Here is a 72089-nt window from a genome sequence, read left to right as displayed (position 1 = left end):
AACAGGCAGACTGCAGGAAGGAAGGAGGGAACTAAGGCTCAACAGAAGAATGGATGGTGAGAGAGTGGGGGTGGGGCGCTCAGGCTGGGCAGCAAGAAACCACATTGAAATAGAGTGGTCAAGGGAAAAATTTGCCAAGATCATTTTCTGATGAAATTTTTATTAATGAAATATGTGAGGTGGTTAATATGAAATGTTCATATTTAGATAATCAAAGTTATCAAAACAATCCCAATTTTGGTGGAAAATTTCTTTTCATTGAATACAAAAACTTTTCCTATTTTTTTTCCTCAGATGTGAAGAGAGATGATGGAAGGAAGGAATCCCTTCTGAGGACTCAGCTAGGGTTAGCTCACATGCTTCTTCAAGCATGGAACACACCAGGAACTCAAATTTGATTGAGCTGAGCTGGTCTAGTTGTCATATACAACCCAGCTTTGAGAGTGGCTCATGTTGAACTGGCTAGGTAGTTTATGTCATTAAAAAAGCCAAAGAAACTAAACACATTAAAAACATATAGCTTATGTAATTTTTTTTAAAAAAAGAAACAAATGCCACTGTGCATTGGTCCAATGACAAAGCAGAGGAAGTAAAGGCATTTGACAGTCTGCTATCTTTTCAGTCAGGATTAATATTGTTTAATATGTAGAAATAAATATATCTCCTATTTATTATCAACAATTGAGGTTTTGAATTGTTTCCCTTGATATCACAAGAATGTCAAAAAGTTTTTTATTAGCACTTAATCAGAAAACCATTTAATTTTTGATATAAAATCTGTTTTAAAATTTAAAAAGTTTTGTGTTTGCATGTCTATGGCTATGAACACATAGGAGCAGGTGCCCTCAGAGACCAGAGGTATCAAAACTTTACAGCTGGGGTTACAACTGATTGTGAGCCACCTGATGTGGGTGTTGGACATTGAGCTTGGGATTTCTGCAAAAGCCACTTTTGACAGTTGAGTCATTTCTCCAGTTCCTAAAATGTCTTTACAAAATACTATAAATATGGCTTTATACTGTCACTGGAGTGCCATCAGTTGGACCTGCTTAAGCTATAGAAAGAATTATTTGCGAGTTGGAGAGATGGCTCAGCAGTTAAGAAGAGTACTAACTGCTCTTCCAGAGGTCCTGAGTTCAATTTCCAGCAACCATATGCTGGTTCATAGCCATTTATAATAGGACCTGATGCCCATTTCTGGCATGTAGGCATACATATAGACAGAGCACTCACATATAAAAATAATTAAAAAATCATTTAAATTATATTAATAACTACTCATTTAAAGGCTGAAAGTGGCTTGAATTAATTTTTTCAGCTAGGATTTTTCAGAAGGATTGAAGTCCTTCTTTAAGTGAATGTTATTTGATCTCACAGAATTAGGAAGTTTTGAGTTAGAAAAACGCTCTGAGGCACTGACCAATTCCCATACACTAAAACGTTAACCTCCACATCCAAATGACAGAAAAAGCAGCCTTGGCAGTAAACCAATCTCTCAGCTGTTTTACCATCGTTTTCCACGGGGTTCTAGAAATTAAGAACCACATAAGAAAGCTTTCTGTGTTCATGAAGAAATACAAGGTAAAAATCCTGTCATCAGATGGATTTGGGGTTTTTTCTACTTGCAAGCGTCTTTATCAAAGACCAGTGGTAGAAATGAAAGTCAGGTTGGAACAACAGGAAACAATCACATCAGTGCTTGAGGGAGGTTGGTGTCTAACCTTAATGAAGTAATTGAGGCCAGCGACGACTTGAGTTTTATACTCAACGGCTTCGAATTTTCCATATTTCTCATTGGTTTTCTCTTCAAGCTGTGGTCTGACCTTATGAGGAGAAATTAAGGGATGATATTAGAGCTGTGTTGACTCAGGTTATCTGCTTCACAAAACTGGGAACCTCATCCTGCTGAGAGCTCTCAGAGATGATGACAAACCTGGGCTGGCTGTTCAAGCCTCTAGCCTCTAATTTCAGAACCTGAAAGACTGAGGCAGGAGAATGTCATTCAAGAGCAGTGTGGGCTAGATAGAAAGTTCCAGGCTTGTTGGGGCTACCCATTGAGTCCTGCCTCAACAATTAACACACACACACACACACACACACACACACACACACACACACACACACACTTTAACATAAAAATAAAATAAAAAAAAGTATAGCCATGATTTGCAATGAAGGGCCCCAATAAGGATATCTCTATTTGTTCACTAAATACAAAGTAAACAGCACATAGTGGAGATTTTCTCTGGGCAGCTTCAGATCATTCTAGGGGTACAATATCCCCCTCTGACCTGACACTGTGGGAACCCAACCAACCATAATCTCAGAGGAGTAGACTGAATTTCCTGATTTAATAAGGACATTTCATAGTATCTGGCCTGTAGTGTTCTTTGTAGGGAAATGATTGCTGTGGTTGAGAAAATGCTTCCTAAAAATGCACAATTTGCTGCCTGCTTCTCTGCCTCCCAACACTTTAGTGCGAGTTGTCTCCTGAGGCTTTCTCCTGCAAGACAGGACAGATGAGTCACATCTGGGAGCTAGGCCACCACCCTGGGTACATGACCTTGAAATAAAAATGAGGACAGGCAGGCCTGTCTAGCCCTCTTTAGTCAGGTCTGCATTCTGTCTACAGCAACAGGTGACTTATGTAGACATTTAAGGGTGAGAACACCAACTCGATGTGAAGATTCTAATGTAGATTTAAAGATTAAATATTCCTCAAAAATAAAATGCTCCAAGATATTTATTGAAATAAACCTATGTGTGAGAACTGTTTAGCATTAAATATTTAGTCATTAATTTGAGGACTGTGACTCCCTCTAGAATGTTCAGTGCCGCAAGCATGAAGGTTCTCACCTGTTCTACTCATATAACATCTGACAATACCCAGCATGGTGGCACTTGAGAAGTAATCCCAGCACTTGAGAAGTTGAGGCAAGAGGAGTGCCTTGAGTTTGAGGCTAGTCTGAGTCACCTGCAGGCTAGACCATGTAGTGAGACCAGGCCTCAAACACTCACACACACACACACACACACACACACACACACAAGCAAATAACAAGCCAAACCGATACTGTCCTCCAGGATGATTCGGCTTCAGAGGAAACAATGTGATGTAAGAAAATAAGGTGACAGACTGCAAACCCACCTCCTTTGCAAAACTGGCTACATGATACATCTTTTTATATAGATGACAGATGAGCAATGTGTATTAACTTGCTAGGAACATTGAGTTCTATTTTGACTGTGATGGTTTCGTGGGCATTGCATCCTGGAATCAGCTCAGGGACCCCTAACAACCTCAGGAGCCTCCATGTATCAGCTTCAACTAGAACGACTGGGAAATTCCATCAGTAATTAGAGCTCTTGTGATCAGACATGTGAGGTGTAGAGACGATCCAGCATGAATTCACCTTCAGCTACTGGGGAAACTGAGGCTTCAGTAAAAAGTGTGACTTGGCTGATTTTACTCTTAGGGTATTAAAATTTCTCTGAAATGTATTATGTTCTACTTTTAGCTGCATAAATGTCTGAACAAAATCATATATTTCTGGTTTCTGTCATTTCCCACACTCAACTCAGGTCCAAATTATGAATCAAATGTTGGAAGTTTGGCTTGGGATCAAGCCTGTTCCTGAAGCACATCGACTCACCTTGTCAGCGATCTCCTGGATTTCTGGTGTGGCAGGTCTGGCCTCTGAAGTACCTCCGAGCATCATTCTGGTGAGTTGCTTCTTTGCTGGACAGGATGCTGAGAAGAAATGATCCTGCTAGCACTGCGACTCAGGGTTTTAAAGGTATCTGTAAACTCCACCTCTAATGTCTTATCTCCACAGGGTCTGAGGGAATGGGGAAGTGAGCATGGCCTCAGGCAAGTCTTATTGCATCCCTTACAGGAAGTAGAGTGGAGTTGGGGTGGGGGATGTGAGCAAGCTTGTGCGCCCAGGACTCAGGAGTGGTGGGCATGGTCCCTCCCTGCCATTTCTGCCAATAATGTCATCCTGTTGTGACACTGGAGGAAGGACATGAATAATCAAAGTTTCTAAATTTGTTAATACTTGAGTTCTTTAAAGGGAATAACTAATAATGTCAAGGCTGGTTGTGCAGGATCTACCCAACTTTATAAAAATGATAAAGTTCTCTAATGTGGATTTTTACTTGTGGTTTATAAAATGTTTATCCCCAAACATAAAGAATAACATGGCAAACACCCTCATTTCTTCAGCTGCTTTTGATTCTCATGTTTTTTGTTTTGGTTTCGTTGTTCTTAGTTTTGTTTGTTTGTTTGTTTGTTTGTTTTTGAGACAAGGTTTCTCTGGGTAGCTCTGGATGTCCTTGGACTCACACTGTGATTAGGCTAGCCTCAAACTCACAGAGATCTCCCTTCCTCTGCCTCTGCCTCCCAAGTGCTGGGATAAAAGATGTGCCCCACAATGCCTTATGATTTTCTTTTTTAAGAAGAGCTTGCATATAAATCAGGCTGGACTGAAACTCACACTGTAGTCCAGGCTGTCCTCAAACTCACTATGATCCTTAAACTTCTGACTCTTTTGATTCCACCTGTAGAACCCTGGATTACAGGCATGGCCCTAAATATCTGATCTCCTGCCCCTGCTTCCCAAGTGATAGGATTATAGTCAGTAGATAACTTGTCAGGTAATATCCCAACCATGTGAAAGATAAGGCTACTTTTTAGAAGAATTGTTGGTCAAGAGGGAAATGCTTGGGATAATAGGGAACAGGGTACAACACAGGGACAGAGGCTTCCTGCTCACCCATCCGTGCCAACTTGGGTGATTTCACAAGAGAGAAAGGGGGGGGAGACATGTTCAGTTCTGAGTGACAGAGACATAGTTGTCTGTTATTTTATTGTGTTCTTTATGTAAACAATTCTAAAAATTAAGATAAAACTGAAATACTCTTATCTAAAAACAATTGAAGACCTTTCTAACTGTTGGACTAAGACTCTGTCAGAAAAAACCCTTCTAAATCACCTCTCTTTAGATGTATAGAACTGAGAGTGTCTGGTAATCTTTATATAACATCAGAATCTAGGGTTTTTTTTTTTTTAAATTCTGTGCATCAACTGACACAACCTCACTGGGTCAATTTTATAAATTCCTATGGTTTGACTTACAGAAAAGAAATACACCTGTCTAAAAAGAAGGAAAGGGAGATTGGCTTGAGGTTCCATTGTCTGTTAATATGTTTTGATGCTTTGGAGAAGGAAATACAGCTATGTGCCCTGCATGATGCAAACACACTGCATGATTCCTTTTCTTCTCTTTGATTTCCCCTATACAACCGCTTTGTACCCTCTGAGTTGGCCAAGATGGAACTTTGTGGATGATAGTCCCCCTCTGCTGACATGTCTCCAAGCAGTGCTCCTTGGGGAAACCCTTAACTCTTCCCTACTGTCTGTCATCTCATAAACATTGACTTTCAAGCACTGAGAAGTCAGAACTTCCGTAACAATTGGAACTTTGGCTTATGATTCATTCCATGGTAAGACAGTCATGATGGGGAAGGCATGGCAGTAGGTGAGAGGGAACTGGTCTCATGTGTCTTATGTGAGGAGGCAAAGAAGGACAAGTGGGGGACCTGCTCATTTTCTCATTTGTGTTCAGTCTAGGACAATGGTATAATGTCACCTATATATAAAATTGGTCTTCCTACCTCAGTTGACCCAATATCAAATGTGCTTCACTGAGCTGCAGATTTGTATCCAAGGACTTTCTAACCATATCCCATCAAGTTGGCAGGGTTAACAATCATGATTGGCTACCAGACTTCTAATAAGTGATTTCACTAGAGACAGAGCTTTGCTATTATGAGGCACAGGTTTTCCATGAACTTCCCATGTATTCCATCTTTACATTGAACTCATGACCTTTTAAATCTGCCTCTCAGATTCTGGTGTCATTAGCATGTGACTCTGTGCCCAGTGCTAATGTATGCCAACTTAATATGGCTTCTTATGGTAACCTTCTTTGTTGATGTTGAGAACTCAGAAAATGAGACAGTGTGGATGTAGATCAGTTTTAGAACTCTTTGCCAAGCTTACTCAAGGCACAAGTATCAATCCCTAGTACCACCAAGAAAAATAGTCTTTCCCAAGGTGGATCATAGAACTCTTGCCTTAAAGACAGACATAAAACATAGAAACATTGGTAAAAACAACCTCTTCCATTTCATGTAGGTCTTGACCATGAACAGCCTGTTTAACCAGCCTTGCCTTGTAGTAGGTCATAAAATCTTCATTCTAGGAGGGGTACTGCCAAGGACCATAAAGATGGACCTCTCTGCACTGATAGACCAACAATCTGAAGAGACTGTCCTTGCTGGTTTTTCTATCCAGTCTTTCACCAGGAGGTTGTGAATCTGTTTGTCCAGTCACATCCGCAGTTAGCTGCTAGGGTTGGATGGTGGGGGTTGGAGCTTAGGATTTATTGGGGTGGGGAGCAGAAATTGCTAGGAATTCCCAGAGACCTGGGATGAGGCAGGCTCCCAGGACTCAGTTTAGGTGATTTTAGCCAAAATGACAAACAGTGAAGATATGAAACTTGAAGAGACCACCACCAGTAGCCAGATAAGAGCCCCAATGGAGGGTTGGGGGACACAAACCCATCCACAAAATGTTGACTCATCATTGCTCCTGTCTAAAAGTAATACAGAGGAAAAAGTGAACCAGACACTGAAGGAATGGCCAACCAGTGTCTGTTCTAACTTGGGATCTATCCCATGGGCAGTCTGACACTATTACTGATGCTATGTTGTGCTTACAGACAAGAGCCTAGGATGGCTGTCCTCTGAGAGTCTCTACCCAGCATCTGACAGATACAAAGAGGCAAACATGGAACAGAGGCCTTGTCTGCCTTCAGTATGAAAGGATGGGTCTAATTCTGTAGAGACTTGATGCCCCATTATGGGAAAAACCCTCTCTGAGGTGGAGGGGGTAGAGATGGGGGAATAACTCTGCAAGGGGTGACCAGGAAATGGAGGCAGCATTTGGGATTAAAATAAAACAAAATTATTTATTAATTAAAAGAGAATAAAATCAAAATTCAAAGAAAAAAGCAAACCAAGAAAGAAAGCATGTGCTGTGTTTTCAATTTTTAATTGTATTGATACCAATCTAGTAGGTTATGTACATGTTTGTCATCTTCTCAATTGTTCAAAAATGAAAGGTAAGCTGCAGTAGGAAAGGTCATGTAGCCTCCAAAGACAACCGGTTTAGTAAGGAGAGTGCCTTTTTTGCATAATAAAGGGCTGCCAAGCTAAGCTGGGGCTGTAGAACAAGCAGAACTTCTGGGCAGGCAGAACTACTGGCAGATGCAGAAGAAAGTCTAAAGGAGTCAGGACAAAACTGGAAAATGTACAATGAGAAATGAGTAAGAGGTACAATGGTAGAGAAAATGTGTTAAGTTAGAGGATAGCTGAGAGATTTCCTCAGCAAAATTCCAGCAGCCTTAAACTGTGTAGGTACCTCCCTGTCTTTATAAAACCTCAACCAGGATTCCACAAAAGTCCTGAAATATCCTTTGCACCAATGTAGGGCATGAGATCCAGGCCATGAACTTGAATTCTAGACACACTACTCAGAGGAGAGAATCTTGGCACAGGAGCATGAGGAGAGGCATCACCTGGAGTCAGAGAAGCTGAAATTTCAGACTTCAGAGTCAGAAATGTATGCTCAGAGTAGATAGAACAGAGGATAATTTAGAGAAGCTTAAGTACTGAAATGAATATTGTGTTTTGAAGCAGTAAAAGAGAAATAAGAAGAACTGTTTTATAAACATGAACAGATGCTGCAAACATGAAAGAAACTGAGTATTGACATTCAGAGAAATAAATTTTAAACTGGAATTCAATAAGGTAAATTCTCTAAAGAAAAGAAAGTATTGGCAAGATTAAAAACTGAAAATATTTTCTGTGTTCATAATGGAAAACAATTTAGCAAAAGGCATCTGGACCCTGTATAGTTTCATTTCAGTTATCATCATAGAATTATTAATGTTGATCACAGTTTTCTATGTACTCTCTAAAAAACATCAGAGTGAAGAAAAAAGGAGATAATCTCCATGTTCTTCACCCTCAAATTAGTTTTAATCTCATTCATTTGGGATCTAAACAGACTACAGAAAAACTAGATACCTTTAAAAATTATCATTACACAGAACTACTAGAAAAGCTACATTATTTATTCCCTCTACCATAAAACAACTTCCTCCAGAAGAGTAATCCACAGTTTAAAATGAATTCAGATGATAGTCCATATAGATGTTAGATCTAAGGAAATTTAAAGAGGTGATTATAGCCTATAGCGTGCACTCACCTTATGTGAAACAAGTACTAAATAATTAAGCCATGCAAAATTGTGTAATTCCAAAAGATTGGAAAGATTTCATAACAGCGATCCTAGAAGCTGGCCCTCAACTACATGAGCTTACGTGTGGGACAGAGGAGGCTTTGGTTATGGAGCAACATAATAGGACTGGAAGGGTTAAAATTTCCAAGGATCAGTTGCTAGATGAGGGTGAATATGCTGAGTTACAAATGCAGAATCTGTTTAATGATGTCACCTTGGACCAATGTCTTACAGTAGGTTTAAATGCTTGGGACAAGGTTGAACAACAGTGAAGACAATCTGAATCATTTACCAAGAAAACTCAAGGCTCAGATGAAGCTTTTAGAGATTCCTTTTTTTTTTTTTTTACAACAATTAACTTAACTGTAAATAGAGCAATATCAGATCCAGATTCAAGAGCATTAATAGAATCTTTAGCTTTTAGGAACAATAATGCTGAATGCAAAAAGGCTACTAGACCTTTAAAGACCAGATCTGTACCTATATATGAATGCATTAATACTGCAGTAGATATTGGGTCTAATGTGTTCAATGCTGCTATGCTGGGACAGGCAATTGCTGAAAGTATGAGAGCTCAGAATGTCTGATGCTGTGGCTATGGAAGACCAGATTATTTCTTAATGGAGTGTAGACAAACAATCCTTATGATAATATGTTCTCTGATCCAGAAAGAATATTTCCTGAGATATGTAAAAGATATAGAAAGTGCAGACACAGGGCTTATATCATGTAGAGAGATACAAGGCATTAGGAATTACTGCCTAAGGGGCTTTGCTCAGGCCCTACCAAAAAGCAACATGAGCCATTTGTGCCAGGTCAGCAAAAAAGCAACATGTTCTAGAAAACACCTAGAAAAATTAGTGACTGATATTGCAAACAGCACTGTTCTGAATTAAACTACACTCATGGATAGAACAAGAGATTTTAAAGGCACAGGAAGTATATATTTTGTCAAAGTGCTCTTAAAGAGTAGAGACCACAGTTGAAATTAGAATTAGATGGAATTGACAATGTAAGCCTACATTCAATGCAAGCTTTCCTGGTGGCTGACTGAAGGATATGCTATTTTCAGAAAAAGGTTTTTTCTTTGCAGGTTTAGAAAAGGTTATTAGGGAGGGTCTTTACACCTTCCAGAGTTTTATGCATTGGATATGACAAAGGGAGACTCCCAGAGGACTAGATTCCAGAAAGCAAACAAAATATATATCTTGGTGATATTAAAATTTTGTTTTGAGATTTGTATCTTACAGAATATACTACCTTGGTGAATCTCCTTGTCACACATGCTGAACTGACCTGCTTAAACATCCTGATGTCCTGGACTTTCAGCTAGATCCAGTCAAGACACATACACCAGAGACTAATCAATCCCATTTTCCCTACCCTTGCCCCCTTCAATATATCTCAATGCCTATATTCAGCTTGAAGAAGTTAGGAAGAATCATCGACCCAGTTCTCTGGGCTTTGGGGCTAGAGGGACTTATGATAGGTTGCCTTTCTAGGGATGTAGAAATGGTCATAATTGGAACAGAGAGGAATTCTTACTAAGGTGAAGTCATAGTTTCTTATTTTGATACAAAATTTATTTTGATGCAAAATCAAGGTTTTCATTGTTATAAATTTCTTCTATTGATACAAAAATGTTAAAAGTAAGAGGTTTAGACCCAGTTCTTCTATAACTGTTATTATAAACTGATCTGAGGTGTTTAAGCCTGTGAGTTAAGGGCCAAATAGCAAATGCATGGCTCTGAGTTTATTGTTAGGGTATTTTCAGATATTTTAATTAGAAATAGGTGAGAGTAATTAATGGAAAAGAGTCCAGATTACTTTACATAGATACTTGGTTTTCAAAAATGTCAGAAATCCACAAAAGGTGACATTTAATGTTATTTATTCACTTGTTGAGTCAAGTCAACAAGTGAATCAATCCTGACAGTATTCCCTTTCTTGGATTCAGGACATAAAATAGTAATAGTTGTGATCGATTTATATTTGAGAGGAAGGTTTTGTACTTTATTAGAACAGAAAGGGGGAAGTGTTGTAGATGGGCCTGGTGCTGTTTGTATTTGGATACTAACTCCACTCTCCCTAAGAGGGGCTGCAGACAAGGAGTCACGCACTCAGGTGACTTATTAAGAACCAGTCCCCTAATGAATAAAGGAACCAATCACTGGGCCAGAAAGCGAGACTTCTGGGTTGGACAGAGAAAGAGAAGGAGGAGAGGGTTAGAGAGCTTTTGGAACTGGGATAGCAGAAGGGTAAGATGTAGCTGCTAAAGTTTCCTGGTATCATGGCGGATCAGTCAGGATTCTGACCAGAGGAATCAGATTGAACTAGGCTTACAAGATTGAGTTTTAGTTGTTGCACCCAGAGATTGAGTTACCATTATTTCTGAGTTAAGTTTGCATGGTGTTTTTCTTCTTGTGACAATTCGACTGGGTTCCAGAGAGAATGGTACTGCTGCAAATGTGGATTCGCCTGATGTGCACCACAAAGGCCATGGCGGTTTTGAAGCATGGCGCTGGTGTGGTAGCAACCAGCCAGTGGAAATATAGTGAGCTGAGTGGAGAGATTGTGGAGTTCTGAGTCAGAGTCTCCACGAGATAAAAACAGCTCAGCCATTGCTCACCAGTACATGGCTGGCGAGGCCACCAGAGCAGAGACTTGTTAGCACAAGTGCAGGAAAATGCTGGTTTGTTTTTAATATTTCCCACAACAGGCAGAACCCATATATTTCTGGTTTCTGTGATTTCCAACACTTAACTTGGGGACAAATCATGAATCAAAATATGAAATTTTATTTGATATCAAGCTTTTTCCTGAAGAGTGTGGTCGACTCCCCTGGATTTCCAGTGTTGCAGGTGTGACCTCTGACAAGCCTTCTTTTAACATTCTGGTGAGTTGCTACTTTCCTGGGCAGGATGCTGAGAGGAAATGATCTGGCAAGCACAGAGACTCAGTATTTTAAATGCACTCATGATCTACTCTTCTATAATGTATCATCTCCACAGTATCTGAGGGATTGTAGAAATGAGTGTGGCCTCAGGCAGGTCTTACTGCATCCCTGAGAGGAAATGCTGAGTGGAATTGGGGGGAAATGGGTTGAGGGAAGTGAGCAAGCATGTGTGCCCAGGACTCAGGTGTGGTGAGCATGGTTCCTCCCTGCAATCTCTGTGCCAATAATGCCATCCTGTTGTGTCATTTGAGGAAAGACATACATAACCTGAGTTTCTAAATATGTTAAAACTTCATGAATTCTTTAAAGAGAATACTTAATAATGTCAAGGAGGGTTGCTTCGGACCCACCCAATTTTATAACATTATTAAAACTGTCTATGATGGACTTTTACTTGCAATTTCAAACATGTTTATTCCCAAACATGAAGAATAAAGTGGCAAACACCTTCATCTCTTCTACCGCCGTAATTTCACCAACCCCACTCTCTCTTATTTATTCATTCATTTATTTATTTACTTGTTTTTTTTTGAGTCAGTGTTTCTATGTATACCAACCATTGACTGTCTTGGAACTGATTGTATAGACCATGCTAGCCTTGAATGCCCAGATATCTGTCTGTCTCTGACCCCTAGTGCTGAAATTAATGATGTCTGCCAACAGGTCCATTGATTCTATTTGTTTAGAGGGTATTGCATGTAGCCCAGGTTGACCTAGAACTTACTCTGTGTAGCCAAAGCTTTCCTGAAACTCACTATGAACCTTGGACTTCCTACTTCCTGCCTAGATTAAAGACAAGTTCTTACATGCCTGATCCTTCTGACACAACTTCCCAAGTGATGGGATTACAGTGTTTAGGTAACTGATCAGTTAATAGCACAACCATTTAAAAAGTAAGGCTTCTCTCTACAAGTTATGGGTATCAAGAGGGTAGTGCTAGGAAGAACAGAGAATAGGGCACAGCAAAGGGACAGGGTCTTGCTGCTCACCCATCCCTGCTTACTGGAGTGATTTCATTAGAGAGAAATGGGGGAGACATGTTGAGTTCTGAGTGACAGAGACATAGATGTTTGTTATTTTATTGTGTACTTCTGTATTTAAATAATTCTAAAAACAAGATAAAGTGAAATATGCATATCTAAAAACAACCAAAATTCTTTTTACTCTGGGACTGAAAATGTGTCCTTAAAAAATCTTAGAAATCATTTTTTTTTTTTTAGATTTACAGAACCCAGAAAGTGTCTAGTAATCTGTATACAATGTCAGGATCTTAGGCTTCTACTAATCCTGCACGTCAGTGAACACACCCTGTCAGTTTTGTAGATATCTGTAATGTTTGATTTAAAGGAAAGAAATAAAGGTGTCTAAAAAAGAAGAAAAGGAAACTTTGCTTGAGAGCCTGCTGTTGAACTTTCTTGAATGAGATGCAGAGGTTTATAACCAAGGTCTTTCTAACCAAATCCTATCATGTTGATCGTCATCCAGAGTTCTAATAATTGATTTCATTGGAGACAGAATTTGTTTTTTATATAGTACATACAGGCTTTCCTTACACTCCTCATGTAGTCCATCTTGATCTTGAACTTGAGAATCTGTCTCTCAAATCCTCTTGTTCAAGGAACTAGGTCAGTCCCTAGTGCCACCAAGAAAAGATATTCTTTCCCAAAGCAAGTACAATTGCTTGAAGACAGCCATAAAACCTAGAAATCTTGTTCAAAATTTTCTCTGCCCTTTTGTTTAAGATTCGAACTTCATTAAAGATGGACAGTTGTCCTCAGATATTTGAGACTCCATTTCCAAAGTGCCTTGTATCATTTAAAATGTTGATTGCAAAACATGCCCCACTTTTTTCTGTGTTCTCTGTTGTCATAGGAGTGTGAACCTTAGAAGGAAGAGGATGAATATTACCCCTTCGTGTGCCCCTACATAATATTCATTAAAATGGTTTATTTTGCCCTGAGTCAAAGGTTTGAAATATGCTTCTTTGACACACTTTTATTTAAAATCTTTTCTTTACTTTTTTTGAGACAGTGTTTCACTGAGAAGTTCTGGCTATTGTTGAACTCACTCTGTTGATCAGGCTATCCTTGAACACCCAGAGTTCCACATGTCTCTGTCTCTCAAGCAGTGATATTAAACGTAAGCACCACCATACTTGCCTAAGAACCTTAGAATGTCAATATCTTGTCCGCTGCATATACAGCCACTGCTCCTACCCACTAATCCTTTTCTCCATCTGAATTTCATTTTTGTATTTTGCATTAAAATCTTGGCAGAGATTACATTCCAGAGTTACATTTTATTTTCATGATGCCTGGAACAGGAGCAGAGGGCAGCCTGTGTTTTTGGTGATTCTCTTTTCTGACTTCTATGTTGGGACAAAAAGTTACCATAAAGTTTGATAAGGGAAAAATTTAGAAAATATGGACTATATGGTCCACATGTGTCTGCTGTGTTACAACTTACTTTATGAATGCCCATGAGGCTGCTTCCTTTATAAAGAAAAAAAAGAAGCTTAGGAAACATTTGGGTAACTCACCCAATGTTTTGTTGTTGTTGCTGTTGTTTTGTTATTTTTTGGTTTTTGTGTTTGGTTTTTTTTTTTTTAATGAAGAGGAGACCCAGACTATCTTGATTAAGAATTACGACTTTGTTCTTTTTCAGAACAGTAAAAAGTGCCTTCACACATTAGCTTCAACTAGTGGGACTGGAAAATTCCATCAGTAATTAGCACTCTTGTGATTAGATGTGTGAGGTGTAGCGACCATCCAGCATGAATTCACCTTCAGCTACTGGGGAAACTGAGGCTGCAGTAAAGACTGTGTCTGATTTTACTCTTGGGATGTTAAAATTTCTCTGAAAGGCTTTAAGTTCCACTTTTAGCTATATAAATGTGTGACCAAAGCGCATATATTTCTGGTTTCTGTCATTTCCCATGCTCTTAACACAGGGTCAAATCATGAATCAAATTTTGGAAGTTTAGTTTGACATCACGCTTTTTCCTGAAGCACATTGACTCATCTTGTCAGCGATCTCCTGGATGTCTTGTGGGGCAGGTCTGGCCCGGACAAGCCTCTGGACATCATTCTGGTGAGTTGCTTCTTTGCTGGACAGGATGCTGAGAAGAAATTAACCAGCAAGCACTGAGAGTCAGAGTTTTCAAAGTATCTGTAAACTCCTGCTCTAATGTACTATCTCCACAGTATGAGAGGAACTGGGGAAATGAGTGTGGCCTCAGGAAGTCTTACTGCATTACTTAGAAGAAATTCGGAGTGGAGCTGGAGGGAATGTGGTGGGGGACATGAGCAAGCATGTGTCCTAAGGTCATCCTGTTGTGTCATATGAGGAATGACATGTATAACCAGACTTTCTAAATATCTTAAACCTTTAAGAGTTCTTTAAACAGAATACCTAATAATGTGAATGTGGGTTGCTTAGAATCCAGCCAATTTTATAAAGATAATAAAATTTAATATGATGGATTTTTACTTGTAGTTTCAAAAATATTTATCCCCAAACATGAAAAATAAAATGGCAAACACCTTCATTTCTTCTGCTGCTGCTGTTAATTCTCTTGTTTTATGTTTTTGTTTTGTTTTATTTGAGACTCAGTTTCAATGTAAAACACCATCTAGCTATCCTGGAATTCACACTCTTTTCAGGCTGGCTGCAAACTCAACAGGGATCCCCCAGTCTCTGCCTCCTATGTGCTGGGATTAAAGACATGCACCACCTTGCCCATTGTTTACATATTTTAGAAGGAACTTCATGTAGCCCAGGCTGTCCTGGGACTCACTATGAGCCTTGAGCTTCTAAGTCTCCTTCCTAGAGGCAGGTGGATTTCTGAGTTCGAGGCCAGTGTGGTCTTCAAAGTGAGTTCAGGACAGCCAGGGCTACACAGAGAAACCCTGTCTAGAAAATGACTAAGTCTTCTTCCTCTATCTGAGGAGTACTGAGATTACAGGCATGGCCTTGAATGTCTGATCTTTCTGTCTCTGCTTCCCAAGTGGTGGGTTTACAGTCAGTAGGTAACTTGTCAGGTATCCCACCTGTATAAAAATCCTCTCTTTAGACAAGTAGTGCTAGGGATAACAGGGAGTAGGGCACAGCAAAGGGACAGATGCTTGATGCTCATGTATCGCTGCCCACGGGGGTGATTCCATCAGAGAGAAAGGGCTGGAGACAGATCCATAGACATCTGTTATTTTATTGCATTCTCCTGTCTTGGAATAGTTCTAAAAATTAAGATAAAAGTGTCATACGGTTATCTAAAAACAACCAACATCCTTCTTCCCATGGTACTGAGACTTTTTTACAGAAAAAAAAGAAAGAAACCTGATAAATTTCCTTTCTTTACAAGTACAGAACCTAGAGTGTCTGGTAATCTTTGAATCACAAAGGAATATTTTTTAAAGAATTATTGATTTGTTGATTTATTTTATGTGGATGTGTATACTCTAGCTGTCTTGAGCACACCAGAAGAGGCATCTGATCAGATTACAGATGGTTGTAAGCCACCATGTTGTTGCTGGGACTTGAGCTCAGGACCTCTGGAAGAGGAGCCTGTTCAAACCACTGAGCTAAGCTATCTCTCCAGCCCCATCATGAGATTCTTAGGCTTCTTCATTTAATACTGTTCATCAACTGACACAGCCTGACTGGGTCAGTTTAATAAATTCCTGAGGTTTGACTTCCAGAAAAGAAATATGGCCTTCTAAAAAGAAGCAAAGAGAACTTGACTTGAGGGTCCATTGTCTGTTGATATGTTCTGATGCTTTGGAGAAGAAGGAAACACAGCTATGTGCCCTCCATGATGCAGACACACTGCATGCTTCCTTTTCTGCTCTGTGCTTTCCCCTATACAACCGCTTTGTACCCTGTGAGTTTGCCAAGACAAAACTTTGGGGATGAGGGCCCTCTCTGCTGTCATGTACCCAAGCAGTGCTCCTTGGGTAGATCCTGGGTTTCTCCCTACTAGCTCTTATCTCAGGAACATTGACCTTCAAGCACTGAGAGACCAGGACTTCAGTTAACAATTGGAACTTTGGCTCATGATTCCATAGTAAGTTGGTCATGATGGGGAAGGCATGGCAATAGATGAGAGGTAACTGGTCTCAAGCAACTGGTATCAGGAGGCAGAGTGACAAGTGTTGGCTCTCAGCTCACTTTATCATTTTTGTTCAGTCTAGGACTATGGTATGATGTCACCTATATATAAAATTGTTCTTCCCACCTTAAAGAACCCAATATTGAATTGCTACATTGAGGTACATATTTGTATCCAAAGACTTTCTAAATTTATCACATCAAGTTGGCAGGATTAACAATCATAATGGTCAACCAGAGTTCTAATAAATGATTGCATTGGAGACAGATCTTTGATATTATGAGGCCCAGGCTTTACTTGAACTCCCCATGGACCCCCATCTTGATTTTGAATTCATGAGCTTCTTGAATCTGCCGCTTCAATTTCTGAGATTATAAGCATGTTCTTCTGCAGCAGTGTTAATAAATGACATTTCAAACTGCTTTGTTCTTAGAAATTTCTTTCCTGATGATGACACTAAGTAAATAAGGCTGAGAATATAGCTCGGTGATAGAGCTCTTTGCCACATTTGCTCAAGGAATTGAAACTAGTGCCACCTAGTTTCCCAAGGCAGATCATACAACCATTCCCTTGAAGACAACCATGAAACCTGTAAACCTTGTTCAAAATTTACCTGTCCGGAGAGAAGCCACGCGGCCATACTTGTTGCCTGCCAGGACACAAAAGGATCACTAGGTACTGTATCACCCTGAGCTTTAGATTTCTGGTGGTGCAAACCGCCAGGGATCTGCCTGCACTCAGTAACTGAGCACGTAGGTGGCTTTTGTCTGCCAGCCCGCTGGGCTCGGGGCCTATGTCCTGCCCAGGAAGCTGTGGAAGGAGAGAAGCCCTGCGGCCATACTCGCTGCCTTCCTGGACACAAAAGGATCACTAGGTACTGTAACACCCTGAGCTTTAGATTTCTGGTGGTGCAAACCTCCAGGGGTCTGCCTGCACTCAGGAACTGAGCACATAGGCGGTTCATGCAAGCCAGTCCATCGCAGGATCTGTGTCCTATGTGAGAATCAACAGAGGGAGTGACCCCCACCACAATTTCTTCCCTCCATAATAGAGCAGACAGAGAACATCTGGTTGACCTTGACAACCTAAGTATAACATTGCTTGAGGCAAGACTGAGAAGGGCTCCAAAGGCACAAAAGAGGAAGTCAGCATATCAGAAATCTGTGCCAGAAGAAACCCAGTCATCCAGTGTTGCAGAGATAACCTTAAAGATCCACAGTAGGTTGAAGCACCAGCCAGTGACAATAAGACCATCTAACTCCTGGGAGAACCAGATAGCTAAAGGCAAACGTAGGAACATTATGAACACAAGGCATTATGGCAGCATCTGAACCCAATTCTCCAATATTAGCAAGTCCTGGATACCCCAACACACCAGAAAAACAAGATTTGGTTTTAAAATCACTGGTCATGATGCTAGTACAGGAACACATGAAGGATATTCTTAAAGAAATTCAGGAAAAAATGAATCAAAAATTAGAAGCCCTTACAAGAGAAACACAAAAATCATTGAAAGAAATTCAGGAAAATACAAAAGCCAATAAGGAGGAAACGCAAAAATTACTTAAAGAAATACAGGAGAACCTTGATCAACAGGCAGAAGTCATGAAAGAGGAAACACAAAAATCGCTTAAAGAATTAGAGGAAAACACAAACAAGCAAATGACAGAACTGAGCAAAAATTTCCAGGATCTAAAAACAGAAGTAGAAACAACTAAGAAAGCACAAAGGGAGACAACTTTGGAGATAGAATACCTTGGGAAGAAATCAGGGACCATAGATGCAAATATCAACAACAGAATACAAGAGATAGAAGAAAGAATATCAGATGCTGAAGATACCATAGAAACCATGGACTCAACAGTTAAAGAAAATGCAAAATGCAAAAAGCTTGTAACCCAAAATATCCAGGAAATCCAGGACACAATGAGAAAGCCAAATCTAAGGATTATAGGTATTGATGAGAGTGAAGATTTATAACTTAAATGGCCAGCAAATATCTTCAACAAAATCATGGAAGAAAATTTCCCTAACCTAAAGAGAGAGATGCCCATGAATATACAAGAAGCCTACAGAACTCCAAACAGACTGGACCAGAACAGAATTACCTCCCGTCACATAATAATCAAAACCCCAAATGTACTAAACAAAGAAAGAATACTTAGGGCAGTAAGAGAAAAAGGGCAAGTAAAATATAAAGGAAGACCTAGGAGAATTACACCAGATTTCTCACCAGAGACCATGAAAGCTAGAAGATCCTGGGCGGAGCTCATGCAGACTCTAAGAGAACACAAATGCCAGCTGAGACTACTATACCCAGCAAAACCCTCAATTACTATAGATGGAGAAACCAAGATATTCCATGACAAAACCAAATTTACACAATATCTTTCTACAAACCAAGCCCTACAAAGGATAATAGGGGGAAAGTACCATTACAATGAGGGAAACTATACCCTGGAAAGAGCAGGATATTAAGCTTCTTTCATCAAACCCAAAGAAGATAACCATACACGTATAAAATTATAATCAAAAATGATAGGAAACAATAACCACTACTCCTTGATATCTCTTAACATCAATGGACTCAATTCCCCAATAAAAAGACATAGACTAACAGACTGGTTACATAAACAGGACCCTACATTTTGCTGCATACAGGAAACACACCTCAGTGTCAAAGACCAAAACTAAGTAAAAGTCTGGAAGACAATTCTACAAGCAAATGGTCCCAGGAAACAAGCTGGAGTTGCCATTCTAATTTCAGATAAAATTGACTTTCAATCTAATGTCATCAAAAGAGACATGGAAGGTCACTTCTTGCTGGTCAAAGGAAATATCCAACAAGAAGAACTCTCAATCCTGAACATCTATGCCCCAAATACAAGGGTACCCTCATTCATAAAAGAAACTTTACTAAAGCTCAAAGCACACATTGCACCTAACACAAGAATTGTGGGTGACTTCAAAACTCCACCCTCACCAATGGACCAATCAGGAAAACAGAAACTAAACAGGGAGACAGTGAAACTAATTGAAGCTTTGGACCAATTGGAGTTAACAGATATATATAGAACTTTTCATCGCAAAGGAAAAGAATATACCTTTTTCTCAGCACCTCATGGTACCTTCTCCAAAATAGATCATATAGTTGGTCACAAGACAGACCTCAACAAATATAAGAAGGTTGAAATAATCCCATGCCTCCTATCAGATCACTATGGAGTAAAAGTGGTCTTTAATAACAATAAAAACAACAGAAAGTCCACATACACATGGAAACTGAATAATACTCTACTCAATGATACCTTGGTCAAGGAAGAAATAAAGAAAGAAATCAAAGATTTCTTAGAATTTAATGAAAATGAAGGCACAACATACACAAATCTATGGGACAGAATGAAAGCAGTGCTAAGAGGAAAACTCATAGCTTTGAATGCCTCCAAAAAGAAATTCAAGAGAGCATACACTAGAAGATTAACGGAACAACTGAAAGCCCTGGAACAAAAAGAAGCTAATTCACCCAGGAGGAGAAGAAGACAGGAAATCATCAAACTCAGGGCTGAAATCAATCAAGTAGAAACCAAGAGAACCATACAAAGAATCAACAAAACCAAAAGCTGGTTCTTTGAAAAAATCAAGAAGATAGATAAAACCTTAGCCACACTAACCAAAGGGCACAAAGAAAGTATCCAAATTAACAAAATTAGAAATGAAAACAGAGATATTACAACAGAAACCGTGGAAATTCAAAAAATCATCAGATCCTACTACAAAAACCTGTACTCAACACAACTGGAGAATCTGGAGGAAATGGACATTTTCTTAGAAGATACCCATTACCAAAATTAAACCAGGATCAAATAGACCATCTAAACAGACCCATAACCCCTAAAGAAATAGAAGGGTTCATAGATAGCCTTCCGACCAAAAAAAGCACAGGACCAGATGGTTTCAGTGAAGAATTCTATCAGACCTTCAAAGAAGACTTAACACCAATACTCTTCAAACTCTTCCACCAAATAGAAACAGAAGGAACACTACCCAACTCCTTCTTCGAAGCCACTATTACGCTGATACCAAAACCACACAAAGATCCAATTAAGAAAGAGAATTTCAGGCCAATTTCCCTTATGAATATCGATGCAAAAATACTAAATAAAATTCTTGCCCACCGAATCCAAGAACACATCAAAATGATCATCCACCATGATCAAGTAGGCTTCATCCCAGGTATGCAGGGATGGTTCAATATAAGGAAATCCATAAATGCTATCCTCTATAAAAACAAACTCCAAAAAAACCACATGATCATTTCATTAGATGCTGAAAAAGCATTTGACAAAATTCAGCATCCTTTCATGCTAAACGTCTTGGAAAGGACAGGAATTCAAGGCCCATATCTAAACTTAGTAAAAGCAATATACAGCAAACCGGTAGCCAACGTCAAACTAAATGGAGAGAAACTTGAAGCAATCCCACTAAAATCAGGGACTAGACAAGGCTGCCCCTCTCTCCATATCTTTTCAATATAGTTCTTGAAGTCCTAGCTAGAGCAATTAGACAACATAAGGAAGTCAAAGGGATACAAATTGGAAAGGAAGAAGTCAAAATATCACTATTTGTAGATGATATGATAGTATACTTAAGTGACCCTAAAAACTCTACTAGAGAACTCCTACAGCTGATAAACAACTTCAGCAAAGTGGCTGGCTACAAAATCAACACAAGCAAATCAGTAGCCTTTATATATTCAAAGGATAAGCAGACTGAGACAGAAATTAGGAAAATGACTCCCTTCACAATAGCTACAAAAGCATAAAGTATCTTGGGGTGACTCTAACCAAACAAGTGAAAGGCCTATATTACAAGAACTTCAGATCTCTGAAGAAGGAAATCGAAGAAGATCTCAGAAAATGGAAAAATCTTCCATGCTCGCGGATTGGCAGGATTAATATAGTTAAAATGACCATCTTGCCAGAGGCAATCTACAGATTCAATGCCATCCCCATAAAAATCCCAACCCAATTCTTCTTAGAGATAGAAAGAGCAATTCTCAAATTCATCTGTAATAACAAAAAACCCAGGATAGCTAAAACTCTTCTCAACAGTAAAAGAACTTCAGGGGGATTCAGTATCCCGGACTTTAAACTTTACTACAGAGCAATAGTGATAAAAACTGCATGGTATTGGTACAATGTCAGCCAAGCAGATGAATGGAATAGGATTGAAGACCCAGAAATGAACCAACACACCTATGGTCACTTGATCTTCGACAAAGGAGCTGAAATCATCCAATGGAAAAAAGATAGTCTTTTCAACAAATGGTGCTGGTTCAATTGGAGGTCAGCATGCAGAAGAATGCGAATCGATCCATTCTTATCTCCTTGTACTAAGCTCAACTTCAAATAGATCAAGGACCTCCACATAAAACCTGACACACTGAAAGTAATAGAAAAGAAACTGGGGAAGACCCTTGAGGACATGGGCACAGGGGAAAAGTCCCTGAATAGAACACCCATAGCTTACATTCTAAGATCAAGAATTGACAAATGGGACCTCATAAAATTGCAAAGTTTCTGTAAGGCAAAGGACACTGTCAAAAGGACAAAACATGAACCAACAGATTGGGAAAGGATCTTCACCAACCCTAAATCTGACAGAGGGCTAATATCTAATATATACAAAGAACTCAAGAAGGTAGAACCCAGAGAACCAAATAACCCCATTAAAAAGTGAGGTACAGAGCTAAACAAAGAATTTTCACATGAAGAACTTCGGAGGGCTGAGAAACCCCTTAAGAAATGTTCAACATCATTAATCATTAGGGAAATGCAAATCAAAACAACCCTGAGATTTCACCTCACACCAGTCAGAATGGCTAAGGTCAAAAACTCAGGAGACAGCAGGTGTTGGCGAGGATGTGGAGAAAGAGGAACACTCCTCCACTGCTGGTGGGATTGCAAGATGGTGCAACCACTTTGGAAATCAGTCTGGCAGTTCCTCAGAAAACTGGGCATGACACTTCCTGAGGACCCTGTTATACCACTCCTGGGCATATACCCAGAGGATTCTTCAGCATGCAATAAGAACACATGCTTCACTATGTTCATAGCAGCCCTATTTGTAGTAGTCAGAAGCTGGAAAGAACCCAGGTGTTCTTCAATGGAGGAATGAATACAAAAAATGTGGTATATTTGCACAATGAAGTACTATGCAGCCATTAGGAACAATGAATTCATGAAATTCTTAGACAAAGAGATGGAACTGGAGAACATCATACTAAGTGAGGTAACCCAGTCTCAAAAGGTCAATCATGGTATGGACTCACTGATAAGTGGATTAGCCTAGAAACTTTGAATACCCAAGATATAATCCACATATTAAATGATGTCCAAAAAGAATGGAGGAGTTGCCCCTGGTTCTGGAAAGACTCAGTGCAAGATTATAGGGGAATTCCAGAACAGGGAAGTGGGGAGGGGTAGATGGAGGAATAGGGGGAGGGAAGAGGGCTTATGGGACTCGTGGGGAGTGGGGACCCAGAAAAGGGGAAACCATTTGAAATGTAAATAAAAAATATATCAATAAAAAAAATTTTATAAAAAAATGCTTGGAACAAGGTTGAACAACAGTGAAGACAATCTGAAACATTTACTAAGAAACTCCAGGGCTCAGAAAAAGGTTTTAGTGATATTGGATCCAGTGTTCATGGTTCAGAGTAGATAATCCACAATGAATGATAAACCAACTGGTAATCTTATAAAAACTGTGGCTCAGTTGAAATTGTGTAAAGGATCTTACTACCTTATCCTCATTGCAGGCTCATTGGTGGCTTTCAGGGAAGCACACTCCTTGTTCCCTTCAGTTGTTTAGAATCCAGAAAGTCATCTCTGCCTTCATATTTGAAAAGTAGTTTGGTGATTTTACAAGACATGTTTTGAAACAATCATAACTGATAAAGAACCTGCCTTCTCCCCAAGTCCCGTGTTTCCAGCACAATTGAGAGTCAACTGCATTTTTTCTATCATCTACAAATGCTTCCTAGTGTTCATTAGTGCAAATAATATGTACACTTCCCATAAGGATATTCTGTTGTACAGCCGAAACCCAACAATCAAGAGCACAATGAAGGAAACACTGATCACATACTGACATCTTGTCTCCAGGTGTCACTGAAACTTCTCAAGTTGTTGTAATATTGTCCTTTATTACAGAGGTCTGGTCCAGAGTCATGTATTCCATTTAAATTGTCTTCTTTTAACATACTTATCTTGTTTGTTTGTTTATGTGTGTGTATTGGTATAAACCTCTACCAGAGGTAGAGAGATAATAAAGAGATATCAGTGCTTGAGAGACAGAGACATGTGGAACTCTGTGTGTTCAAGGATAGCCTGATCAACAGAGTGAGTTCAACAATATCCAGAACTTTTCCGTGAAACACTGTGTCAACAAAAGAAAAGAAAAAACATTTAAAGAAAAGTATGTCACAGAAGCATATTTTAAAACTTTGACTCAGTGCAAAATGAATCATTTTAATGAATATTATGTAGGGGCAGAGAAAGGGGTAATACTCATCCTCTTCCTTCTAAGGTTCACACCCCTATGACAACAGACAGCACAGAAAAAAGTGGGGCATGCTTTGTAATCAATGTTTTAAATGATACAGGATACTTTGGAAATGGAGTCTCAAATATCCAAGGACAGCTGTCCATCTTTAATATTTTTAATTGCCCCAAAGTGGACAGCTTACTGCAGATGTGACAGGACAGAGAGGTTTATGGCTTAATAGTGAAAGATTGTGAAGGAGAACCAGCAAGGCTAGTCTGTTTAGATTCTTGGTTTATTTGTGAGGTGGTCCATCTCTACGGTACTGAGCAGAACACCACCTAGAATGAAGATTGTATGACCTCCTACAAGGCAAAGAAGTTCAAATCTTAAACAAAAGGGCAGAGGAAGTTTGAAAAAGGTTTCTAGGTTTTATGACTGTCTTCAAGTGATTGTACTTGCTTTGGGAAAGAATATCTTTTCTTGGTGGCACTAGGGACTGACCTAGTGCCTTGAGCAAGCTTGACGAAGAGCTCCAACACTGAGCTACATCCCCAACCTAAACATATCATTTACTACCTCTGAACATCAGCAGGAACAAGCCATTTAATGTTGAAAGATGTTAGCATTGGACACAGAGTCACACGCTTATAATCCCAAAATTTGAGAAACAGATTCAAGAGGATTTGAGAGACAGATTCTCGAGTTCAAGATCAAGATGGACTACATGAGGAGTGTAAGGAAAGCCTGCATGTGCTATATAAAAACAAATTCTGTCTCCAATGAAATCAATTATTAGAACTCTGGATGACAATCAACATGACAGGATTTGGTTAGAAAGACCTTGGTTATAAACCTTTGCATCTCATTCAAGAAAGTTCAACAGCGGGCTCTCAAGGAAAGTTCCCTTTTCTTCTTTTTTAGACATCCTTATTCCATTCCTTTAAGTCAAACATTACAGAAATCTACAAAACTGGCAGGGCATGTTCACTGATGTGGAGGATTTCTAGAATTCTAAGATCCTGACATTGTATACAGATTACTAGACACTTTCTGGGTTCTATAAATCTAAAAAAAAAAAGTGATTTATAAGATTTTTTAAGGACATATTTTCAGTCCCATAGTAAAAAGTATTTTGGTTGTTTTTAGATATGCATATTTCTTTTTATCTTGTTTTAAGAATTATTTAAATACAGAAGTACACAATCAAATAACAAACATCTATGTCTCTATCACTCAGAATACAACATGTCTCCTCCCCCTTTCTCTCTAATGGAATCATCCCAGTAAGCAGGGATGGGTGAGCAGCAAGACCCTGTCCCTTTGCTGTGCCCTATTCCCTGTTCTCCCTAGCACTACCCTCTTGATACCCAAAACTTGTAGAGAGAAGCCTTACTTTTTAAATGGTTGTGCTATTAACTGATCAGTTACCTAAACACTGTAATCCCATTACTTGGGAAGTTGTGTCAGAAGGATCAGGCATGTAAGGACTTATCTTTAATCTAGGCAGGAAGGTAGGAAGTCCAAGGTTCAGAGTGAGTTTCAGGAAAGCCTTGGCTATAGAGTAAGTTCTAGATCAACCTGGGCTACATGCAATACCCTCTAAAAAAATAGAATCAATGGACCTGTTGGCAGACATCATTAATCCCAGCACTAGGGGTCAGAGACAGACAGATATCTGGGCATTCAAGGCCAGCATGGTCTATACAATAAGTTCCAAGACAGTCAATGGTTGGTATACATAGAAACCCTGACTAAAAAAAAAAAAACCAAGTAAATAAATAAATGAATGAATAAACAAGAGAGAGTGGGGTTGGTGAAATTACAGCAGTAGAAGAGACGAAGGTGTTTGCCACTTTATTCTTCATGTTTGGGGATAAACATGTTTGAAATTGCAAGTAAAATTCTATCATATTAATGTTATAAAATTGGGTGGATCCTAAGCAATCCTCCTTGACATTATTAAGTGTTCTCTTTAAAGAATTCATGAAGGTTTAACATATTTAGAAACTCAGGTTATGTATGTCTTTCCTCAAATGACACAACAGGATGGCATTATTGGCACAGAGATTGCAGGGAGGAACCATGCTCACCACACCTGAGTCCTGGGCACACATGCTTTCTCACTTCCCTCAACCCATTTCCCCCCAACTCCACTCAGCATTTCCTCTCAGGGATGCAGCAAGACCTGCCTGAAGCCACACTCATTTCTCCAATCCCTCAGATACTGTGGAGATGATACATAATAGAAGAGGAGTTCACGAGTGCATTTAAAATACTGAGTCTCTGTGCTTGCCAGATCATTTCCTCTCAGCATCCTGCCCAGGAAAGTAGCAACTCACCAGAATGTTAAAAGAAGGCTTGTCAGAGGTCACACTTGCAACACTGGAAATCCAGGGGAGTCGACCACGCTCTTCAGGAAAAAGCTTGATATCAAATAAAATTTTTATAATTTGATTCATGATTTGTCCCCAAGTTAAGTGTTGGAAATCACAGAAACCAGAAATATATGGGTTCCACCTGTTGTGGGAAATGTTAAAAACAAACCAGCATGTTCCTGCACTTGTGTTAACAACTCTCTGCTCTGGTGGCCTGACCAGCCATGCACTGGTGAGCAATGGCTGACCTGTTTTTTATCTCGTGGAGACTCTGACTCAGAACTCCACAATCTCTCCACTCAGCTCACTAGATTTCCACTGGCTGGTTGCTACCACACCAGCGCCATGCTTCAAAACTCCCATGGCCTTTGTGGTGCACATCAGGCGAATCCACGTTTGCAGCAGTACCATTCTCTCTGGAACCCAGTCAAATTGTCACAAGAAGAAAAACACCATGCAAACTTAACTCAGAAATATTGGTAACTCAATCTCTGGGTGCAATAACTAAAACCCAATCTTGTAAGCCTTATTCAATCTGATTCTTCTCGTCAGAATCCTGACTGATCCTCCATGATATCATTGAATTGGATATTGCATCCAATGTGTTCAATGCTGCTATGATAGGACAGGCAATTGCTAAAGGTATGAGAACACAGAATGTCTGATGCTGTGTCTGAGGAAGACCAGGTTATATCTTAATGGAATGTAGACAAACAAATGCAGGGAGAAGGATTCCTAAGACATGTGAGAGATGTGGAAAAGTCAGACACAGGGCTTAGATCATGCAGAGATATACAAGGCAATCCCTTTCAATCAAGAATTACTACCTAAGGGGCTTTGCTCAGGACCCATCAAAACGCAACTTGTGCCATCGTTCCATGTTAGCCAAGGACAGCCTCTTCTAGAGACCAACTAGAAAAATTAGTGCCTGGTATAACATAGAGTGCTGTTCTACATTTAACTGCTCTGATAAATAGAACAAAAGATTTTAAAGGGAAATCTTTTGGCAAAGTTCTATACATGACTAGAGACCAAGGTTTAAATTACAATTAGATGGAATTGACATTGAAGGTCTAGTGCATATGTAGAGTAGATTTAACAATAATTTCACAAGATTCTTGAAATCCAACTTGGCCACTTCAAAAGGTATCTACACAGCTCCTTAGACAATGTCTCAGGTGAACCTGTGGCTAAAATGGATTGAATGAATAGATCAGATTGAAAGATTAAGGCTATCTGTAGCAGATATATGTGTTCTGGAGAGATGGCTCAGCAGTTAAGAGCACTGACTGCTCCTCCAGAAGTCCTGAATTCATTCTCAGCAACCACATGGTGACTCACAACCATCTGTAATGAGATCTAATTTCCTCTTCTGATGTGTCTGAAGACAGCTACAGTGTTCTCACACAAATAAAATCAATAAACATTTTGTACAGGTTGAGGATCTTACAACCAAGGAATGTTAAACATCCCCACTTTATGTCAATACTTTATACATAACCATTACAAATAGTTTGTAAACAATTTCTTCAATCTATAATTGGATGATATCTTGATGGGTAATTCTAATATAGATACCTTAAAAATGTTTTTTGAAGTAAAGATAACATTGCCTTGTTGCATATTTAACAGTGCTCCTGAAAAATACAAAGAGGAGATTCTATCAATAATCTAGGACACAAGATAAGTCTTCAGAAAACCCAGATACAAAAAGTACAGATCAGAAGATATCAATTAAAACACTTAATGATTTTCAAAAATTGCTAATAAATATTAATTTACCACAGTCCATAATTGGATTAACTACTCAAGAGTTATGTCATTTATTTCAAACCTTACAAGGTGATTCAAAATTAAATAGTTTGATAACCATGGAAATTATCTACTATCGCTACCAATAGAGACACTGATTGTGTAAACTGAGTTATAAACATGCTAGCTCAGCAAGGTAACTATTTTCTTAACTATATACAAAACATCTACATACAAACCTAATCCTATAACTAAACAATTAGCAATCTTTCTATCTGTGTCATACTATGAAGTTAGTTGTACTGGCTAGTTTTATGTGTCAACTTGACACAGGATGGAGTTATCACAAAGAAAGGAGCTTCAGTTGGGGAAGTGCCTCCATGAGATCCAGCTGTGAGGCATTTTTTCAATTAGTGATCAAGTGGGGAGGGCCCCTTGTGGGTGGTACCACCTTTGGGCTGGTGCTCTTGGGTTCTATAAGACAGCAGGCCGAGCAAGCCAGGGGAGCAAGCCAGTAAGAAACATCCCTCCATGGCCTCTGCATTAGCTCCTGCTTCCTGACCTACTTGAGTTCCAGTCCTGACTTCCTTTAGTGATGAACTGCAACATGGAAGTGTAAGCTCAATAAACTCTTTCCTCCCCAACTTGCTTCTTGGTCATGATGTTTGTGCAGGAATAGAAACCCTGACTAAGACATTAGTCTACCTTTCTCTTGGCCTCTCCCAAACATGAAAGGACTCCTTAACTTTCTTTTCTAGAATACTGTTTTACCTGTGTCCTGCCAGTTGCTTCTTTGTTTTTCCTGCAGGCCCAAAGAGAAAATCCTTTTCTTCAAAAACAAAACCAAGAAGCTCTAGGGATGCTCCAATTGCTTAATAAAGAAGTCTCTAGCTCCTACCTTGTACACTTGTCAGGCTGAACCATTTCACCATCATGATGAGGAGGCTCTAAGGAAAGCCCGTAGGGGCCATACCATTCCACCTTTTTGGTGGGGTTGCTCTAGGCCACCCAGCTGGGATAAGAAGGATGAATTATTGCATCTCCTTTTAGACTAAGAAAGGAACAACCAGTCTCAAATATTTTAGATTGGTATGGGTTTTTGCATAATAGTAAAAATTTAAGGTTATGCTTGCTACATAATGTATGTATGATTCAAATATTTTTTAAAGATATATGTGCCTATAACATAAAAACTCATTTTAAATGTAATTTAATGTCCTAGTCTTATGAAAGCTACAATCATAAACTATTACCAATAATTAAAAATACAGGTTAGTGTTAAGTCACTTACAAATAATTATATTTTAATGCATTCAGAACTAGAAGTCATGTCAAATACTAATGTAGTTGATTGAAAGAGTAAGCTTTATTTAGCTACCTACATATATTTTGAAAGTTAAGCCAAAGCAGCTAACTAGAAACAGACAAGTTTGTCTAATTATATATACTTTAGATAGATATGGTCATCAAATACTTCAGAGATCTTCAGAATATGTCATTAAGATGTTTTAATTTAAAAAAAAAAAAGCTTTTTTTGACAGAAAGGCATGTCAGTTCCAGTCAACAAACCCCAAACTCCTCCAATGAAGATGATGGGTATAGCAGAATCTCCACCTGGAGTTTGATTCAAATGTGGCAAAACTGGCCACTGGGTTACAATCTTCCCTTTATATTGATTGTTGACAGTACAGTCATAACTGGACTAACAGGACACTGGGAAGTCGATTTTCCCACTGTGCCTAGACAAGATGGGAAAGTCTACCCAACTTTCCAATGCAAAATAAATAAATAAATAAATAAATAAATAAATAAATAAATAAATAAAAAGTCTGTCAGATCTTTTGGGCCTGCTGGCTAAAGATGGATGCCCCAACAGCATCGAGAAAGTTTAGGTGACTGTCCAGGTAACCAGTATGTCTCTGTCACTTTTAAAGATTTGGAAACTGCTTGCTCTGCACTTCCTGCTCACTCAGGTAAAACTGATCCTTCTCAGATCTCTAATGAGATTGAATACAAGATAGTGATAGCATTTCAGTTTTCCTTGTTACAAGATTCAAGTAATATAAACTCACAAAGGAAGTATAAAGTTCATAAAGGTTAATAGACATAAAAGCTTAAGTTGTAAAGGATCTAATTAAGTGTTGTAGGTGTAAAGGTGTTTTAATGTTTCAATGTTAGTAAATATAAGCTGAAAGGTTAGAGGTTGTAATGCTTAAGTGGTGATAAGAAAATGATTCATGATACATAAAAGTAATGAAATATTTCAGAAAGATACTGAAATATTTTCTCCAAAGTTGCCAAATCCAAATAGATTAAACACTGTGAAAATAATCCTTGCCCTGATAGTTCTCACAGGTTTCCTTATTGTATATAATTTACTGTTATTATAGACAAAGCCATTTTTTAAACAAAAGGGAAGAAATGTTGTGAAAACCCACACATTGTATTTATCAGCTATGAGAAAGTGTGTCCCTGTGCTTTCGATTGTTAATTGAACCAACTCCAAGCTAGCAGGATATATAAATGCTTGTCACATCCTCACCTGCTCCAAAAAGAAAGGAAAGCTGCCCTGGGGAAAGTCACATAGTCCCAAAGGCAAGTGGCAGTAAGGAGTGTGGCTTTTTGCATCATAGAGGCTGATGGCTTGGAGGTGGGACAGGAGAATTGGCAGAAAGTTTGGGCAGGTAGAGATGTAGACAGATGCAGAGAGGACTAGACAGACACACAAGGAAGGTGGAAGGGAGACAGGACAGAGCTGGAATGTGTGTAGTGAGAACCACACGGATGGACACAATGGCCTAAAAGTTGGTTTAGGCTAGCTGAGAGACTGCCCAGTCTAACACCATCTGTCTGAAAATATATAGAGATTTCTCCATGTCTTTATAAAACCTCAAATGTGTTCCTATGAAAACGCTATAATAATAAATATGTATAGTGACAATTTTCACATATAAGATTATGATAATATGGTCTAGGCAAATGGATAGATGTCTTGTAAGGGTCTATGATTGGCCAAAGAATGATACCCTAGACTTAAATAGCATTGTAAATGCCAAGAGTGTTTTATTTTGTAAAAGTGTAGCATGTTGTGGTCTCCCATTATCAAAAAAGTGAAACCCCAAATTGAAGCTCAAGCCTAATATAAAGCACATTAGAGGGATTTCTGGATTGGTGACCTCCATCTTAATCTGTTGAGTCTATCACCAGGGACATCTTAGAACCATTAGGGGCTGGAAACTGTTGTTGGGGAAATCTGTAAACTGTTGTTGATCCTATTGTCTTTGTCTCAGGCCAGGTAACAGGGCGCTTCTGATGGCAAAGCAGTTTCTGACTAGCTGAAGACTGGTGTGTGTGTGTGTGTGTGTGTGTGTGTTGCTTTAGTAACTGACTTGTCTGGCTTGCTTGAACTTGCACATTTTTTTACACACACACTCTCCTAAACTGCCAGTTTGAAGCCTTTCATGGAGTCAGCCCAGGTGTCTCATTCCCTGCATCAGTAATGGGACATATTAAATCCTTGAGATGCTTCTAAGGGATGGAATTGTTGTTTGAGAATAAATCTGTTTTTTCTTAAAATTTTTTATTTTTTTGTTTTTTGAGATAGGGTTTCTCTGTGTAACCCTGGCTGTCCTGGAACTCACTCTGTAGATCAGGCTGGCCTCGAACTCAGAAATCTGCCTGCCTCTGCCACCCTAGTGCTGGGATTGAAGGCGTGTGCCACCTCTGCCCGGCATAAATCTGCTCCTTAACAAACCTAACTAACGTGTTGATTTTAAAAGGACAAAAAGTCAAAGCTAACATATTTTTCTGTCTTGTAGGCTCTTTCTGATTAAGGCCATGGATTTTTTGACCACCCCTGAGTGGACAACATAGAAAAAGAAGCAATTTCAAATGATCAAAGAAATTATTCCACATGTGTACATCCACAGATACATACATATGTAGTGTCCAGCACAGGCAAATGCAGACAGAAGGAAGTAGTGGGTGCTTAGCAGTGAGGGATGACGGGGAGGGAAGAAGTTAGAGGACTGATAGCTTTCCTTTGTGTGTGGAAAGAAAAATGTTGTGAAATGATATTGTGAGGTTTGCACACACTTGTGAATATACTAAAAGCTCCTGAAGAGAACGTTTGGAATATCTGAACTGCACAGCTTCATTATAATTTATGAATGTTACAAAACAAGACTTGCAAAATACAAATTTAATTTTCAAATAGGAAGACACAGATGACATGCTGGGTCCTGAGCAACCGAAGACATCAAGGAGTGTGCTTCCCTGACAGCCACCAATGCACTTGCAGTAAGAATGGGGTGGTAAGATCCTTTATCCAATTGCAACTGAGCTCTAGTTTTTGTAAGGTTTCCAGGTAGTATCATTCATTGTGGAGTTTCTGCTCTGAACCATGAACACTGTTGTTGCATGTATATCAAAAATTGGAATGATTCAGGGATTAATTCCCATGGATGACAAGCAAATTTATGAAACATTCCATATTTAAAAATAATTGTCTAGGAAGAAAAGGTCAACACAATACTGAGTAATGATGGAGAAAAACAGTTATTTCAAGAATGCATCTTTATTGATGGCCACATCTTGTTACAATATGAAGTAGGTCAGCTCATCATTCTTAGTTTTGTTAGTCTCATAACCTCTAAGTTCCAAATCATTTTCATTTGAAATATCACTGAAGACTTTTATGTGGAAGTAACAACCACTCCCTACATCCATCTGAAAGACATAAATGAAGTGAGAAAAAAAGAAAGAAACAAGAAAAAAGAAATATTATTCACATGCATCTCAATTGTATAACAGATCAACTTTCTTGTTGTGCGAAACTCTCCTGAAACAACACTTCTGACCCAAGGCAGCACCTATGAAATAAACTTCTACCCTTGTGTTACAAGAAAGAGCACCTAACATTTGGCAGAAAACATTTCTTAGATGTATTTTTAATACTTTTTTTTATTCGATATAATTTATTTACATTTCAAATGATTTCCCCTTTTCTAGCCCCCCCCCCACTCCCCGAAAGTCCCGTAAGCCCCCTTCTCTTCCCCTGTCCTCCCTCCCACCCCTTCCCAGTTCCCCGTTCTGGTTTTGCCAAATACTGTTTCACTGAGCCTTTCCAGAACCAGGGACCACTCCTGCTTTCTTCTTGTATCTCATTTGATGTGTGGATTATGTTTTGGGTATTCCAGTTTTCTAGGTTAATAACCACTTATTAGTGAGTGCATACCATGATTCACCTTTTGAGTCTGGGTTACCTCACTTAGTATGATGTTCTCTAGCTCCATCCATTTGCCTAAGAATTTCATGAATTCATTGTTTCTAATGGCTGAATAGTACTCCATTGTGTAGATATACCACATTTTTTGCATCCACTCTTCTGTTGAGGGATACCTGGGTTCTTTCCAGCATCTGGCAATTATAAATAGGGCTGCTATGAACATAGTAGAGCATGTATCCTTATTACATGGTGGGGAATCCTCTGGGTATATGCCCAGGAGTGGTATAGCAGGATCTTCTGGAAGTGAGGTGCCCAGTTTTCGGAGGAACCGCCAGACTGCTTTCCAGAGTGGTTGTACCAATTTGCAACCCCACCAGCAGTGGAGGAGTGTTCCTCTTTCTCCGCACCCTCTCCAACACCTGCTGTCTCCTGACTTTTTAATCTTAGCCATTCTGACTGGTGTAAGATGAAATCTTAGGGTTGTTTTGATTTGCATTTCCCTAATGACTAATGAAGTTGAGCATTTTTTAAGATGCTTCTCCGCCATCCGAAGTTCTTCAGGTGAGAATTCTTTGTTTAACTCTGTACCCCATTTTTAAATAGGGTTGTTCGGTTTTCTGGAGTCTAACTTCTTGAGTTCTTTATATATGTTGGATATTAGCCCTCTATCTGATGTAGGATTGGTGAAGATCTTTTCCCAATTTGTTGGTTGCCGATCTGTCCTCTTGATGGTGTCCTTTGCCTTACAAAAACTCTGTAACCTTATGAGGTCCCATTTGTCAATTCTTGCTCTTAGAGCATACGCTATTGGTGTTCTGTTCAGAAACTTTCTCCCTGTACCGATGTCCTCAAGGGTCTTCCCCAGTTTCTTTTCTATTAGCTTCAGAGTGTCTGGCTTTATGTGGAGGTCCTTGATCCATTTGGATTTGAGCTTAGTACAAGGAGACAAGGATGGATCAATTCGCATTCTTCTGCATGCTGACCTCCAGTTGAAACAGCACCATTTGTTGAAAAGGCTATCTTTTTTCCATTGGATGTTTTCAGCCTCTTTGTCGAGGATCAAGTGGCCATAGGTGTGTGGGTTCATTTCTGGATCTTCAATCCTGTTCCATTGATCCTCCTGCCTGTCACTGTACCAATACCATGCAGTTTTTAACACTATTGCTCTGTAGTATTGCTTGAGGTCAGGGATACTGATTCCCCCAGATTTTCTTTTGTTGCTGAGAATAGTTTTAGCTATCCTGGGTTTTTTGTTGTTCCAGATGAATTTGATAATTGCTCTTTCTAACTCTGTGAAGAATTGAGTTGGGATTTTGATGGGTATTGCATTGAATCTGTATAGTGCTTTAGGCAAAATGGCCATTTTAACTATATTGATTCTACCGATCCATGAGCATTGGAGGTTTTCCCATTTTTTGAGGTCTTCTTCCATTTCCTTCTTCAGAGTCTTGAAGTTCTTGTCATACAGATCTTTCGCATGTTTGGTAAGAGTCACCCCAAGATACTTTATACTGTTTGTGGCTATTGTGAAGGGGGTCATTTCCCTAATTTCTTTCTCAGCCTGCTTATCCTTTGAGTATAGGAAGGCCACTGATTTGCTTGAGTTGATTTTGTAACCTGCCACTTTGCTGAAGTTGTTTATCAGCTGTAGGAGCTCTCTAGTGGAGTTCTTTGGGTCACTTAGGTAGACGATCATGTCGTCTGCAAATAATGATAGTTTGACTTCCTCCTTTCCAATTTGTATCCCTTTGACCTCCTTATGTTGTCGAATTGCCCGAGCTAGTACCTCAAGTACAATATTGAAAAGATAAGGAGAAAGGGGGCAGCCTTGTCTGGTCCCTGATTTCAGTGGGATTGCTTCAAGTTTCTCTCCGTTTAGTTTGATGCTGGCTACCGGTTTGCTGTATATTGCTTTTACTATGTTTAGGTATGGGCCTTGAATTCCTGTTCTCTCCAAGACTTTAAGCATGAAAGGATGCTGAATTTTGTCAAATGCTTTTTCAGCATCCAATGAAATGACCATGTGGTTTTGTTCTTTGAGTTTGTTTATGTAGTGGATTGTATTGATGGATTTCTGTATATTGAACCAACCCTGCATTCCCGGGATAAAGCCTACTTGATCATGGTGGATGATCGTTTTGATGTGTTCTTGGATTCGGTTGGCAAGAATTTTATTGAGTATTTTTGCATCGATGTTCATAAGGGAAATTGGTCTGAAGTTCTCTTTCTTTGTTGGATCTTTGTGTGGCTTTGGTATCAGCGTAATTGTGGCTTCGTAGAAGGAATTGGGTAGTGTTCCTTCTGTTTCTATTTTGTGGAATAGTTTGAAGAGTATTGGTGTTAACTCTTCTTTGAAGGTCTGGTAGAATTCTGCACTGAAGCCATCTGGTCCTGTGCTTTTTTTGGTTGGAAGACTTTCTATGACTCCTTCTATTTCTTTAGGCTTTATGGGACTGTAGATTTTAGTCAGTTTACTGCATAAATGTTTTGTCTGCATGTATTGAAGTGCATCTCATGCATACAATGCCTGAAGACCTCAGAAGAGGTATTAAACACCCTAGAACTGGAGTTTGAGAGAGTTGTGAGCTGCCATGTAGGTGCTTCTGCACTAACAACCAGTGCTCCTACCCACTAATCCATTTCTCCATCTGGATTTAATTTACTTTAGTTTTCATTAAAATCTTGGCACAGATTACATTCCAGAGTTACATTTTACTTTCATGATGCCTGGAACAGGGGCAGAGGGCAGCCTGTAGTTTTGGTGATTCTGTTTTCTGACTTCTAAGTTGGGAGAAAATTTGTCACATAGTTTGATAAGGGAAAAGAAATTGAGATTGGCTTTAGAAAATATGGACTGTATGGTCCCCATATCTCTGCTGTGTTACAACCTACTTTGTGCATGTACACAAATTTCCTTTGAAAGGAAAATAAGTAATCCTAAGTACCATAACTCCCAATAGTGTTTGGGCATGAACCTGGGGCTGAGATCATCTGGATAAGAATTGCCATTTTTTTTATGGGAACAATAAAGGCTTTATGTTCTATAGTAGATATTGTGTTCTGATATCCCGTCCTTCCTTCTTTAATCTTCAAATGCTAAACTTTAATGAAAGTTTACCATTACATATGTCACTCTGATGAACATCATACAAAAATTGTGTGTACATGATACACTTATGTGTGCTAGGTCTGAAGAAAGCTTTCTGTATTCACAAGGTAAAGCAAGGTAACTATCCTGTCATCCAATGGATTGGACAGCCTTCTACTTGCAAGTATCTTTACTAAAGACCAGTGGTAGAAATGAAGCTACAGGTGGGGAAAAAGGAAACAATCTCATCAGTGCAAAAGTTATCTTAATGAAGTAATTTTTCCCATCGATGAGGACTTGAAGTTTATACACAACAGCTTCAAATTTTTCATATTTCTCATTGGATTTCTCTTCGAGCTGTGGTCTGATCTAATGAGGAGAAAATGAGAGATGATGCTAGAGCTGTGTTGACTCAGTCTATCTGCTTCACAAAACTGGGAACCTCATCCTGCTGACAGTGCTCAGAGATGCTGATGAACCTGGGCTGACTGCTCAAAACTCTAACTAACCTCTAATCTCAGAACCTGAAAGACTGAGGCAGGAGAATGACATTCAAGAATAGTTTGAGCTAAATAGAAAGTTACAGGCTAGTTGGGGCTACCCATGAGTCCTGCCTTAACAATAAACACACACACACACACACACACACACACACACACACACACACACAAACACACACACACACACACACACAAACATAAAAAAGGAAAACAAAGCAAATAAAATAGTAATGATTTGTAATTAAGGGCCCCAATAGGTATGTCTATATTTGATCAGTAAATACAAAGTAAAGGACACTTAGAGGAGATTTTCTCTAGGACGCTTCAGAAGATTCCAGGGATACAATATAATAACTGCCTCTGGGCTGATACTGTGTGGAGACTCATCAGACCACAATCTTGGTGAAGTAGACTGAATTTCCTGACTTAAAGGGGCCTCTCTGTAGTATCTGCAACATGGTGTTCTCTGGAGGGGGAATGATTGCTGTGACTGAGAAAATGCTTCCTAAAAAGACAATTTACTGCCTGCTTCTCAGCTTCCCAACCCTTTAGTGAGAGTTGCCCCCTGAGGCTGTCTTCATCAACACAGGACAGATGAGTGACATCTGAAGCTGAGCCACCATCCTGTACCTGTTCACCTGACAGTAAAGGGGTTGGCAGCAATGCCTAACATCCTTTTTGCTCTTAAATCTGTGATCATGAAAAAGTGCTTAAATAAGTTTTATTTTATGATATTCCCTAAATATCTTGATGGTCTCTACACAGTTAATTTTGGGAAGTAGAGCTGGTTTCTTTCAGTGCTGTATTTGGCTTTAACAGTTTGTAGCCTGAGGCCTGAAACTTAACCAACACTGAGGAAATGTCTCTTTGTAATGGTTCTTGGCTATGCATCTTTCAAGGGGATTTGATCAGAAGCCCTGGCTTCCTCAGAGAAGGCAAGTGTGCTTCATTCCCTCCCTCTGATTCCTTCAAAGCTCCTCAGTGTGCTAAGGATGGGCAGTAAGAAAAGACAAGTTAGTTTCTTATCTGGGTGACTCTTAAGCATTTTGAGTCTTGGTTTCATCCTCTAAACATAGAATGCAATGCATCCTTGCCTGCCTGGGGGCTTTGAAGATCAACTGGGGGGTGGGAGAGAAATCAAGGATTTTAAAACAGCAAAGCTTCTTCGAGGCCTAAGTGACCTTGTTGATATCTATGTCTCCTGCTTGTCTGAAGATGCAAGAAAACATTTCTAAATAAATATTACCATTGAAGATGTGGCTGACAGAGGGTTTCATTATCAAGATAAGCCCTTTCAGTAGCTTCCTAACTTAAAATTTCTATGATCAAATTATGTTTTATGTATGTATGAGATACTCAAAAAACTAATGAGAATGTTATGTTCAAAAGTTATCCTAGCCAGCAGGGTAACACACTAGGTAGTCCTTGTTACATGGGAGGCTAGAGGCAGAAGTTTTATCTCACCCTGAGATGTATGGATTACTTGGAGAAATGGCAAGACCCTTGTTTCAAAAGAACAGTTATTCTAGATAATCACAAGTTCAACTATTAAATATCATGAAAATCTGCAATAATTTATTTGCTTCAAATAACTTTTTTTCTATATGTCTCCATATAGCCCATGGATCATGAAACATCTCCATTGAATTTTTATTTCAATCAACTATGCCTCATTGTGTTTATTTGTTTTTGAAAAACTTTTTATGCATAGTATTTTAGTTAGTCCTTTTAGCTCTTTTTTTTTTTAAAAGTAAAATTGAGGACCTTTTCTTGGCATCCTATTTAAGGCCTTAATTAATTTAGTCATTAATTTCAGGACCGTGACCCCCTCTTGAATGTTCAATGCCCGAAGCATGAAGGCTCCCACCGGCTCTACTCACTTAACATCTGACGCCTCCTAGCATGGTGGCACTTGCTTGTGCTCCCAGCACTTGAGAAATTAAGGCATCAGGAGTGCCTTGAGTTTGAGGCTAGCCTAGGTAACCTACCCCCTATACCATTTAGCAAGTCTACATGTGAAACATACCTGCAAACGAACAAACAGACAAACAGCAAAACAAACTGATCTTGACCTCCATGATGATTTGGTTTCAGGGAGGAAAACAACATGATGTAAGGAAACAGGGTGACAGACTGCAACCCTACCTCCATAATTTACATACATTTTCCTTTAAAACACGTAACATGACACATTTTTAATATTTAGATGACAGTTAGGCAACATGTAGTCACTTGCTAGAAACATTGAGTTCTATTTTGACTGTGATGGTTTGGTGGGCATTGCATCCTATAATCAGCTCAGGAATCTTTAATAAACCTAGGTGCCTTCACACACCAGCTTCAACTAGTGGGACTGGAAAATTCCATCAGTAATTAGAGCTCCTGGATCAACATGTGAGGTAGAGAAATGATCCAGCATGAATTCAGTTTCAGCTACTGGGGAAACTGAGGCTGCAGTAAAGAGTGTGGCTTAGCTGATTTTACTCTTGGGGTGTTGAAATTACTCTGAAAGGCTTAATGTTCCACTTTTAGCTGTATCAAAGTCTGAAAAACCCACATATTCCTGGTTTCTGTGATATCCCACACTCTTACCACAGTGTCAAAATATGAATCAAATTATGAAGGTTTGATCTGGGATCAAGCTTTTTCCTGAAGTACAACGACTCACCTTGCCAGCAATCTCCTGGATTTCTGCTGTAGCAGGTCTGGACTCTGACAAGTGACTGTCAATTATTATGGTGTGTTCTTCCATTGCTGAGCAGGATGCTGAGAAGAAATGATCCTGTAAGCACTGAGACTCAGAGTTTTAAAGGCATCTGTAAACTCCTCCTCTAATGTTTTATCTCATTACTGGGAAATGAGTGCAGCCTTAGGTAAGTCTTACAGCATCCCTTAAAGGAAATGCTGAGTGGAGTTGGGGGAACTGAGATGGGGGACATGAGCAGGAATGTGTGCATAAGACTCAGGTGTGGTAAGCATGGTTCCTCCCTGCACTGTCTAAGCCAAAAATGTCATCCTGTCATGTCATATAAGGAAGGACATACATAACCTGAGTGTCTGAATATGCTAAACCTTGATGAGTTCTTTAAAGAGAATACTTAATAATGTCAAGGAGGGTTGCTTAGATTCCACCGAACTTTATAAAGTTGATAAAACTGTCTATAGTCTGTTTTTACTTGCAGTTTCTAAAATGTTTATCTCCACACATGAAGAGTCACATAGCAAACACCTTCATTTATTCTACTGCTGTTGATTTACTTGATGTTTTATTAAAGTTGTTCCTGTTGTTGTTCTTATTTTGTTTTGTTTCTTGAGTCGGGGTTTCTCTGTTTAACACCCCTGGCTGTCCTGGAACTAACTCTGTAGATCAGGCTGTTCTCAGACTCACAGAGATCTGCCTTCCTCTGCATCCCAAGTACCAGGATTAAAGATATGGGTCACCATGCCCAGTGATTATCTTTTTTAAAAAGGTCATGCATGTAGCCCAGCCTGGCCTAGAACTCACTCTGTAGCCCAGGCTGTCTTGGAACTCACTAGAACCTTGAACTTCTGACTCTTCTGCCTCCACCTGCAGAGCCCTGGGATAACAGGAATGACTTTGAATGTCTGATATCTTCTGACTCTGCTTCCCAAGTCATGGGTTTACAGTCAGTAGGTAACTTATCAGATACTATCCCAACCATTTAAAAGGGAATAATACTCTTTAGAACAATTGCTGGTATTAAGAGGAAAAGCTAGGCATAAAAGGTAATAGGGCAGAGCAAAGGGAATAGGACTGCTCATACATCTCTGCCCACTGGAGCGATTCCACCAGCGAGAAGGGGGTAGATAGGTTCAGTTGTCAGTGACAGAGACATAGATGTCTGTTATTTTATTGGGTTCTTCTCTATTTTAAATAATCTAGAAATCAAAATAAGCATGAAATACACATATCTATAAACAAGCAAAATCTGTCTTCCCAGAAGACTGAGACTCTATCTTTAAACAACAGAAAAAAAAAACTGTTAAATCACCTTTCTTTAGATTATAAAACCCAATGTCAGGTAATCTTTGTATAACATCAGAATCTTAGGCTTCTTATTTTAATCCTGTACATCAACTGGCACAACCTCACTTTGTCAGCTTTGTAGATTTCTATGAGGTTTGACTTACAGAACAGAAATATGGTTTTCTAAAAAGAAATATAGGGAGCTTGGCTTAAGAGGCTGTTGTAGAACATTCTTAGTAAGGTGCAGAGGTTTGTATCTAAGATCTTTCTAACCAAATCAGGTCAAATTGACAGGATTAGCCAACATGATGGTCATTGGGTTCTAATAATTGATTTCATTGGAGAGAGACCTTTTCCAATGTAGCACACAGAGGTTTCCCTTGAATTCCTAATGTAGTGAGTCTTGATCTTGAAATCATGAATCTTGAATTTCAAGTCCTCTTGAAATGTCTCTCAAATTCTGGGATTCTATGCATGTGCCTCTGTGCCCAGTGCTATATCTGCCAACTTTAAATGTCATGCTCTTATAACTTTCTTTGCTGATTTCAGATTCAGAAAATGATATATTGGAGATGTATCTCAGTGGTGAAGATCTTTGCCAGTTTGCTCAAGGCACTGCGTTCGATCCCTAGTATGAACAAAAAAATATGCTTACTGAACGCAAATCATAGAACACTTCCCTTGAAAATAGTCATACAACATAGAAACCTTGTTCAAAATTACCTCTGCCTTTTTGTGTAGGTTTTGACACTGGGCAGGGTGTTTAACCAGCCTTGACTGGCAGTAGGTCATAAAATCTTCATTCTAGGAGGGGTTCTGCCCAGTACCATAGAGATAGACCTCCTCACAGATAGACCAAGAATCTGAACAGACATGGCTTGCTGGTTCTCCTACCTAGTCTTTCACCAGGAGGTCACAAACCTCACTGTGTAATCACATCTTTAGGTAGCTGGTTTTTTTTTTCTTTTCTTTTCTTTTTTTTTTTTGCGCCAAAGAAAAGCATTAAAAATTGGACACGTGTTCTTGAGTATTTGAAACTTCAAATGATCGAACTGTGTCATTTAAACCTTTGATTACATGAACATGCCCCACTTTTTTTTTCCTGTGCTGTCTGTTGTCATAAGAGTGTGAACCCTGGAATGAAAAGATGAGTATTTCCCTCTCGCTTTCTCCTACATGTCTTTCATTATGATGATTCATTTTGCGCCAAGTCAAAGATTTGAAATATCCTTCTTTGACTCACCTTTCTTTAAATATTTTTTCTTTTTATGACAGTGTTTCACAGAGTATTTCTGGGTGCTGTGGAAATCACTATATAGATCAGGCTATCCCTGAACTCAGAGAACTTCACAGGGCTTTGCCTATAAAGTACTGAGATTAAAGGCCAGGGTCCCCACACCTGGCTGACAGCCTTTGAATGTCAACATTAACATCTCTGTATTTTTCCAACCTCAAGAATCAGGCAGACACTTTATTTTCAGTTCTCAGCCTCTCAGGCGTGGTTCAGCTAAGGTTGCAGGGTTTTTGGGTTATTTTTGTTGTTGTTGTCATTATTGTTGTTTTAGTTTTGTTTTGTTTCGCTTGGTTTTTGTTTTTTGAGATGGGGTTTTTCTGTATATCCCTGGCTGTCCTGGAACTTACTCTGTAGACCAGGCTGGCCTCAAACACAGAAATCCTCCTGCCTGTGCCTCCCAAGAATGAGATTAAAGTCATGTGCTACCACTGCCTAGCTGAGGTTGCAGTTTTAATACAGCTGACTTAACAAAGTCTTTACTATGTATATTTGAGTCCCACTGGTTCTTGTCCCCTTGAGAACTCTGACTGATACACTATCCTTGCTGGAGTCTCCTCCTGCCTGACAGAAGGCACTGGCAGCCATCCAGCTAGCTTCACAATACAGAAACCATAGGTTATGATGAATTCAGATGGCAGTCCATAGGGATGCTAGATCTAAGGAGATTTAAAGAGGTGATTATAGCTGAGCAGTAATGGCACATGCCTTTAATCTCAGCACTTGGGAGGCAGAGGCAGGCAGATTTCTGAGTTTTTTTAGGTAGCCTGATCTACAGAGTGAGTTCCAGGACAGCCAGAGCTACACAGAGAAAACCTGTCTCAAAAAAATAAAAACAAAAACAAACAAACAAAAAAAGTAAAGAGGTGAGTATAGCCTATAGCATTCACTCCCCATATGTGAAACAGGCACTAAATAATTAAGCCATGCAAAATTGTGTAATTCTAAAATATTGGGATTTAACTACAGCTAACTTAGAATCGAGCCCTCAACTACAGGGGCTGACATGCTGGACAGTTGAGGCTTGGCTATGGAACAACATAATAGGACTGGAAGTGTTAATATTCTCAAGGACCAGTTGCTAGGTGAGAGTGAATATGCTGAGTTACAAATGCAGATTCTGTTTGATGATGTTGCTTCAGTCCAATGTCTTACAGTAGGTTTAAATGCTTGGGACAAGGCTGAACAACAGTGAAGACAATCATTTACCAAGAAAACTCAAGGCTCAGATGAAGCTTTGAGTTTGTTTGTTTGTTTGTTTGTTTTTACAGTGATTAACTTTAACTGTAAACAGAGCAATATCAGATCCAGATGCAAGAGCAGAATTAATTGAATGTTTAGCTTTTAAGAATAATAATGCTGAATGTGAAAAGGCTATTAGAACTTTAAAGATTAGATCTGCACCTATTTATTACTGCATTAACACTACTGTGGATATTAGGTCTAATGTGTTCAATGCTGCTATGATAGGACAGGCAATAGCTAAAAGTATGAGAGCTCAGTATCATCATATCTGATGCTATGGCTTTGGAAGATCAGGGTATTTCTTAATGGAGTGTAGACAAAAATCCATAGAAAAATATTTTCTATGAGTATAATCCAGGGAGACACAGGGCTTAATGCTATGGTACACACACACACACACAGACAGAATAAGAATTTTAACAGAAGACAGAATTAAATGGAATACATGACTCTGGATTTAACCTCTGTGATAAAGGCCATTATTGCAACAACATGACAAACTTGAGTGACACCTGGGGACAAGATGTCAGTGTGCCATCAGTGTTCATTTCCTGCTCTTGTTTGTTGGGTTTTGTCTGTGCAGGAGAACAGCCTTGTGGGAAGGGCACACTGTTATTCGTACTAATGAGCACCAGGAAGCATTTGTTTGTGATGGGAAATCACTGCAACTCCACTTGGCACGGGGGAGGGGAGGGGCAGCTTCTTTATATGTTATGATTGTTTCAAAACATAACTTGTAATTTTCAAATACAAAAGTCAAGATAACATGCTAGGTTCTGGACAAAGGAAGGGATCAAGGAGTGTGCTTCCCTGACAGCCACCAATATACCTGTAGTGAGGAAGGTATGATACAAACCATTATTTGATTGCAAGTGAGCTGTAGGTTTTATAAGGTTTCAAGTTAGAATCATTTTTTGTGAAGTTTCTAATCAGAACCAAGAACACTGTGCTCTCTTTGGCAGCATGTATATTAAAAATTGTAATGATGCAGGGATTACCATGTCCCTTGTCAAGGGATGACATACAAATTCATGAAACATTCTATATTTTAAAATAATTTTCTAGAGAGACCCATGCTCCTTCTGGTGCGCACCTATGCTGGGAACAGAAACTCTGCTCTGGTGAACCCAACCCATTCCGCCAACATCCCAGTTGCAGCTGGAGTCCCCAGGTATTCTGACACATCCAGGATAACAGTTAAATAGCCTGCTAGGGTCAAGACCTACACAAAAGGACTGAGGAAGTTTTGAACAAGGTTTCTGGATTATATGGCTGTCTTCAAGGGAAGGGTTCTATGAGCTGCTCTGGGAATATTCTTTTGGTGATACTAGGGATTAAATGTAATGCCTCAAGCAAGCTTGGCAAAGAACTCCATCACTCAGTTACATCTCCAAAAAGTCATTTTCTGAGTCTGAACAACAGCAAAGAACGTTACAAGAAAAAGCCATTTAAAGTTGGCAGATTTAGCACTCAGCACAGTGGCACATGTTTAGAAACCCAGAATTTGAGACAGATTCATGAGTTCAAGATCAAGATGGACTACATAAAAGATTTCAAGAAAAGCCCGTGTGTGTTACATAATGGGAAAAGTTCTGTCTCCAATGAAATAAATTATTCATTGATTGACCATCACGCTGGTTAATCCTGTCAACTTGAGAGGATTTGGTTAGAAAGACCTTAGATATAAACCTCTGCACCTCACTAAGAATGGTCCACAACAGCCTCTTAAGCCAACTTCCCTATACTTCTTTTTAGAAGGCCATATTTCTGTTCTGTAAGTCAAACCACATAGAAATCTACAAAGCTGATAGAGTGAGGCTGTGTCAGTTGATGTACAGGATTAAAAGAAGGCTAAGATTCTGGTGTTATACAAAGATTACCAGACCATGGGTTATATAATCTAAAGAAAGGTAATTTGGGAGGGTTTTTTCCCCTGGTGTGCTGTTTTTGTTATTGTTTAAAGATAGTCTGAGCCCTCTGGGAAGAGGATTTGGGCTGTGTGTGTGTGTGTGTGTGTGTGTGTGTGTGTGTGTTTCATGTTTATCTTGATTTCTAGATTGTTTAAATACAGAAGAACACAATAAAATAAAAGATATCTATGCTTCTGTCACTCAGAACTGAACGCAGTGCCCTATTCCCTGTTATTCCTAGTACTTCCCTCTTGACACCCAACAAGTCTTCTAAAGATTAGCCTTCCCATTAACATGTTTGAGATAGTACCTAATACATTACCTTCTGACTATAAAGTCATCACTTGGGAAGCAGAGGCAGAAGGATCAGACATTCAAGACCATGCCTATAATCCAAGGGCTCTGAGGTAGAGGCAGAAGAGAAAGATGTTCAACATTCATAGTGAGTTCTAGGACAGCCAGAGCTACAGAGTGAGTTCCAGGCCAGGCTGTGATACATGCAAGCCCTTCTAAAAATAGATAATCACCCAGCATGGCGGGCCATGTCTTTAATCCCAGCACTTGGGAGGCAGATTAAGGCAGCTATCTGTGAGTTTGAGGCTAGCCCGGTCTACAGAGTTAGTTCCAGAACAGCCAAGAGCTGTTAAAACAGAGAAATTCTGACTCAGAAACCACAACAACCAGCCCAAAACAATCAATAGAAGAAATTAAGGTATTTGCCATTTTATTCTTCATGTTTGAGGCTAAACATTTTTGAAACTGCAAGTAAAAATCCACCATAGACATAGACAGTTTTTATTAACTTTATAAAGTATGGTATATCCTAAGCAACCAGCATTGACATACTTTAATATTCTCTTAAAAGAAGTTTCAAAGTTTACCATATTTAGAAACTCTGGTTCTACATGTCCTTCTTCATATTACACAACTTAATATTTTTGGCACAGAGAGGTCAGGGAAGATCCATGCTCACCTCACATTTCTTCCAAGTTCTTTGGAAGTGTAGGCACTCCTACCCAAGACTTCACTTTCTTGTAGGTTTAGATATAAGGCATCCTAGAAGGCTTGGAGGATCTAGGGCCTTAAATAGGATGCCAAGAAAAGTCCTCAATTTTACTTTAAGAAGAAACAGCTAAAAGGACCAACTAAAATACTATGCATAAAAAGGTCTTCAAAAACAAATAAGCATAGATGATAATGCATAGTTGATATTTATGTTGATTGAAATAAAAATTTCATGATGTTTCAGGGTCCAGGGCTATACAAGATAGACAGAAAAATACAGTTATTTAAAATTACTGCAGATTTTCATGATTTTTAATAGCTGAAGATCTGATTATCTAGAATAAACTGTTCTTTTGAAGCAGAACGGAGGTCTAGCTATTTCTCCAAGTGCTCCATACATCTCAAGTTCAGATAAACCTTCTGCCTCTAGCCTCTCATGTAACGAGGACTACCGAGTGTGTCATAATGCTGGCTACGATAATATTTGAACATATCTCATTAGTTCTTTGAAGACTTCATACAGACATAAGACACAATTTCAGCATATAAATTTTAAGTTAGGAAGCTACTGAAAGTACTTACCTTGTTAATGAAATCATCTGTTCACCACATCTTCGAAGGTAAAATTTATTTAGAAATATTTTCCTCCATCTTCAGACAAGCAGAAGGAGGCATGGATATCAACAAGGTCACCTCACCCTAGAAGGAGCTTTGCTGTTTTAAAAGCTTTGATTTCTCTCCCTCCCCCCCAGTTGATCTTCAAAGCCTCCAGGAAGGCAAGGATGCATTCCATCCTATATTTAGAGGATGAAACCAAGACTCAAAATGCTTAAGAGTCCCTCAGATAAGAAACTAAGCTGTCCTTTCCCACAGCCCAGCTTCAGCATACTGGGGAGATTTTCAAGAATTTCTGAAAATTCTGATTTTCAGAATACAGAGGGAATGTAGAAAACTTGCCTCCTCTGTGGAAGCCAGGGCCTCAGAGCAAATTCCCTTGAAAGATAAATAGCTATGAACCATTACATAGTAACATTTCTGCAGTCTTTCTTAGGTATCAATCATCAGGCTACAAAATGTTAAAGCTAAATATAGCACTGAAAGAAACCAGCTCTACTCCCCCCCCCCCAAATTAATAGTCCTAAAGCAACCAAGATATCTAGGGAATGTTATAAAATAGAACTTATTTAAGAACTCTTTCATGATCACAGGTTTTAGACCAAATAACATATTAGGCAAAAAGGATGTTAGGCACTGCTGCCAAGCCCTTTACTGTCAGGTGAACAGGTACAGGGTGGTGGCTCAGCTTCAGATGTCACTCTTCTGTCCTGTATTGTTGAAGACAGCCTCAGGGGACAACTCCCACTAAAGGGTTGGGAAGCAGAGAAGCAGGCAGTAAGCTGTCTTTTTAGGAAGCATTTTCTCAGTCACAGCAACCATTCCCCTCCAGAGAACACCATGTTGCACATACTACAGAGAGCCCCTTTTAAGTCAGGAAATTCAGTCTACTTCCCCAAGATTATGGTCTGATGGATCTCCACACAGTGTCAGGCCAGAGGCAGTTATTGTATTCCTGGAATACTCTGAAGGATCCCAGAGAAAATCTCCTCTAGGTGTCATTTATTTTGTAAACTGATCAAATAAAGATGTACCTATTGGGGCCCTTCATTGCAAATCATGACTATATTCTATTTTGCTTTGTTTTTATTTTATTTTATTTTATCTTATTTGTGTGTGTGTGTGTGTGTGTATGTGCACGTGTGCGTGTGCGTGTGCATGTGCGTGTGTATGTGTGTGTGTGTGTGTGTGTGTGTGTGTGTGTGTGTTTCGGAGGCACAACTCAATAGGTAGCCCCAACTAGCCTGGATCTGTCTATATACCTCAAGCTCCTCTTGAATAACATTCTTCTGCCTCAGTCTTCCAAGTTCTGACATTAGAGGCTAGAGGCTTGAGCAGCCAGTCCAGGTTCTCAGCATCTCTGTGGACTCTCAGCAAGAAGAGGTTCCCAGATTTGTGACTCAGGTAAGATGAGTCAACACAGCCCTAACATTATCTCATTCTTTCTCCTCATAAGGTCAGACCACAGCTTGAAGAGAAAACCAATGAGAAATATGAAAAATTCAAAGCCATCGAGTATAATGTCCAAGTCGTTGAAGGGCTAAATTACTTCATTAAGGTTAGACACAGATCTTCCACATGCACTACTGCAATTATTCCTGTTTCCCAAACTTCATTTCTACCACTGGTCTTTAATTAAGACACTTGTAAGCGGAAGACCCCTAAATACATTGGATGACAGGATTGTTACTTTACTTTACCTTGTGAATTCAGAAAGCTTTCTTTAGACCTATGTTAAGAAGTCAGTGTGATCTCTCTCTCTCTCTCTCTCTCTCTCTCTCACACACACACACACACACACACACACAAGCACAGGCCTGAGCATCATGTACACACACTTTTTGTATGATGCTCATCAGAATGGCATATGTAATGGCAAACTTTGGTTATTAGCATTTGAAGACTAAGGAAGGAAGGGAAATCAGAACACAGTATCTACTCTAGAACACAAAACCTTTATTGTTCTCATAAAGAAAAAATTGGCAGTCCTTAAACAGATGGTCTCAGTCCCAGGTTCATTCCCCCAAACCACTGGGAGTATTACCCTGATGGTACCTAGGCCTCTTTATTTTTACATTACAAAGGAGACAACCTAGTGTGCATTCACAAAGTAGGTTGCAACACAGTAAAGATATTGGGATCATACAGTCCATATTTTCTAAAGCCAATCTGAGTTTCTTTTCCCTTATTAAATTATATGCCAATTTTTTTCCCAAATTAGAAGTCAGAAAACAGAAGCACCAAAACCACAGGCTGCCCTCTGCTCCTGTTCTAGGCATCATGAAAATAAAATGTAACTCTGGAATGTAATCTGTGTCAAGATTTTATTTATTTATTTATTATGAGAAATTTAATCACAATGTCAAAAATGCCAGGTTTTATTGTTTGATTGGTCGGTTTGGGTCCCCCCCCCTGCCCCCCCCCCCCCCCCCCCCCCCCGTAGACCAGCTTGGCGTAGAACTCACAGAGATCTGCCTGCCTCTGTCTCCCAAGTGCTGGGATTAAAGGTGTGCACCTCCACTACTGCCCTGCTAAAAATGCCAACATTCTATGAAACTTCACAATGAATGATACCAACTGGAAATCTTATAAAAACAGCAGCTCAGTTACAATTGGATAAGGGATCTTACAATCCCTTCCTCTCTTTGGGTGCATTGATGGCTGCCAGGGAAGCACACTCCTTGATCCCATTGTTTGCCTAGAACCCAGCATGTCATCTGTGCTTTCTTATTTGAAATCAAACTTGTTCTTACTAATCATGTTTTGAAGGACTCATAACTGACAAAGAAGCTGCGCTCTTCCCCTTCCCTATGCTTCTCTAGCACTTCAGAGTCAATTGCAGTGATTTCCCATCACCAACAAATAATTCTTGGTGCTCTCTAGTGAAAATAGCAGTGTGTCCTTCCCACAAGGCCATTTTTCTGCACAGCCGAAACCCAACAATCAAGAGCAGGAAATGAACACTGATGGTACAGTGTTTAGTTCCCAGGTGCCACTCACACATTTCAGGTTGTTGCAATAATGTCATTTATTATAGGTATCCAGTCCACAATTCCATGTAATTTCTGTCTTCTTTTAAAATATTCATTTTATTAATTTGTGTGTATGCTTGTGTGTGTGTGTGTGTGTGTGTGTGTGTGTCACAGCCCACTTACTGTCACAAGATATCTCGAGGAAGTCAGTTCTCTTTCCACCACATGGTTCCAAGGCCCAAACTGAGATAATTAGGCTTGGTGACAAATGCCCTTCCTCACTGATCCCGAATTTGAACCATTAAATACTTTTATTGAATAACTTATATGCCATAAGTATCATGCAGTTCAGATATTTTAAGTGTTCTCTTCAGGGACTTTTAGTACGTTCACAAATTTGTGCAAATCTTACCATGTCGATTTCACAATATTTTCCTTTTCACACCCAAGAGCTGTCAATCCTCTAACTTCCTTCCTCTTCCCTCACCCCCTCACTGTTAAGCAGCCACTACTTCCTTCTGTCTCCATTTGCCTCTTCTAGGCACTACATATGAATATATCTGTGAATACATACATATGCAATCATTTCTTTGATCAGTTGTAGCTGTCATTTCTTGTATGAACAGTTTTAAATATTCATTGATGAAATATCATTCTATACAGTTTTATACTTAGTAGGGCACTTTTTGTATCACAGTATACAAATACATGTGTAATTAATATATTTGTATAATATGTTTGGTTAGTTATTTGTAATTTTTCTGAGGTAGATGGCTACTCTGGGTTTCAGAGATTAGTCTCCAATTCAATATGTAGCCCCAGTTGGCCTCTAAGTCATGATGCTCCTCCTTCAGCCCCCTGAGTGCAAGATTGCAGACATGTAATCTTTCCCTGGCTCACATTTTCATAATCTTATTGTATTTGAAAATTATAACTATATATATTTATGATTGCAGGGCTTTCATGGGATCTCACTTGAGGTTTTAAGGAGACAAGGAGAAATCTATAGTCCTCTCTGCCTTTGCCTGCATCTTGCCCAGACATTCTGCCAAGTCTCCTGCCTACCTCCAAGCCACCAGCCCTGTATTATGTAAAAAGTCACACCCCTCACTTGAGAGTAACTCACTTGGCTTTGGGAGGGTAGTGGGCCTTTCTTTTTGGAGCAGTTGAGGATGTGACATTTACATATCCTGCTAGACTGGTGCTGGTTTAATTAACAATGGAAAGCACAAGGACACACTTTCTCATAGCTGGTAAATATAGTATGTGTGGGTCATCTCAACATCTCCCTTTAGCTCAAAAAATGGCTTTGTCTCTAATAACAGTAAATTTTATACAATAAGAACAACTATCAGAACTATCAGGGTAAGAATTATTTTCACAGTGTTTAATCCATTTATATTTGGGTACTTTGGAGAAAATATATCAGTATCTACCTGATATATTTCATTCCTTTTATATATCTTAAATAATTTTCTTATGACCATTTATGCATTACAACCTTGTATACTAACATTAAAACACCTTTTTAGACCCTAAAACATTTAGATTCTTTACAACTTAAGCTTTTATATCTTTTAACCTTCACAAAATTTTCACCTCTTTTGTGGGTTTTTCTTTTTTCAATCTGGTAACAAGGAAAAATGTGAAACTCTAACTACCTAGTCTTCAACCTGATCAGAGCCCTGAGGATAAAGATTTACTGAGTAAACAGGAAGTGCAGAGCAAGCAGCTTCCAGATCTGTAGAACTGACAGAGACTTACTGGATAAAAGCTACCTGAACAGATTCTACCTGGATAGTCACCTAAAGTTCCTCTGTTTTGTGGGACATCCATCTTCAGTCACCAGGCTCAGGCGATCTGACAGACTTTTATTTTTCCAGCTGGAACTTGGGTGGACTGTCACATCTTGTCTAAGGAAAGTGGGGCAATCAACTTCCCATTGTCTTGGTTGTCCACAGTTTGGACAGAATACTGTCAGCAGTCAACATTTATAGTCCAGGGGCCAGACTTAACACATTTGAAGCAAATTCCAGGTGTAGATTTGCTGTACCCAACATCTCTATGGGAGGAGATTGGGGTTACTTACTGGAGCTGATATATCTGTCAACCCACTTCCTTTTTTATTAAAACAGCATAAATGTCATATTCTGCAGATCTCTTAAGCATTTAAAGACCATCTATCTCTCTCAAGTATATCTAATTAGACAAACTTGTTTGTTTCTAGTTACTTATTTTGGCTTAACTTTGAAAACATATTTAGGTAGCGAAATAAAGCCTACTCTTGCAATCAACTATATTAGTAACTACCATGGCTACTAGTTCTCAATGCCTTCATGGCTATGAATGTTTATAGGTGACTGACCACTAACTTGTATTTCTTAATTATCTTTCATCCTATTTATGATAGTAATTTTCATAAGATTAGGACTTTAAATTACATTTTTAAATGAGTTGCATTCAAGTTATAGGCACATCTATCTTTAAACAAGAGTTGGATCATATATACATTATGTTGTAGCAAACACAACTTTAAATTTCTATCATCATAAAGAATTCCATACCAATCTAAAATATTTGAGACTTATTGTTCCTTTCTTAGTCTGAAAGGAGATACAATAATCTATTTTTTCCTAGCTTGGTGGCCTGGAGCTACCTCACCATAAAAGTGAAGTGGTATGGCCCCTACTGACTTTGCTTGGAACATCTCCACAATGGTGGTAACATGGTTCAACCTGGTAAGGGTATAAGGAAGGAGCTAAAGACTTCTTTTATAAGTAACTGGATCTTTGTTGAGCTCACTGTTTTGGTTTGGAAGGCAGGGGTTTTCTCTTTGAGCTTGCAAGAACAACAGAGAAGCATTTAGCAGGACACATAAAACAATAATCTAGAAAAGAGACCTAAGAGGCCTCCTTAGGATTGGAAGACCTCAAGAGAAAGGTCTAGCTCCATAGAATGACACAGACAAATATTTCTAGGTAGCTACAAGTTGAGTTGTAGGATCAGGCTTGTAAATAGATGTTTTGTACATAGTTAACAAAATAGATATCTCTATGACCTAGCAGGATTGTCACTCAGTTTGTACCTCCCATGATTTTCTTGGTATAAGTATTAGATAATTTAAATGGTTACTAGACTCTTTAAGGTTGAATCACCTTGTAAGGTTTGAAATTAATTACTTAACTCTTGAGTAGTTAATCCAATTATTGACTGTAGCCAATAAATATCTCATAGAAAAATTTGAAAAATTATTAAGAGTTTGAAATTGATATCTTCTGATCTATAATTTTTGTGGTTGGGTTTTCTGAAGACCTTTCTTATGCCCTAGATTACTGATATAATCCCCTCCATGTAATTTTTCAGAAATTTTTGATCCCCAACAAGCCAAAAATATCTTTACTTTAACAAACAGTTTTTATAAGGTATCTGTATTAGAATTACCCATCAAGATAGCATCCATACAGTGATAAATTATAGATTGAGGAAACTTTTTACAAATTATTTGTAATGGCTGCTGGAAAAAATAATGACACAAAGGGGGGCTCTTTAATATTCCTTGTGGCAAAACCTTACACCTGTACCTTTTAAAAATTATTTATTGATTTTATTTATATGATTACATTGTGGCTCTCTACAGACACAGGAGAGGAGGGCATCAGATTGCATTACAGATGGTTGTAAGCCACCACGTTGTTGGGAATTAAACTCAGGACCTCAGGAAGAGCATTCTGTGCTCTTAACCACTGAGCCATCTCTCCAGAGCCCACATGTCTGCTATATATGGCCTTAATCTTCATACCTGTTCATTTAACCCATTTTCGACTCTGTTTCACCTGAGATCTAGTCCCAAGAGCTTTGTAGATACATTTGAAGTGGCCAGGTTGGATTCCAAGAATCTTGTGATATTACATCTGTTCAGTATACACTAGGCCTCAATCTTAGTTACATTTAGTTATAATTTCAACTTTGTTCTCTAATCATTTATATCTTTGCCAGATATGTGCTTTCTGTACCTTTAACATCTCTTGTTCTCATGATCCCAGGTACTGCAGGAGCAACAGGTTATGTGTAAACATGGCCATTTCCAAGAACCACATCACATACAACCAGTCCTGCAAATGGCACAGAAATGGCATTCAGAATCACTGGTCACAAAGCCCTGAATCTCTTAAGGTGGCTGATCCCAAGTCCCTGAGGTACATGAACTTTGCCAAGAAGCACAAGAAAGGGATGAAGAAGATGCAGGCCTACAATAGAAAAGGAAGTGAGTGCATGCACAGAGGGCTTCAGTGCCCTTGTGGAGCTGAAGGTCTCATGCCCAAAATACCAAAGGGCCCCAGCATCAGACTCAGCTGTCTGGCTTTCATTGCTCAACTCAAACTTGAGAAGTGGATTTGACCCCTTACATGGGCAAGGGACATAGGCTCTGCCAACCAAAATCCAGGGTTCAAACAAGGCAGAGGCCAAAACTCCAGCTAAGTCCCAGGATTCAGCTCCAGCTTAGGCTCTCCAAGGTATGCAGACCCCAAGGTTTGAAGGCCTCATAGAAAAGACTCCTGCCAATGTGAAGACAGATGGACTACTGTGATATACCTACCTATGCACAATTTGCAAATGACCAATGTCTTATGCTGTTTTAACAAATAAACTTGAGGCAAGATATGTTTAAAAAATATTCTCTTGTTATATCCATCAGACAATTTAAATGTAGAACAGCACTGTCTGTCATTATGTAAGTGTTCATGATTTGTTGGAGAATGATACCCGGGACTCAAATAGTATGTAAAAGCAAAGAGTGTTTTATTCTTCAGAAGTCCAGCATACTGGGGGCTCCAATTTCAAGATGGAGACAACCAAGTGAGCTCACAGGCCCAATTTAAAGTACATTAGGGAAATTTTGGAGTAGGCCAACTTTATCTTGCCTATCATCTCTAGGGACATTCCAGTATATTAACTGGGGTAGGGGTGGGGCACTGAAAACTGTTGCTGGGGGAGGTCTGGCAACTGCTGCTGACCCATTGCCCTCACTTCAGATCAGGTGGCAGGGCAGCTTCTCATGGCAGGGAAGTTTCTGCCTAGTTGCCTGAAGCATTTTTTTTTCTAGTAACTGACTTGACTGGGCTTGCCTGGACTTGCCCAGTTCATGGGCCTAGTCTCCTGAACTGCTAATTTGAAGTTTGTCATGGAGTCAGCCTAACCTTCTCACCATGATAGTTCTCTTAATTGTTCTTTTTGTATATAATTTACTGTTATTAGAGATAAAGCCATTTCTTGAAATAAAGGGGGAGAGACTGTGATGACCCTCACATATTGTATTTACCAGCTATGAGAAAGTGCTTTCAATTGTTAAATGAACCAATGCTAGGCTGGCAGGATATGTACATGTTTGTCACATCTTTACCTGCTCCAGAAAGAAAGGCAAGCTTCCCTGGACATATCCCCTAAAGTCAGCTGGTTGAGTAAGGAGTGATAGAAGGTGGTGTCTTGGAGGTGGGGCAGGAGGATGGGAAGAATGTCTATGCAGGCAGAGATGCATGCAGATGTAGAGAGAACTAGACAGACATACAAGGGAGATGGAAGGGAGATGTGGGCAGTGAGAACCACATGGATAGACACAATGGCAGAGAAGTTGGGTTGGGCTAGCTGAGAGACTATCCACAAGGTAAAATGAGGTAACTATCCTACCATCCAATGGATTTGGGGGTCTTCCATTTGTGAGTGCCTTAATTCAAGACCAGGGTTAGAAATGAAGCTACAGTTGGGGCAACATGGAACAATTACAATAGTGCTTGTAGGAGTGTAACCTTAATGAAGTCGTTTTGTTCTTGGACAACTTGTGATTTATACTCGATGACTTTGATTTTTTCATATTTCTCATTGGTTTTCTCGTCAAGATACCTTTTAAAATTACCATTACACAGGACTAGTGGAAGAACTACAATAATTTTTCCAGCTACTATAAAACAATTATCTCCAAAAGAGCAACCCATAGGTTACAATAAATTTGGATAGCAATCCATAAAGTGGTTAGAGCTAAGGAGATTTGAAAAGGTGATTGTAGCATACGGTGTGTGCTCACTATATGTGAAAGAGGTACTAAATAATTGGACCATACAGAATTGTATAATTTCAAAAGATTTGAAGATTTAATACTAGCTATCTTTGAAGCTGGCTCTGAACTACAGTGGCTGACATGGTAAATAGATAAGGCTTTGTCTATGGAACAACATAATAGGACTAAAAGTGTTGATATTATCAAGGGTCAGTTGATAGGCAAAGATGAATATTGTAAGTTAGAAATGTATAATTGGTTTGATGATGGCACCTTAGAGCCGTGTTTTATAGTAGTTTTAAATGCTTGGGACAAGTTTGAACAACAGTGAAGATGATCTGAATCATTTACCAAGATAACCCAGGGCTCAGATGAAGCTTTTAGTGATTATTTTTACAATGATTAACTTCAACTGTAAATAAAGAAATATCAGATCCAGATGTAAGAGCAGGATTTATTGAATCTTAAGCTTTTATGAATGCGAATGCTGAGTGGAAAAAGACTATTAGACTTTTAAAAACCAGATCCACACCTACTTATGAATGCATTAACACTACTGAGGATATTGGTTCTAATGCGCTCAATGCTGCTATTATAGGACTGGTAATGGCTAAAAGAATGAGAGTTCAGAATGTCTGATTCTGTAGCTGTGGAAGATGAGGTTATTTCCTAATGGATTATAGACAAATAATTCCTTAGGGCAATATTTTCTCTAATCTAGGGAGAAAGTTTCCAGAGATATGTAAAAGATGTGGAAAGTTAATAGATCATGCAGAGATATACAAGGCAATCCCTTACAATCAAGAATTACTGCCTAAGGGTCTTTGTTTAGGACCCACCAAAAAGCAATATGAGCCATTTGTTCAAAGTCAGTCAAGGAGAGCTTGTTCTATAAAGCAACTAGAAAAATTAGTTCCTGATATCACATACAGGGCTGATTTACATTTAACTACTTTGATAAATAGAACAAGAGATTTTAGAAGGTAGAGGAAGCACATATCTTGGAAAACTGTTATAAATAGAGACCAAAGTTGAAATTGAAATTAGATGGAATTGACATTGAAGGTATAGTGGGTAGTGGAGCAGATGTAGCAAGAATTTCACAAGATCCTTGGAATCCAATTCACTTCAAAAGGTATCAACATAGCTTCTAGGACAATGTCTCAGGTGAAAAAGAGTCTTAAGTGAATTAAATGAACAAGACCAGAATATCAGGTATGAAGATTAAGGCCATATGTGGCAGACATGTGGGCTCTGGAGCAATGGCTCATTGGTTATGATCACTGACTGCTCTTCCAGAGATATCTCCTTTCAGACTAAGAAAGGAACAGCAAGACTCAAATATTTTAGATAGTTATGGGTTTTTTTATGATGATAGAAATTTAAAGTTGTGTTTGCTACACCATAATGTGTAAATGATTCCACTCTTGTTTTAAGATATATGTCCCTATCACTTCAATAGAACTCATTTAAAATGTAATTCAAAGTCCTAGTCTTATGGATGCTCCTTTCATAAACTGTTAAAGACAATAAAGAAGCATGTTAGTGGTCAGGCACTTATAAATGGTCATATCCTTTAAGGAATCAGAACTAGCAGTCATGCTGGGTACTAATGTAGTTGGTTGTAAGAGTAGACTTTATTTATTTATTACAACAAGTTGGGAACATTAAGTGACACCTGTGACTAGGTATCAGTGTGTCATCAGTGTTCATTTCATGGTCTTGATTGTTGGATTTTGGCTGTGCAGCACAATGGCCTTGTGGGAAGTACACATTGCTATTTGCTCTAGTGAGCACCAGGAAGCATTTGCTTGTGAGGGGAAATCACTGCCATTGACTCTCAAGTGCAAAGGAAGCATGGGGGAGGGGAGAGGGAAGCTTACTTATCGGTTATGATTGTTTCAAAACATGACTTGTAAAATACCAAGTTTATTTTCAAACATGAAAACACAGATGACATGCTGGGTTCCAGGCAAACGAAGGGATCAAGGAGTGTGCTTCTCTGACAGCCACCAATGCACCTGCAGTGAGGATGGGGTGGTAAGATCTTTTACACAATTGCAACTGAGATGTAGTTTTTATGAGGTTTCTAGTTGGAATCATTTTTTGTGGAGTACTAACTCTGAACCATGAACACAGTGCTCTGTATGGCAGCATGTAGGTTACAAATTGGAATGACACAGAGAGTAGCATTGCCATTGCCCAAGGATGACGTACAAATTCATGAAACATTCCATATCCAAAATTAAATGTCTAGGAAATAAAGGTAAACATGATGCTGAGTAATGAGGGAGGAAAACAGTTATTTCAAGAATGCTTCTTTATTGATGGCTACATCTCTTTACAATGAGAAGAATCTGATCACTTTAGAATTTGCTGCTTAGAAGTAGATCAGCTCATCATCCTTGTTTTTGTTAGTCTGGTAACCATGAAGTTCGAAATTATCTTTTCCAGAAAGGCCACGGTAGACTCTTACGTGAATGTAACAACCATTCCCTACATCAATCTGAAAGACATAAAAGAAAAAAGAAAGAAAGAAAGAAGGAAGGAAGGGAGGAAAGAAGGAAGGAAAGTAAGAAAGAAGCAAAGAAAGATTATTCATGTGAATCTCAATTGTATGACAGATCTTCTTTTTTGTCAGGATCTGATGTGCCAAGCTCTCCTGAAACACTTCTAGCCTAAGACAGCACCCGTTGAACTGAACTTTCATTATCTTGTAAGTTGGGAAAAAGAGCAACTAACAGTATGGCAGAAAACATATTTCTGAGATGTATTTTAATACCTTTTAGAAAAAAGATTTTTGTCAATTTATTTGTATAAATGTTTTGCCTGCTTGCATATAAGTGCATCACATGCATGCAATGTCTGAAAACATAAGAAGAGGGTGTTAAATCTCCTAGAACTGGAGTCAGAGAATGTTGTAAGCTAGTATGTGGGTACTAAGACCCAAACCCAAGTCCTCTGCAAGAACAACCAGCACTCCTACCCACTATTCTATTACTCCATCTGGATTTAATTTATTGTACTTTTCATTAAAATGTTGGCACAGACTTATATTTTATCTTTATGATGCCTGGAACATGAGCAGAGGGAAGCCTGTGTTTTTGGTGATTCTGATTTCTGACTTCTAAGTTGGGAGAATAATTGGCAAATAGTTTGATAAGGGAAAAGAAACTCAGATTTGTTTAAGAATATATGGGCTCTATGGTCCCCCCGTATCTCTGATGTGTCGCAAATCTACTTTGTGAATGCCCACAAGGCTGCCTGCTTCGTAAAGTAAAAATAAAGAAGTCTAAGTACCATCAGGGCAACACTCCCTGTGGTAGTTTGCTCATGAACTTGGGTCCTACACCATCCCGATAAGAACTGCCACTTTTTTATTTATCAGAACAATAAAGGTTTTATGTTCTACAGTAGATATTGTGCTCTAATATTCCTTCCTACTTTAATCTTAAAATGCTACTAACCAGAGCTTGCCATTATTATGTCATTATGATGAGCTTCATACAAAAGTGTTTGTATGTGTGCACATGTGTGTGCATGTGTGTGGTCCCACTGATTTCTTCCTGTATATCTGAAAGACTGTTACAGAATCACTGTCAAAGATGCCAGAAACAGATTTAAAGATACTATTTTTTCTGGAGCTGGGGATGCAGCTGACTTAGCACAGTGTTTTCCCAGCTTGCATGAAACCTTGGGTTTGGTCTACCAGCAACTCATGTACCCAGTGGTTTGTGCCTATAATGTCAGCACTCAGGGGGTAAAGGCAAAAGGAGCAGAAATGTATTTTTCCATATGTATGGAGTTTGAGTTCCAGGACCTCCTAGATGCATGAGAGTCTGGTGTCAAAACAACAACTAAAACAAAACAAACTGCCACCTAAATACTCTAATGCTCACAAACCAAAAACATTGAGTTGTAATTTTTTCCCCATAAAGCTGTCAGTGACTATGTGGCAGAGCCTAAATCGGGACCCCGATTTGTTAGCTACCAACATGTATATCATTTTGTTTCTCTTATGGGTCTCTTTTATTTTGAGGCAAGATCTCTCTGTTTAGCCTAGGCTAGCCTCAGACTTGGGAATCCTATTTTTTCTTCTGAGTAATAGGATTATAGGTGTGTACCATGTGCAATATTTGTCTTCTCCTCAATCTACAGTGTATCTTTTTTTAAAAAAGCATTTGTTTCCTACTTGGAAAAGAGCTCCTCTTTAGCAAACACTGTTGACATCCCAGAGCCAGCACAGTCATTGCTCCAGGGGAAAATTTTGACTCTGTGCTTCCATTAGTGTGAACTTCCAGAGTCATTTACATTTCCAGAGATCAATTCTTTGATTGGTAACAAGGTAAAAGTAGCTTAGTTTTATTTCATGGATTTTTTTTTTATAAGGATTGGTTGAAGAGGGGTGTGGCCTGCTTGTAGGACATTACCTGACACATCTTAAGCCTATGTTGGGTTATTATCCTCTCTATTCAGGGCAGGGGATTATTAGGCTTAGGGGAGGCGATCTTGGGATCACATAGATTTGGAAAAAGTATGAACAGATTGAATAAGCTGAAGAAGTGGAAAAAAGGTCAACCCCAGGATAACCTAACATCAAAGCCTGTAGTCCTCACCATTCTCTCAGGAGGGATTCAAGACAGACAGAAAGACCTACCAGAAAGCTAGAGACTGGCTGAGAGCAATGGTGTCAACAGCCAACCTGCAAGAAGGAAGGAGAGAACTAAGGCTCAACAGAAGAATGGATGGTAAGGAGTGGGGGTGGGGCGCTCAGGCTGGGAGCAAGAAACCACATTGAAATGGAAAAAACTGCCAAGATCATTTTCTGATGAATTTTTTATTAATGAAATATGTGAGGAGTCAATATGAAATTTTCATATTTAAATAATCAAAGTTATCAAAATAATCCCAATTTTGGTGGAAATTTTCCTATCTTTGAATACAATCATTTTTCCAATTATTTTTTGCATACATGAAGAAAGATCATGGAAGGAAGCAATCCCTTCCGAAAACTCAGCTGGGGTTAGCTCATATGCTTCTTCATGCTTGGACCATACCAGGAACTCAAATTTAATTGAACTGAGCTGGTCCAGTACTCATATACAACCAGTTTTGAGAGTGGCTCATGTTAGCTGGCTAGTTCAGATCATGTCATTAAAAAAAAAAAAAAAACCACACAAACTAAACACACTAAAAACATATAGCTTAAGTACTATTTTTTTAAAAAGAAACAAATGCCAGTGTGCCTTGGTCCAATGACAAAGCAGAGGAGGTAAAGACACTTGACTGTCTGCTATCTTGTCAGTCAGGATTAACATTGTTTAATACTTAGAGATAAACATATCTCCTATTTATTATCAGCAGTTGAGTTTTTGAATTGTTTTCCTTGATATCACAAGAATGTCAGAATGTTTCTATTAGAACTTAATCAGGAAACCATTTAATTTAATTTTTTGATATAAAATCTGTTTTAAAATTTAAAAAGTTGTGTGTTTGTAAGTGTATGGCTATGGACACATAGGAGCAGGTACCCTCAGAGACCAGAGGTATCAGAACTTTACAGCTGGGGTTACAACTGATTGTGAGCCACCTGATGTGGGTGCTGGGCACTGAGTTTGAGGTTTCTGCAAAAGCCACTTTTGACAGTTGAGTCATTTCTCCAGCTCCTAAAATGTATTTATAAAATACTATAAATATGGCTTTATATTGTTATTGGAGTGCCATCAGTTGGACCTGCTTGAGCTATGGAAAGAATTATTTGGGAGCTGGAGAGATGGCTCAGCAGTTAAGAATACTCACTGCTCTTCCAGAGGTCCTGAGTTCAGTTCCTAGCAACCACATGCTGGCTCATAGCCATTTATAATGGGACCTGATGCCCATTTTTGGCATGTAGGCATAAAAATCATTTAAATTATATTAATAACTCATTTAAAAGATGAAAGTGGCTTGAATTATTTTTTCAGCTAATGATTAAAGTCCTTCTTTAAGTGAATGTAATTTGATTGCACAGAATTAGGAATTTGAGTTGGAAAATGCTCTAAGGCACTGGCCAATTCCCATACACTAAAATGTTAGCCTCCACATCCAAATGACAGAAAAAGCAGCCTTGGCAGTAAACCAATCTCTGAGCTGTTATACCATCATTTTCTACAGGGTTCTCAAAATTAAGAACCATGTAAGAAAGCTTTCTTTATTCATGAGGAAATACAATGTAAACATCCTGTCATCAGATGGATTTGGGGGTCTTCTACTTGCAAGTGTCTTTATTAAAGACCAGTGGTAGAAATGAAAGTCGGGTTGGAGCAACAGCAAACAATCACATTAGTGCTTGAGGGAGGTTGGTGTCTAACCTTAATGAAGTAATTGAGTCCAGAGACGACTTGAGTTTTATACTCAACGGCTTCGAATTTTTCATATTTCTCATTGGTTTTCTCTTCAAGCTGTGGTCTGACCTTATGAGGAGAAATTAAGGGATGATGTTAGAGCTGTGTTAACTCAGGTTATCTGCTTCACAAAACTGGGAACCTCATCCTGCTAAGAATCCTTAGAGATGCTGATGAATCTGGGCTGGCTGTTCAAACCTCTAGCCTCTAATCTCAGAACCTGAGGCAGGAGAATGTCATTCAAGAGCAGTGTGGGCTATATAGAAAGTTCCAGGCTAGTTGGGGCTACTCATTGAGTCCTGTCTCAACAATTAACACACACACACACACACACACACACACACACACACACACACAGAGAGAGAGAGAGAGAGAGAGAGAGAGAGAGAGAGAGACAGAGAGAGAGACACAGAGAGAGAGACAGAGAGAGAGACTGAGAGAGAGACAGAGTTACAGAGAGTTACAGAGAAAGACAGACAGACAGACACACACACACACACACAGAGAGAGAGAGAGAGAGAGAGAGAGAGACAGAGAGAGAGACAGAGAGAGAGACAGAGAGAGAGACACAGAGAGAGAGACAGAGAGAGAGACTGAGAGAGAGACAGAGTTACAGAGAGTTACAGAGAGAGACAGACAGACAAACAGACAGACAGACACACACACACACACACACACACACACTTTATAATAAAAATAAAACAAAAAAACAGTATAGCCATGATTTGCAATAAAGGGCCCCAATAAGGATATCTATATTTGTTCACTAAATACAAAGTAAACAGCACATAGTGGAGATTTTCTCTGGGCAGCTTCAGATCATTCTAGGGGTACAATATCCCCCTCTGACCTGACACTATGTGAGAACCCAACCGACCATAATCTCAGAGGAGTAGACTGAATTTCCTGGTTTTTTTTTCTTTTTTTTTTTATTTGATATATTTATTTACATTTCAAATGATTTCCCCTTTTCTGGCTCCCCACTCCCTGAAAGTCCTATCAGCCCCCTTCCCTCTTCCTGTTTTCCCACCCAATCTTCCCACTTCCCTGTTCTGGTTTTGCCCTATACTGCTTCACTGAGTCTTTCCAGAACAAGGGGCCACTCCTCTGTTCTTCTTGTACCTCATTTGATGTGTGGATTATGTTTTTGGTATTCCAGTTTTCTAGGTTAATATCCACTTATTAGTGAGTGCATACTATGATTCATCTTTTGAGTCTGGGTTACCTCACTTAGTATGATGTTCTCCAGATCTATCCATTTGCCTAAAAATTTCATGAATTCATTGTTTCTAATGGCTGAATAGTACTCCATTGTGTATATATACCACATTTTTTTGCATCCACTCTTCTGTTGAGGGATACCTGGGTTCTTTCCAGCTTCTGACAATTATAAATAGGGCTGCTATGAACATAGTGGAACATGTATCCTTATTACATGATGGAGTACAGAGTTAAACAAAGAATTTTCACCTGAAGAACTTCAGATGGCGGAGAGGCATCTTAAAAAAATGCTCAACTTCATTAGTCATTAGGGAAATGCAAATCAAAACAACCCTGAGATTTCACCTTACACCGGTCAGAATGGCTAAGATTAAAAACTCAGGAGACAGCAGGTGTTGGCGAGGATGCGGAGAAAGAAGAACACTCCTCCACTGCTGGTGGGGTTGCAAATTGGTACAACCACTCTGGAAATCAGTCTGGCAGTTCCTCAGAAAACTGGGCACGTCACCTCTGAAAGATCCTGCTATACCACTCCTGGGCATATACCCAGAGGATTCCCCAGCATGTAATAAGGATACATGTTCCACTATGTTCAATTTCCTGGTTTAATAAGGATATTTCATAGTATCTGGCCTGTAGTGTTCTATGTAGAGGACTGATTGCTGTGGTTGAGGAAATGCTTGCTAAAAAGACACAATTTATCGCCTGTTTCTCTACCTCCCAACACTTTAGTGGGAGTTGTCCCCTGAGGCTTTCTCCTGCAAGACAGGACAGATAAGTGACATCTTAGAGCTGAGCCACCATCCTGTACCTGTTTAACTGACAGTAAAGGTATTGGAAGGAGTGCCTAATGTCTATTTGGTCTTAAACCTGTGATCATGAAACAGTGTTTAATTAAGGTTTATTTTATAATAATCCCTAGATATTTTGATTTCCTCTACACTGTTAATTTGTGGGTAATAGAGGCCTTTTTTTTTTAGCCTTTATGAAGCTTCTACAGTTTATAGTCAGATGTCCAATACCTAGGAGTGACTCAGGAAATGTCCCTATGTAATGGTTCTTGGCTATGCATCTCCCATGGTGATTTAAGCCTGAGGCCCTGGCTTCCACAGAGAAGGCAAGTTTCCTGCATTCCCTCCCCGCATACCTGCAGAACTCCACAGTGTGCTGATGATATAAAATGGGAGAGGACAGGTTAGTGTCTCATCTGGGTGGCTCTTAAGCATTTTGCGTCTTGCTTTCATTCTCTAAACATAAGATGGAATGCATCCTTGCCTTCCTGGGGGATCTGAAGATCAACTGAGAGGTGGGACAGAAACCCAGGCTTTTAAAACAGCATAGCTCCTTGCCAGGTAAGGTGACCTTGTTAATATCTATGTTTCAATCTGCTTCTCTAGATCTAGAAGAACACAGGTCTAATAAATTTTATTTTTGAAAAGGTCATCCACAGATGGTGTAATTATCAAGATAAGTCCTTCTAGTAGCTTCCTACCTTAAAAATTGTATGATCAAAATGTCTTTTATGTATCTATGAAATTCTCAAAGAACTAATGAAAGTATCATGTTCAAAAATTATTCTAGCCAGGCAGGATGCCACCCTCCAGTAGTCCTTGGCACTTGAGAGGCTGGAGGAGAAATATTTATTGGAACGTGTGAGGTTTAGAACACTCTGAGAAATATGAAGATACCTGTTTCAAAAGACTAATTATTCTAGATAACCAGATGACCAACTATTAAAAAAAATCAATAAAATCTGCTGTAAATTATTTACTTCAAATAACTGTATTTCCCTGTCTATTTTGCTACAGCCCTGGTTCCTGGAACAGGGATATTTTTATTTCACTGAACAGAAATATCAACTATGACTCATTTGTGCATATTTGTTTTTAAAACACTTTTTATGCACGTTATTTTAGTTAGTCCTTTTAGCTCTTTCTTCTTACAGGTAAATGGAGAACTTTTCCTTGGCATCCTATTTTAAGGCCCTATCTCCCCTAAGCCTTCTAGGATTTTCAATATATCTGGTCCCACAGAAAAGTGAAGTCATGGTTAGGAGTGCCCACACTCCAAGAGACCTTGAAGGAAATGAGGACACGCAGGCCTGGCCAGCCCTGTATTCTGTCCACAGCAACAGGTGACTCATGTGCACATTTAAGGTTGAGAACACCAACTTGATGTGAGGATTCTAATGTAGATTTAAAGATTTAATATTCCTCAAAAAATAAAATACTCCAAGATAATTATTGAAATAAACTTATGAGTGAGAACTGTTTACCTTTAAATCTTTAGTAATTAATTTGAGGACTGTGACCCCCCTCTAGAATGTTCAGTGCCCTAAGCATGAAGGTTCTCACCTGTTCTACTCACATAACATCTGACAGTGCCTAGCATGGTGGCACATGCCTGTAATCCCCGCACTTGAGAAGTTGAGGCAAGAGGAGTGCCTTGAGTTTGAGGCTAGTCTGAGTCACCTGCAGGCTAGACCATGTAGTGAGACCAGGTCTCAAACACTCACACAAACACATAAGCAAATAACAAACCAATCTGATAATGTCTTCCAGGATGATTTGGCTTCAGAGGAAAAAATATGATGTAAGAAAACAAGGTGACAGACTGCAAACCTACCTCCGTAATTCTCCTTTGCAAAACAGGCAGCATGACACATCTTTTTTATATAGATGGCAGTTAAGCAACATACATTAACTTGCTAGGGACTTCTATTTTGACTGTGATGGTTTGGTGGGCATTGCATCCTGGAATCAGCTCAGGGATCCTTAACAACCTTAGGAGACTCCATGTATCAGCCTTAACCAGAGAGACTGGAAAGTTCCATCAGTAATTAGCGCGCCTGCGATCAGACGATCAGACGTGTGAGCTGTAGAGACCACCCAGCATGAATTCACCTTCAGCTACTGGGGAAACTGAGGCTGCAGTAAAGAGTGTGGCTTGGCCGATTTTACTCTTAGGGTGTTAAAATTTCTCTAAAATGTATAATGTTCCACTTTTAGCTGCATAAATATCTGAACAAAATCATATATTTCTGGTTTCTGTCATTTCCCACATTCAACTCGGGCCAAATTATGAATCAAATGAGGGAAGTTTGGCTTGGGATCAAGCCTGTTCCTGAAGCACATCGACTCACCTTGTCAGCGATCTCCTGGATTTCTGGTGTGGCAGGTCTGGCCTCTGAAGTACCTCCGAGCAGCATTCTGGTGAGTTGCTTCTTTGCTGGACAGGATGCTGAGAAGGAATGATCCTGCTAGCACTGCGACTCAGGGTTTTAAAGGTATCTGTAAACTCCACCTCTAATGTCTTATCTCCACAGCTTCTGAGGGAATGGGGAAGTGAGCGTGGCCTCAGGCAAGTCTTATTGCATCCCTTACAGGAAGTAGAGTGGAGTTGGGAGTAAGTGTGGTGGGGGTTGTGAGCAAGCTTGTGTGCACCAGGACTCAGGTGTGGTGAGCATGGTCCCTCCCTGCCATCTCTGCCAATAATGTCATCCTGTTGTGTCATAGGAGGAAGGGCATGAATGATCCGAGTTTCTAAATATGTTAACACTTGAAGAGTTTTTTAAAGATAATAGTAAATAATCTCAATGCTGGTTGTGCAGGATCCACCCAACTTTATAAAGATAATAAAACTGTCTAAGGTGGATTTCTACTTGTGGTTTCTAAAATGTTTATCCCTAAACATGAAGAATAACATGGCAAACACCCTCACTTCTTCAGTTGCTTTTGATTCCCTTGTTTTTTGTTTTGGTTTCATTGTTCTTTGTTTTGTTTGCTTGTTTGTTTGTTTTTGAAACAAGGTTTCTCTGGGTAGCTCTGGATGTCCTCAGGCTCACACTGTGATTAGGCTAGCCTCAAACTCACAGAGATCTCCCTCCCTCTGTCTCTGCCTCCCCAGTGCAAGGATAAAAGATGTGCTCTACAATGCCTTGTGATTTTCCTTTTTAAGAAGAGCTTGCATGTAGCCCAGGCTGGACAGGAACTCACACTGTAGCCCAGGCTGTCCTCAAACTCACTATGATCCTTGAATTTCTGACTCTTTTAATTACACCTGTAGAGCTGTGGATTACAGGCATGGCCCTAAATGTCTGATCTCCTGCCCCTGCTTCCCAAGTGATAAGATTATAGTCAGTAGGTAACTTGTCAGGTAATATCCCAACAAGTAAAAGATAAGGCTACCCTTAGAAGAATTGTTGGTGTCAAGAGGGAGGTGCTAGGGAGAACAGGGAACAGGGTACAGCACAGGGACAGAGGCTGCTCACCCATCCCTGCCCACTGGGGTGATTTCACCAGAGAGAAAAGGAGGGAGAACATTCAGTTCTGAGTGACAGAGACATAGATGTCTGTTATTTTATTGCCTTCTTCTTTATTTAAACAATTCTAAAAATTAAGATACAACTGAAATACTCATATCTAAAAACAATTGAAGACCTTTCTTACCATTGGACTATGACTCTGTCAGAAAAAAAATCCCTGCTAAACCACCTTTCTTTAGATGTATAGAACCAAGAGTGGGGGACTGGAGAGATGGCTCAGTGGTTAAAAACACTGACTGCTCTTCTGAAGGTCCTGAGTTCAAATCCCAGCAACCACATGGTGCCTCACGACCATCCGTAATGAGATCTGATGCCCTCTCCTGGTGTGTCTGAAGACAGCTATAGTACACTTACCATACAACAATAAATAAATCTTTAAAAAGAAACAAAAACAAATAGAACAGAGAGTGTCTGGTAATCTTTATATAACATCAGAATCTTAGGCTTTTTTTTTTAAATCCTGTGCATCAACTGACACAGCCTCACTGGGTCAATTTTATAAATTTCTATGGTTTGACTTACAGAAAAGAAATACAGATGTCTAAAAAGAAGCAAAGGAAACTTGGCTTGAAGGTTCATTGTCTGTTGATATGTTCTGATGCTTTGGAGAAGAAGGGAACACAGTTATGTGCCCTGCATGTGGCAGACACACTGCATGCTTCCTTTTCTGCTATGTGTTTTCCCCTATACAACCTCTTTGTACCCTATGAGTTGGCCAAGATGGAACTTTGTGGATGAGTTCTCCCCTCTGCTGTCCTGTCCCCAAGCAGTGCTCCTTGGGGAAACCCTTGATTCTTCCCTATTAGCTGTCATCTCATAAACATTGACCTTCAATCACTGAGAGACCAGGTCTTCAGTAACAATTTGAACTTTGTTTCATGATTTCCAGGGTACATTTGTTATGGTGGGGAAGGCATGAGGCACCTTGTGTCATGGGTCTGGTGTCAGGAGGCAAAGAAGGACACATGCTGGCTGTCAGATCACTTTCTTTTTGTCTAGTCTAAGACAATGGTATAGTGTCACCTATATATTAAATGGGTCTTCCCACCTCAATAGACCCCAAATCAAATATTCTTCAGTGAGGTTTGTATCCAAGGTCTTTCTAACCAAATCCCATCAAGTGGACAAAATTACCTACCCATCATGACAGTTAGTCAACCAGAGTTCTAATAATTGTTTTCGTGTGTGTGTGTGTGTGTGTGTGTGTGTGTGTGTGTGTGTGTGAGAGAGAGAGAGAGAGAGAGAGAGAGAGAGAGAGAGAGCTTTGCTATTATGTAGCATAATATTTCCTTAAATCCCCATGTACCCCATCTTGGCCTTGAACTCATCATCCTCTTGAATATGCCTCACAGATTTGGAAATTATAAGCATGTGCCTCTATGCGCAGTGCTTACATCTGCCAATTTTAAACGGGTTGTTCTCATAAATTTCTTTGCTCATATACAGACTCATTAAATGACAGTTTAAGGTTGGGGATGTAGCTCAGTTGTAGAGTTCTTTGTGAAGTTTGCTCAAGGTACTAGTTTCCATCCCTAGTTTGACAAAAACAAAACAAAACAAAACAACTATTCTTTGCCAAAGTGGATCATAGAACCCTATGTGATCCCTTGAAGACAGCCATAAAACCTAGAATCCCTGTTCAAACTTCCCCTGTCCTTCCATGTAGATAACTTTGAGCAGGTTGTTTAACCAGCCTTGCCTGGTAGTAGGCCATAAAATCTTCATTCTAGGAGGGGTTCTGCCAAGTACCATAGAGATGTACTGTCTCACAGATAGACCAAGAATCTGAACAGACCAACCTTTCTGGTTCTCATACCCAGGCTTTCATCAGTAGGCCATAAACCTCCCTGTCCAGTCACATCTGCATTATCTGTCCATTTTTGGTCAAATAAAAATATGAAAAATAGGCAGCTGTTTTTGAGTATTTGGGTCTTCATTTCCAAAGTTTCCTGTGTCATTTAAAATGCTGATTACAAAATGATGCCCAAGAAGAAGGAAGGAGTGGCTCTTGGTCCTGGAAAGGCTCAGTGCAGCAGTATAAGGGAATATTAGGACAGAGAAGGGGGAAGGGGTGGATGGGGGAACAAGGGGAGGGAAGAGGGCTTATGGGACTTTTGGGAAGGGGAGATCCAGGAAAGGGGAAATCATTTGAAATGTAAATAAAGAATATATCGAATAAAAAATGCTGATACATAAACCTGTTGCATCTTTTTTTGTGCTGCCTTTTGTCATAGGTGTGTGAATCTTAGAAAGAAGACAAGTCTTACCCTGTTGCATGCTCCTACATGATATTTGTCATAATGATTCATTTTGTACTGAGTCAAAAGTTTTAAATATGCTTCTTTGACACACCTTTCTTTAAAAAATAATTCTTTTTTTAATTGAGACAGTGTTTCACTGAGAAGCTCTGGATAATGTGGAACTCATTATGTGGATTAGGTTAATCTTGAACTCACAGACCTCTACATGCCTCTGCCTACAAGTGCTGAGATTGAAGGCGAGTACCCATTTCTGGCTGACATCTATTTTTCTGAAGTTGAAGTTGTCCATATAATAAAGACAACAAGTTCAGGAAGAACTTAGGCATGGTTCCTCCTGAGATTGGCAGAGGACTGGGATATGTTTGAGAATAATGAAATACTATATATGAAAATCAGTGGGGAATGAGATGGAGAGCTATGCCACACTGTCTTCTGAGTGTGACAAGGCCACATATGCAAGAACCCACTGACAAGGCCACCATATATAAGAACTCACTGCAGTTGTAGTCACCTATATAAGTTCAAGCCACCAGTACCAGTCAGCCTTTCTGTATCTAGTGTTAATTGGAAAGGACATCACAGTAGGAAGAGAATGGTTTGAAGATATAGTGAGGGAGTGGGAGGGGAGAGTTGGTGGAATATATATATATATATAAAATCACCATTGCTTTTAGAGAGAGACAGAATAAATTACACACACACACACACACACAGAGAGAGAGAGGGGGGGGTATGGATAGGGTGGTGGTGGCGCATGCCTTTGATCCCAGCACTTGGGGGCAGAGGCAGGCAGATTTCTGAGTTTGAGGCCAGCCTGGTCTACGAGTGAGTTCCAGGACAGCCAGGACTATACAGAGAAACTCTGTCTCAAACCCTCCCCCCCCAAAAAAGAGAGAAGGAGTATGTGTGGAGGGATCAGAGGGGTAAGACAAGAGGCCAGAATTTGCAGTCACAAAACATGTGGCTTGGGTTTCAGGCCATTAAAGTCTGGGCCAGAAGAAGCTATGGCTTTGATTATGAAGTATTTTCTGTGTTTGGTCATAGGGGATAGGCCTTGGCATCCCCTTGCATGTTAACTGACTCATTATGTCAACTGGTTTTTAGTATCAATTTGGAATGTAGTAATTCTAGAAATGTAGAAAATTCTTGATTGATAACAATTGGAATCAGGAGAGTAGAGGGCAATCCAAAAGAACTACCTATTGCCTTAACCACAGAGGGCATAACCACACCCTAACTGTTGGCAGTAGCTTTTTGCAGGGGTCTGGAAAAAAAGAGTTGGGCAGAAGGAAGGTAGCTTGCCTTCTGATCTCTTTGTCTTCCCTCTGCCTCCAAGTTGATTTACTCTGTTGAAAACAGAACCAACATTTCTAGGCTTCCACCATCAACTAAAGACAAGAAGATCTCCAGGAACTTTCCAGGTTTGGAGCCAGAGAGGGAGTGGCTCTTCCTGCATCCACTGTCTTTATTGTATGTCCAGCTACAGAGGAAGGACTAGATGTTGACATGCAAAGGTTGTCAGGCAGGTGTGATGGTGCTTGCCTCTAATCTCAGGGCTTGAGGATCTGAGGCTAGTGGAGCTCTGTGAGCTCAATAATAGCTTGATCTACATAGTGAGTTCCACACCAGCCAGTGCTCCTGGGCGAGGCACCCAGCCTTGTGGACTGGTTTGCTGGCCTCTGCAGCAAGGAATTCCAGCTGCTGTGGGAATATGCTGACTGCCTAGGCAGTCATCCCCAAGAACGAGGCAGCCTCTGGCTATTCAGCCTCTCAGGTGTGATTCAGCCGAGTTTGCAGTTTTGATAAAGCTGACTCAATGAAATCTTTATTATGTATATTTGCATCCCACTGGTTCTTTCCCCCTTGAGAACTCTGACTGATACACTCTTCTCACCAGAGTC

General features: G+C 39.4%; 4 protein-coding genes and 2 non-coding genes across 6 annotated transcripts in view; 3 read left to right on the top strand and 3 right to left on the bottom strand.

Annotated features, from left to right (window-relative positions):
• Positions 1-3860, bottom strand: part of LOC127666174 (stefin-2-like) — a 6477-nt gene extending 2617 nt beyond the window's left edge. The window contains exons 1-2 of the mRNA XM_052158929.1: positions 3654-3860; positions 1722-1823 (exon numbers count right to left, since the gene is read on the bottom strand). Coding sequence (XP_052014889.1) covers positions 1722-1823; positions 3654-3719 — 168 coding nt within the window. The 5' untranslated portion in view covers positions 3720-3860. The remainder of the gene's footprint in view (positions 1-1721; positions 1824-3653) is intronic.
• A 10443-nt stretch (positions 3861-14303) lies between these two features.
• On the bottom strand, positions 14304-39673 carry LOC127665648 (stefin-2-like). The gene is made up of 4 exons (XM_052158140.1): positions 39590-39673; positions 36677-36790; positions 32707-32834; positions 14304-14442 (listed from the first exon to the last, which is right to left on the bottom strand). The coding sequence occupies exons 1-4, from the start codon at positions 39671-39673 to the stop codon at positions 14304-14306; spliced, it is 465 nt and encodes a 154-aa protein (XP_052014100.1).
• Positions 39674-44391: 4718 nt separating this feature from the next.
• On the top strand, positions 44392-44496 carry LOC127666454 (U6 spliceosomal RNA). Its single transcript, XR_007973647.1, has one exon. It is a non-coding gene; the product is annotated as a U6 spliceosomal RNA (small nuclear RNA).
• A 9525-nt stretch (positions 44497-54021) lies between these two features.
• Positions 54022-54345, top strand: LOC127665647 (60S ribosomal protein L29-like). The gene has a single exon (XM_052158138.1). The coding sequence runs from the start codon at positions 54022-54024 to the stop codon at positions 54343-54345; it is 324 nt and encodes a 107-aa protein (XP_052014098.1).
• A 3792-nt stretch (positions 54346-58137) lies between these two features.
• Positions 58138-58242, top strand: LOC127666458 (U6 spliceosomal RNA). The gene has a single exon (XR_007973650.1). It is a non-coding gene; the product is annotated as a U6 spliceosomal RNA (small nuclear RNA).
• Positions 58243-58324: 82 nt separating this feature from the next.
• On the bottom strand, positions 58325-66928 carry LOC127666176 (cystatin-A-like). The gene is made up of 3 exons (XM_052158932.1): positions 66746-66928; positions 62350-62451; positions 58325-58505 (listed from the first exon to the last, which is right to left on the bottom strand). Exons 1-3 carry the CDS (start codon positions 66809-66811, stop codon positions 58380-58382), a joined length of 294 nt encoding a protein of 97 aa, XP_052014892.1. The 5' UTR covers positions 66812-66928; the 3' UTR covers positions 58325-58379.
• Between the last annotated feature and the right edge of the window lie 5161 nt (positions 66929-72089).

Source organism: Apodemus sylvaticus, chromosome 15 (genome assembly GCF_947179515.1).
Source record: "Apodemus sylvaticus chromosome 15, mApoSyl1.1, whole genome shotgun sequence".
Lineage (NCBI taxonomy): Eukaryota > Metazoa > Chordata > Mammalia > Rodentia > Muridae > Apodemus > Apodemus sylvaticus.
Note: the sequence above shows the minus strand (reverse complement) of the source record. Positions and strands in the feature narration are given on the sequence as shown.

Bases quoted from the DNA above. Each gene is read 5' to 3' on its own strand.
- LOC127665648 (XM_052158140.1), bottom strand. From the start codon at position 39,673: ATGGAAGAACACACCATAATAATTGACAGTCACTTGTCAGAGTCCAGA. The intron at 36,791-39,589 runs GTGAGTCGTTGT...TCTCCTCATTAG, and splicing joins TCCAGGAGATTGCTGGCAAG to ATCAGACCACAGCTCGAAGA. The intron at 14,443-32,706 runs GTAACAAGATGT...ATTTCTTCTCAG, and splicing joins GAGCTGACCTACTTCATATT to CATCCTGTCCAGCAAAGAAG.
- LOC127665647 (XM_052158138.1), top strand. From the start codon at position 54,022: ATGGCCATTTCCAAGAACCACATCACATACAACCAGTCCTGCAAATGG.
- LOC127666176 (XM_052158932.1), bottom strand. From the start codon at position 66,811: ATGCTGCTCGGAGGTACTTCAGAGGCCAGACCTGCCACACCAGAAATC. The intron at 62,452-66,745 runs GTGAGTCGATGT...TCTCCTCATAAG, and splicing joins TCCAGGAGATCGCTGACAAG to GTCAGACCACAGCTTGAAGA. The intron at 58,506-62,349 runs GTTAGACACCAA...TATGTCTTTCAG, and splicing joins GACTCAATTACTTCATTAAG to ATTGATGTAGGGAATGGTTG.